Genomic DNA, 72,089 nt, shown 5'->3' with positions numbered 1-72,089 from the left:
GCAGCACCACAGCAGCTACTAGGAGGAAAATTAACTCTATCCTAGCCATAAACAGGGCACTTGCTTTCCAAAGAGTCACTTGTGTGCCATGTACCAGCAGGTAAAATCATTTCAAAACTTCTAGTCTTGTCCTGGTTGTGGTCTCTTTATGAAATAAATAAGTACCAGAATTTAGAAATTATCTGCCATATATTTTGGAGGGCAGTGTACAGTCACTGAAACAAAATTCTAAGATTTTCCTATCTCATTATAATCTGTGACAAGTAGAGAAAACAATAGTAGTTTCAACTGAATCTAACAAATAAGGTATTCTTTCTTACCCCATGACTTCTCAAGAAGAATACTATTTTAGCAGTTCTCTTCTAAAATGAGTAAAATGGTACCTAGTTTTGGTCACAAACCTTATCTAGATAAGCCACACACATAATTTCTGTAGCTCTTGTTACTTGATAGTCATCTGATGATACTTTGACAAAATAGACATGCAGTCACAATTTGTGACTCATTTAGTCAAAGTAAGAGTAAACTATTTGATCTCCTTTGGTATGGTATTTTTATCAGAAAGAAAGAGGTATCCTGGTATATTTGGGTAGTGTTCACATTAGACCAAATCATGGTACTTTTTCATGGAACAGTTACATACATTTGACTGTGGGAGATTGATTTTGGTTAAACTAAATATCAGTCTGACAGCCATTAATCATGGCCAGCTAGTTTGGTGTATGACTGCACCTCACAGAGCTCCAGAGAGATCACCTGTTGATCCTGAGAGGCTTTCACATACAAAAGGTTCTTCAGCAGTGTGGGAACTTCTATTAGAGCTGCTGCACTTGGGCAGCATACTTGTGCTTTCTCCTTCCCCCAGACTTGTTGGGGAACAAACAGGTGGGTTCAGGCAGTCTCCCTGCTACTTATCGTACACTTAATATGACAACATAGCCTTTGAAAAGAGGATTATTTTTCTTCCAGAGGGAGTAATGGGATCTAAATACTGTGCTTTCCTACTTGTTCTTCAACAGGACACAGAAATCCCATGGATGCTAGTTCCTACTCTGCCCAGAAAATCCTTACTCCTTTTTATACTGTCATGTTAATTAAAGTAATTAACAAATATATATATATATATATATATATATATATATTGTTGAAACATTCTAGGAGTGAAAAAATCATTCAAATTTCAGACTGCCTAGGTGATAAAAATATTGTTATAATACATTATTTATGAAACAAGTCACAAAACAAACAAACATTAAATACAGTGTTTAGGAATATAAGTTAACTGTTTGTATAATTAATTGGAACAAGTAAGAAAAAAATTGAATGATTGGGTATATAATTTTGTTTCTCATTTTTGTGTATTCTAAATGACTATTAAGTTGCCTATAATGTGAATTCTAGTAATATAGAATCATGGAATTACATCCAAACATGATATGATAAAAGGGGAAAAAAAACAGCTTTTTAAAAAACTGCTTTTTAAACATGTAAAAACCTCTTACCAATAAAACACTGGTCTTTGCAAAAGGAATTAACAATGCTGGTATTGAATAAGCATCCTTTAAATATAGACAATGTCTGCTTTCTAAATAGTTTACAGGACAACAAAAACTTTCTTTGACTACAGAACATAGGTTTGACTATGGTCAAACTGGCAACATTATTAGCATAGCAAAACATAGCAAAACTTTAATAGTTTTTATAACATTTCAGAGTAGTAACTGAAAAGCATGTTAAGATGTTTGTTGCAATATATCCTAAAGTCATATTTACAAATCTAAACCTCAGTGGCACAGATATGAATTGTAAAATGACTATGTGAAGTAACATATTAGCCCAATTAAATAAGTAAAAATATATGAAAATACAAAGTTGGTGTAAGTATACCCTAAGGTACTGGAGGAATATGTGGTAGATTCAGAACTCAGTAATATTTTGACTAAAGAAAAATAAGTAAACATGGATTTTCAAATGATATATGAGCACTAAAGAAGTCAGAAAGGCTAAAGGCAGGCAGAACATTGTAACCAGTTTGGAAAGACAAACTACTAGAGAAGAGTAGACCTAAACCAGACATTTTCTGACAGATGAAGTATTTGGCTTTCCTTGGTACTTGGAGACATGATTTATAAATAAATAAATAAATAAATAAATAAGTAATAAAAAAATCCCATAAGCTGTCAATAAACTACTTATATGTGATTATGTGGAGGTACAAAAGATATTGTTCACAACGTTTGCTGTATAAACTAGATGCTAGAGATGGAGAGTTTCTGTTGTTTTTTAAAAAGGTTTTATCAGGAAAAAAAAAAAAAAAAAAGAATAGAACTGAATCATTGTTTGGGAACATGAAGATTGTGTCAAAAATACTGATGAAAATCAGAAAGGCTCATAGGCTGACCAAGCAGCCAGCTGCTAGTTTATCTGATTTTCTGCCAGCATGCTCACCAGCTATCTTGCCAATTGGACCCTAGGCAGCTGGCTGGCTAGAAACCAGCAGGCTGCTTGGCTTCTCAGCTTGCCTACTATCCAGCTGTCCTTGTTTGGCTGGTGTGAAACCTGGCCAGCTTCTCAAGTTGCCACCTGCCCATCTGGCTTTTCTGAGGAGTCCTAAGAGTTCCTTAAGTTGTCCTGCTGTTCAGGATGCCTAGCTATCTGACCTTATCCTTGTTAGTCACCTGGCTATCTTGCTGAGTAAAGAAAAGCTCTCTGATCCTCATGTGCCTCAAAAGTCTCTCTACTCTCTCATAAGCTGGAAAGTTGAACTTATGTCTAGTTGAGTATATGCCATGTCAGTGGGCTAACTCTCTAGGTATCTAGTTGAGGGAAGGTTGGCTGATAGGCTTCGAAACAGACTGGTCTATTTTACCAGCAATTCTGTAATGTTGGCATCTTTCTCTCCTGAGGAACAAAACAAAGTACCAAAATCTAGAAATTCCTATAAAATATATGCAAATTGCAAAATTTTCTTTCAGGCGTCTATATCATGTGATATACATACATAAAGTATGAACAATAATAAAAATAAAATATAAAGTTGTCAGTATACAGTAAGATAAATAAAAATATATTAAGCAATATATTAAATTAATATCAATACAAGATAAAATATTTTATAAAGTGCATTATTTCAATGTTAAACAGCGATATGATCGACTGTAATTATGAGCAATATAACAATGATATACAAAGGATTGTTTATCAAAAAGAGTATAATCTACTATGTCATTGGAGCACTCCTGATGTTGGAAAGCATCCTCAAGTGCTCTTGTAAATGATATTACATTGAACCAAAAGGTAAACTGTTTATTAAGATCAAATGCCATTGTAAAAATAATGGCTTCATTTTAGAAATAAAATATTCTGTCTATTCAATGAAATGTTTCAATTCATTTTTCAATTTCTAGTAGTGACATTGTTCTTCAAATGCATATATTTTATACAATCCAGCTAAGGGGTAGCAAATAGATGCTAAATTTTATTCATATGTTATATTTGCTATATGTCATTTATTTTCTCTCTTATTAAGGTAGTAAATATTGAATATACATTTTCTGTGCTATGAATAGGGTAGATATTGAGCAGTTTCCACTGCTTGAAGATCTGTCCATGGCAGCTTCCATTTATTTTTTATTCCCCCTCATTCCTCTCAAAACTTCAGTTACAGGATCAGTGTTGAGTACAGAAACAATGTTTGGTGCTATAGCATAAATTTTGAAATTGCTTCTTTCTAAACAAGGAAGATGTTTCTGTAGGAAATCAGCACAATTAATTTCATAAAAACTTTGAGAATTTTGTTTAATGACCTGGAGAATTAAACACAGAACTTATACCATAATACAGTGAAAAGTATACTACAGCATTCAAACACAAGCCTTTTGTAAAAAAAAAACAAAACAAAACAAAACAAAACAAAACAAAATGAAAACTTTTAAAATAAAATTATTCTTCCCTATTTTTCTAAATGTTTGTAACTTGCAAATCTAAGTTTTCTAAGAGTTTCATTGCTGCATGATTAATTTGCCAGCTTTGGACATCTATTCCTAAAACTACAGAACTGTTACTGAGAATTCAAATTCCTGGAGCAATTTTGCAAATGATAGCTTCAAATGAAAAATATGTCTGATATTAACAAATGCTCTAAGATTTGATTCAATTGATATTTGCTAATTCATAAAAGCAGATAATTTGCAATAACACCTTAAATTGTCACTCCTGTGCTTGGAACAAATAATTCATGTCTAAGTATGTTTTTCAGACATGGAACTCTATTCGGTGAATTAAAAAGGAAAAATAGGTAAAAAAGGGGAAAAAAATGCATTAAAAAAATATTTTGAGTTATATACCAAGGAAGAGGTATTAAATGAAATCTTGGTTAGGGATCAAAATAACACAAAAGAAGAAATGTGTAGTTTCTTCTTGCTCCACTAGAACAACTGAACAGTTTTGTATTTTGGGCTTTAGATTCAGAAGAAACTGAAACTGAAATATGTTTATAAACCTGCTTTTGGATCCTAGGAAGAATGACAATCTGAGATATAATCCTCTCCTGTGTAATGCAACCCAAAACAATTTACTTTCTAAAAGTAGTTTGATTTTTCCCTTACTGTAGTGCTATCAGATAGCAACATGCTCTCTGGGGACTCCATTCATGCTGAGATTGCACCAAACAGTGGTTGTACTGCTGAATCAGTCTGTAATCAATCTTGCATCCTACAGATCTCCTTTAGTATTTCTTCTTTGATCTCTGTCTAATGGGAAACATAACAATTTAAAGAATAATGAAGTTTCATTCTAATTGTATCATTGTTCAAGAAGCTTGGCTTCCTGTTGCTGCCTCTAAAGAAATGTTTGTAACAGTCCATGTTTATGAACATGGTCTAGAGAAAGGCTACTCTGGCAAAGTATTACATTATTACTAAAATAAAGAACGAGAAACAATAAGGGATTTAATAAAAAGCATATCAAAATATTTTATTTGCTTTGATGATTTTTAATATAAAATGCCTGTGAACTTCCAAGAAAATCACAAGGGCTAAAATTCAGTAACAAAATATGCACTATATCTAAACAGAAGATGACCACATTTTAGTCAATATTCTGTTAATTTTCATACAATAAAGGTTATCTCAGACTGTTGATTCAGGATAAAGAAGGAAAAACATTTTTTAAAGGTTGTTTAAAAAAGCTGTATTATTTTTCTAGGATGAAAATGCAGGAAAAAGACATTGAAAGTAGATAGTCTCCTTCAGAATTATTTTCCATGCTTTTGGGTTTGTGTGTGTGTGTGTGTGTGTGTGTTTTTGTGAACACTTGTTACTTGTCTAATGAAATGTTGATAATGTAGATATATGTGACTCTTTTACTCTGCCTGCAGTTTCCATGGTTTAATTTTCATATGCACAAATCTCCAGAGCTAGTCTGTTTAACTATATATGAATGCTTGAGGAAAACTCTGATGTGAAAAATGTGAGCACAACACCAAAGGTATTGAACTCTTATCTTCTCTAAAACAGAAGGGCTCTGTGTTCCAAAAGCAATAAGATCAATGAAGTTGTGTTGATTTTTACCAACAAAACATCTCAGACTAAGTTAGTGGTGATATCTATCTATCTATCTATCTATCTATCTATCTATCTATCTATCTATCTATATCATGTGTCAGACTTCAAATATGTACTAGCCACATCAGTAAACTGCTTTCTATGAGCTTTTATCAACTTTTGCAGTTAGCTGAGACGCTGCCCCCCCCCCCAATATTCTTCCTGATACTTCTGATTTTTTATATATATATATATGTATAATCTTCTCTCCTCTGTCATTGATAAATATGCATCACTTCTTCTGACCTTGGCTCATATAGCCATTCTATCATTCCTCCTCCTCATCACGACAAAATAGGACAGGATGCAAAAGCTCATGGCTTGAGATAAAGACAAGAAGGTTATTTGCTATTTATTGTCATAGACAAAACAGATGACTTGGGGAACATTAATGTAATTTATTTCAAATTGGAGTAGATTTAGGTAGTGTGAAACAAAAAGAAAAATTAAAACAACACCTTCCAGCCAGCTCCCCCTTTTTCCCAGACTTTCACTCCTTCATTCCTGACACCTCTATCCCTCCCCTAGTCATTTGCTCACAGTGTAGAGTAGTCTGACTACTCTTTCTCTAAGTAGCTTCCATGTAGCAATGATATCAATAAATAGGAACTATCAAAGGATGACAATGTGCTCTGAATCAAGACTGAAATTTATACTGAAAGTTCCAGTTTTATTGTTCAATATATAGTTTAAGGAAAGTATTATTTGTGCTTCAGATTCTAAAATGCTATAAACATGCTATATTGTATGAACATAATTGTTGTAAAGAAATGGGGATCATAACTCTAAGTTCACAGATTTTAGTCAACTTTTTTTTGCTAGCCAAAGGTCTGATAAAAATAGTATACTACACTCCAGTAACATCCTCTCATCTCTTCCTCACCATCTCACTAAAGAGACTGCACTGAGAGAAGACATAGAATTTCCTTTACAAGAGTTGTGCCAGCGAGAATTTCACTACATCAGGGCATTATTTCTTAGAGCTTGTCATATTTTTTGTATTGTTGAAATAAAGGATTAAAGATTTTTCTGCTTCATTAGGAAAAAATATACTTATTTTTCTATGTGTCTATGTCGTATATTTTAAGGGAAAAAGAAAAAAAGAAAAAAAAGAAAAAGAAAAAGAAACCTAGTTGTAATGAGCCATCTAAGAGTCAGTCTCTCTGTTTCTTTTAAAATTAAAGTATTATTGCAGTTCCCCTTGTCATGTAATGTAAGGGAAACGTTCTAATATTATTAATGTTCTGTAGCACACTCCATTGCTGTTCTTATTATATCAAGCATTCCTTCAAATCATTTTTCTTAACTTCTAACTTATAATGCTTCTTGTCCAAAAAACACAAAAGAAAAATCACAGTAATTAAGAATTTCAGTGATATTTGGAACTTCTCTAAAGAATCATACATGCATACAAAAAAAAAAAAAAAAAAAAAAAAAGGATATTTCTTTTGCATCTTCTGAAAGCATAAGAATTCTTGCATTTGAAAGTAAACTTTCATTCTTTTCCTCTCTTTTTCAGTGCATTATTTGGACCTCCTACTTAATTGTTTGAAACACATTCAGATGAACTGTTACACTTTCATCTGAAATGGTATCATTAATTGCCACAAAGTATTGCACTCTGATGAAAACATTTTATTTTTCGCTAGATCACATTTCACATTTCACTGCAAGTGGGATATTTATTTATATGTCTGATCTCTGAAAAGATTTTATTTTTGTTTGGTTTGGTTTCATTTTGGTGCTGGATTTTCTTCTTGTAGCTAAGATGGGGAAGAGTTTAAAGGTTTTTGAAAGATATCAATGGAGTTCATTATGGTTATGTAATCATGTTGAAAACATGATTTAATAATTAAATATTTAATAATTAAATAATAAACGCAAAATAATTAAATAATAAACGTTTAATAATTAAAATAATAAACGCAAATACTGATAGTTGTCTTGCCTTTTGCAGACTAGTCACTGGTATAATCCCTGTGCTGTTTCTAGAAATCACATAAAGGAACTTCTCCTCCAGCTGGGTGTAGTTTCCTCATTTTTTTTTCATTTATCATAAAGTCTCAGCACAAAAAAACAGTCTTCTTCACAGATGTATTTATCTGCAGTGTAATCTCAATCTTTGAATTTGACAAAGGATCTCAGAGGGAATTTAGAAGCAAACGTCTGTTTTGATTACAGCTGCTCAACTTTTTCTCAATTTTTGTAACCCTTGCTCCCATTTGAGGTAGAAGGGTCCACTGTGACAGAGCTAAAATCAAACAGAAATATTTTAGAGTGCAATTAGCAAGAAGACTATTAACAAATTCCTCTGGAACACTATACTTCAATTACATTAGGTTTTGTATAGAAAAAAAAAAATAAATAAATCTAAAAAAGCAGTGTAATTTCTCTCTTCTCTCAGGCATGATACCATTATACTGACCATTACGTATGAAGCTATCTAAACATAAAATTAGAAATCCAGAATTAGAAATGCACCAGCAGAGCATTTATATACACTTAGTATTTCATTAGAGAAATACTTATTTTCACTCACCAAATGAATGACATAGAATGTTTTTCCTAAAATTAAGATAAAAGACTCATTTTTTGTTGTATTTTTCTTTCTTTTTCTTTCCCCCACCTCCCCCGGAGATAAGTCTCTTTTCTTTCCCTTATTCAGAATAATATTCTGAATGACTGACTGGGAAAAAGTAATCAACTATTTAGTGTTTTATTTCTTAACTTTATTATTGGTAGATGTTATTGTCTGATCACAAGATAATTCCCTTGTGAGGAGTGAAAATCTGAAAAAGGTAAGATGGTACTTTTATCTGTCGGTCACAATATTTGATGATTTAATTATTTCAAAGATAAAAAATTGAGTATCTCCAGTAAAAAAAAAAAAAATATCTGTGAAAGATAATATTTTTTAAAATTATTACTTAAAAAGCACGAAAAATTGTCTCAATATTAAAAAACAGTAAAGTTTAAATGACCTAATTATGGGGAAATATTTTCTTAGTAATACAAATAAAATCATAGTCAGTAGGCATTAGGGAAAAAGATTTTTATTAGGATGAGACTTTCACTCTTCTATTTCCTCAAACCAACCAAATTTAAAAAAAAAAAAAAAAAAAAAAAAAAAAAAAAAAACATGTTTTTTCTTTCTTATGAGATATAAAACTGATATTCAAAGTTCACTGTTTTTTAGTCCAAAATCCTGACTGGATTTTTTTGGATTGCTGTTCTAGTATTTAATACCAGATTAAAGGTATTGTGTAAGGTATTGTTTAAATTTGATATACATTTTGTCTTGGCGTTTAACCAAGAACACTTCATGGACAAAGTTTTTTTCTTGAATTTGGTGAAGATTGCTCTTAACACGTACCATTACAGACTCTTTGAGCACTGATTCTGTCAACTAACTGATATTGTACAAGAAACAAAATGAAGGCAGATGATGATTTAGAGTACTGCAGTTTTAAGGACTAATAGGAGATATAACTACTTGTAAAGCACAAAAAGTTGATAAAGCTTGAGAATTGTAAAAGTTTTTGTATCTTTGTATGGCCACCAAAGAACAACTGATTAATTTGTGGTATGAGCTAAGCTTGTTATCTAATTTTAATGGTGTAGTCCGTTAGTCTGAAAGTATTACTTTCATAATCATAATTGTATAATCATATATATAAGTACTAGTTTCTTTTCCCAGAAGCACTTACCCGCAAAATCAGATTATTTGTAAGCCTTGGGGTTATGTTTGTCTCATCTGTTATTATTTCTTATTTTTTTTCTATGTTTTCCAGCTACATTTCCAGTCATAACATTTTCAGTTGATTCATGTATCTTTTGACCTTATTTTTATTCTTTGATATAATAGTGAAATCTGATCCATTTTCCTTTCAGTGAGATACAAAATTAATGCCAATCCTAATTGTAAGAGTTAAGCCTAAGTATCTTTCTGTTTCTTGGATCAGAATTACCACCAGCAATATGTTCCCTCTGGCATTTTCAATCTTTATCTCAGAGATTGTTTCAGAATATTTAAGCTGAGGTTTAAATAGAGAAACAGAGATTCACAGCCTGCTATACCCCAACCTTCTGCATTTTTGAGTGTAAGTTTTAATTAGTTATTTCTACAGTGATTGAAAATGTTTATTATTTATACAATTAAAATACTTTATGTATGTACTAATACTAGTAAAATAATTGTGTATCTGCAATGTATGTAATTCTAATAATTTAGGACAACTACCAAGTACTTCTGGAATAAAAAATACAGTGATTTTGACATTTCAGACAGTGTGATCAGAGTTCTAGTAGTTATTGCAGAAAGAGTTTTAGAAAATTGATCTTTTAGGAGGATATAGGCAAGAATAGTCCAAGATTTTCATACCTTAGATATAAATTATAGAAATATAAATAAATATTAATGTGGAGTAGATTAATGTATTTTCTGCTGTTAATAATTGTTGTGTGTTTGTAGAGAATATCATTGCCTCTTAAGAGCAAGAATGTTAGAAAAATAAAATTATAATGTAATTTAATTATTTGCTTTGTATAATTATTATTCATCAATAAATAAAAGAGTGATAATTATATATTTAGCTATTTCTCTTATACTCTTTGGAAAGTGTCATCAGTACATTCAATTTTTTTATTTTTTATTTTTTTTAAAGCTACTGTTAAGAAATAAATTGCTGCATTTCCTTGACTGGAATTGCCATTTGAGATACAAGTTTGTTTTGGCTGAAAACAAATAGCTAAAAAGGAGAGTGTTATGTTAGATTTCCCTGTACTCCTCCTAGTGCTTTTGACTTCACCACACAGGGGTTATGAAACCACTTCTTTAAGTGCAAGTTGCAAAACTCAAGAGGAAATGCAATGTTTAATGCAGATGTTGTTTTCAGGAATATCTGAGTGTATCATCCATAGCAATACCAATATTATAACAAACAGGTTTATTTGAACAAGTAAAACTGTGGGTTTCAAAAGTCGATTATGATGTTTGATTACCATTTGTATACTTTTGAAAAATAAATGCCCTTATACTATAAAGTAGCCTGTGCTTTTTGTTAAAAGGAGAGAAACGGAAATAAAGATCTCTTTTCTAACTTCTAAGAAGAAGGAAATTTTAATTGTAAACCAGTGCAAAATGGAAAATTATCTGTTCCTTTGGTAATGTTTCTAACAAAGTTGATCTAAATACTCAGTCATGTACCTGGTGCTCTTTCCTGGATTTTAGATGCATTCCTGGACAAACTGACTTTGGGGACAATGGATTCAGAATATTAAATAGCTCAGAAGTAATAATGTGGAAAACTGACTTTTTATTTTCCACAGTAGATTAGAGAACATTAATTTTGTCCCTTCCCTTCCCCTCCCTTTCTTTCCCTATTTTTTTAATCAGTTTTAACCTGATATTTTCTCAGTCCATTTTAATACATATCTTTTCTAGAATTTCTTCTAGAAGAAACATGAACTATGTACTAAGAAGGCATGAGTCCCAGTTTCAATCTACTCAAATTTCAGTATATTCATGTACAAAACTGTATCACACAATAGGGTTTCTTTTCCTACCTCAAATCTACTCTCCTGTAAAAGCTTGGCATACTCATAATGCACATTGCTAATTTTCATTCTCAGTTTGTGTGGTTTGTTCTTGTCTATTGTAATAAAATATGGTATGTGGAAAAAGACAGTGTTCCAGAAATTCTTTTGGTTTAAATTAAATTCTTGCTTTATCACACTGGTTACAAAACATTCCTTTTGAAAGCTGGAGGTGTTTTTATTCACAGTTGTGCCTTGTCTCTTAAAATTAATTGCTCAGACATGTTCTGTAGTACACTAAGCAAATTCTTGATGGCTTCTAGAGGCTTTAAAATAGCCTAGGAAATGTCACACTCTGCTGTGGTATATTACACTTGTAATAGTAACTTCAGTAGTAATAGAACTATAGCTGTAGTCATTATAATCAAACTGTAAAGATAGTAACACTATATTCTTTTTCCCAAAGGTAAGTTTTGGAGTGCTGTTCTACAGAGGGCTCTGTGGACATATCTGAAGTGACAGGTAGGCTTATTCATATAAAATATTGTGACTATCACAATTCAGAAGCCAAAGATATATTAAATGTGTATATACCAAGGAGTTATGGAATAGGTATCCTTCAAGTGCTTCTGTCTTTACAACAAGAAAATGGTCTTTTTTTTTTTTTTTTTTTTTTTTTTTTTCCTTCAAAAAGACAGGCTTAAGTACATAAGTAAGTGATTTTGTGAAAGATGAGGTTCATGAAGACTCGTTCTTAGGCATGAAGATGATCACTCTTATAATGATAAATTCTCTGCCTGGCACCGTGACACCGTGAATTCTCAAAGTCAGATATGGACAACTAGGTTTCCAGCTGCCACAGAAACACTTTTTTTTTTTTTTTTTTTTTCGGTGAAATAACTTCAACAGGAATGATGAAGGATACTTTCTTCTTCGGCCACACCTATTTGTGATTAACTGCTTTTTTTTAGGAGATGTGCACTGATATAATTTCAGGTGGAAAAAAAATCAAAGTTCCTACTGCTGATTAAGTAGATTTTGACTTAGCATGGTACGATCATTCCAATCCTTTCTCATCGATGTTGGAAGCAAAAAGTATTTTGCAGGATGAATTTGGCATGGCTTGACCAAATTTTTATTTAAACCAGTGAATCTTAATTGGCTTTAGATGAAATAGGGGTCTGGAGCTGCCCAATTCAGACAAAGTGACTGGAAAAAAAAAAAAAAAAAGGACAACATTTTCAATGTTTAAGCAACTACATGGCGAAAGCTCTTATGCTTAGAGACTCTCAGATATGCAAGGAGTTCTGCAGAATTGTTGCAGATTGTTAAATGGGACTTAAATTCCAGCCATACTAAGAACCCTGAAGTGCCCATTTCCATCTGGCTCACAGACTTAGATGAAGACTCAATGGGGAGAGAAAAGCCCTTAAGACAAACGTTATTTGCTAGAGAAGAGTTAAAACAAAGACAGTCACAGTCGTCCCTTTGACTCTTCTCAAGGACTCAAGTGGAAAGAAGAAAGAACAGAAATAGAATAAAAGAATAAGACAGAATAGAAGTGAAATAAATAACAAAAAGAGAAGCACTAGGTGTAAATGTAAGGCAAACAACCCACATGCTTAGTTTTCAAACTCAGCATTTCTCCCTGTTTTGAAAAAGATAGTTGGCTTGCCCTGGAGGAGGAAACTCTCTAATAAAGTAGGCAAATGTGTCCAGAAAGAATACTTAGTTACTAAATACATAAAGCTATATTATTAAGGCATTTCTAATGTCTTAGAAATAGGTTCACATCCTAGAAATACAGTGATAACCAAGGAATACTGATGGTCATTCTGGGGATTATATACATTACAGAATACAGAATAAACAATAATGCAAAAAATCATTGCGGAGCAACAAATTGCTCAAACTAAAGTTTTTCTTAGCTATGTTGGAGTATCCTTGAATATATGCCTTATAAATGTAGGTCTACATTTCCAAAGCAGGTTTTGTATACTACAAAAGCATTGATCAATTATTATCATTTATTATGGTAACATTGGTGGTAGGGGGATGGTTGGACCTGATGATCTTGGAGGTCTTTTCCAACCTTAATGATTCTACGATTCTATTTTATTTTATTATTCAGGAGTTGAACTTGATGATCCTTATGGGTCCCTTCCAACTTGGGATATTCTATGATTCTATGATTCTATTTTTCCTTAACATATGCGATATTCAAAAGTAATTAAAAATACCTGAGAACTGGAGGACTGAAAACATTTTGTCATGCATTTCAGTGTTTTTTGCATAATATGACTTTACATTTATGAACTTAATATAATTTCCTTTAAAAAAAAAAGTTCTGCAAGACTTTTTCCTCAGTGGGAAACTGGTAGCAGTTCAGTGCATGTTATCTGCTGATAGAGAAAAGTAAGGAGATGCAAATATTTTTCTCTGAGTTAACATATATACTAATAACCTTTTTAAGAAGTTTGGCCTTTATGTGACATGTTAACTATGCTTTTGTGTAGCTCAGAGTACTTAGCTGTATAACTCTGCCATTGCTCTCAGCATGTCACCGAAGCTAATGTTGCAGCAGAATGTTTTTCTTGGTTTTGATGCTGCTATGTATAATTGATGTTTAAAGAAAAAAAAAAAAAGTTTTTTTTTTTTTTGTTTGTTTGTTTGTTTGTTTTTAAGGACATTGTCTGTGCACCCTTAAACACATGCATGTTTCCTCAAGATGGATTTACAAAACATGTCTGTGTGATTAATACTATGAATTTCTGTGAAATACTGGTACTGGCTATTACCTGAAAAACATGTTGCTAAGCAGTACACTTTACACTAATGGGCAGCCAGCATTGAAATAACCAGCATTAGCATTAATAGACACTGTGGGTTACAAAGCAGTAGCAGATGCATTCTTTTTCCAGTGCTATGTGGAAGACTATAATCACCAGTCTAATCATATTCATGTATAAAGTAAGACAGTTCAACTGCTGCTTTCAGTAGTGGATACTTCCATACATAATGCTACATTCTTCCAGCCTACCATGAATAACGAGGATTTACATAAGTTTAACTGAATAGGATTCCCTAGAAGGAGAAATAAATAACAAAAAATCTTAAAGAACTGTCTGCCCCTAAACTAAACTGCCAGTAGTCCAAAATTAAATGGTTTTAGTTTAAAATCACTAAGAATCTGACCTTTCCCATCTTAAAATATTTCTAGACAACACCTCTAAAAATAGGAATGTGAGTGTAGGTACTGCATGTGTGGATCTTATACATAAAACTGGTGGATAGTTTGAAAGAAAATGATCATATTAAAAATATGATCGTCAGCCTCCAGCTGATAGTATTAAGAGGAAAATGACAATCAACATAAACATCAACCAGCATATATTGAAGAGATTGTTGAAACAGAAGAGGAGTAAACCTGAAAGGAAATATTAAAGTAACATGAAAATCAGTCACATGGGAGTACAGACCATGTAGGGGAAAGAGCAGTAGTGGGGAGCTGGTTTGGTACTGCTAGAACTGCTGCCCAGACTGGACAGGGCAGCAGGCAGTGATGCTCAGAAAATGTTCAGATGTTGTGAGCAGCCTGCACCAGCTCCTGAAGTGACAGTACTGGTTGCTCCATATGGGAGCTGTAACCTTGGGGAGTGGCATATGGCCCTGTGAGGGGCTTCATCACTGGCATGCACATTAAAGATGAACAAGCAAGGTGTAGGGAGTGGAATAGAATCACAAAATCATGAAATGATTTTCATGATTTTGGTTGGAAGGACCTCAGGAGATCAGCTGGTCCAATCCCCCTCTTCGAGCAGGGACACATGGAGTAGGTTGCCCAGGACCATGTCAAAACAACTCTCGAAGATCTTCAAGAAGGGAGGCTCCACAAGCGGTTCTAGTGCTCAGTCACCCACACAGCACTAGATAAAAATCAGGAATAAACATAAAGCAGGAATATCCAATACAGATGTGTGCAAGTACAGGTAACCCTGCAGTACCAGGCGAGGGGGGGACTGGTTGTAGCCTACATGTCCTGTGAGACTGTGTGTGTGGCCAAAACACTGTGAATAAGTATTTCTGAAGGATTACAATTTCCTGGGGTTGTTTATAGAAAGATATTTAGAAATTTGTAGATGTTTATTAACATTTTGTATGTGGCTGGTATTTTTTTGTTTGTTTGTTTTATTACTGATATCGATCCTTGACACTGATTGCTGGTTAATAACATATTGTTAATAAAAAAATAAATATTTTTATTTGATTTGATTTAAACTATATAAACTGAGCAGTTTTTTTTTTTTCTTTGTAACACAAGAAAATAGGAGGGATATTGCAAAAATAGCACTGCGTCATCTCTCATAGGTGAAAGAAAATTGTTGAAATTGAGAGTATAGTAAAACAGTTTATGTAATTGATTTCCCGCTCTGGTGCAAAATTAAAGCAAATAACTGATTAAAGTTCTCATGGACCCAGTTTATGTTCCCTTGCACTGCCGTTTACTTTCAGCAGAATCCAATTTAATACATGAAACTGGAAAAGAAAGTAAGGGCAAAATCTTGAAAAGTACTGGGGCATACAGAAAATTTAAAATTATCAAAGTTTTACAAGCTCTTAAAGGAAAAATGCACTTAGATTTATACAGCTCTTGTTATTATGTATTATTTACACTTAGTATGTTTTTCCTGTAATAAATCTAACCCAATAACATCTTAAAATACATGCATTCTCAATATTTCAGTTTTGACTGTGTTCATTTCACATCTGCTCTCAAATTTAAACATTACTGTCAAACTTTTTGAGTTTCTACAACTATTATCAGCAATTTTTTTGTTATCTGAAAATATTTAATCAAATAGGTAGCTGATAATTAAGGGACTTGATGACCCAAACACTATACAAATATTTTCTTTAGATATTTAAATATGAATTGACATCTTTTGAATACTCACAAGCTAAGAGTAAGATTTCGGAATATTTTGGTATTCACTTATAGCATATTCACCTATATAAATTTAAAATTTTTAGCAAGTTCTTGATACCCAGAAACGCACAGAGTTAGAATAATAGCAACTTTTTAATGTAACTTAATTTAATTTTATTTTTTTTCTATGGCCCCCATGGGCCTGCCTGCTTCCTGGCTGGGGTGGCGGGACTTCACTGGCTGGTGAGGCTGCCTCCTGCTGCTCCCAGGGTGAACCACCCTGAGAGAATTTACCAGTTCACAGCCTCCAGATTGCCAGGGAGTCCCTAGATCCCGTTGTGCCCTGACAACTATTTGCTATTATCTCTTTCTATAGTTCCTGCTATAAGTGAGCCTCTCATGTGCCTCTCATTAAATGAGAGGCAGCTATGCCTCATTCCACAGCTTCCACTTGTATTAATAATCATTTTCTGCCACGGCACTGACTTTATGAAATGCCCTTTCGAAGGTTAATATGAATCTCCAAAGCCTCTTTAGGTTTAAGTCCAAAACCTGGGATTATCCTAGTCTAAATCAAGGCTGTGGATTAATGAACATAATTTAAAGTTATTCATTTAATTGCAACATTCTGACATCTGTTCTCTTTGAATATGTTTACTATTTTAAAGAAGGTAGTTTTCACTTGATAAATTTAAACTAAAAATATGTATATGTACAAAATGTGTATCATTATGTCATTGAAAACATTCAATGCATTCAAACAGAATAAACAAAGGAATACTTTTTTTTTTTTTTTTTAAGGTTAGGAGGGAGGAGTTTGAACAGTTTTCATTATCTTTCTAGCATTTTTTTCATTCATTTCATGTACTGATGTTTTTAATATAAGCAAACTACTGTTTTCATATTTCTGGGCATCTTAGGAAGAACTTAATTGCAAATGAAATTTCAGTATAAATTACTCAACAATTTAGATACTTTTGAATTCCTATTCTGAAATATATAGGGGAATGAGGTACAAAAGTGGAACAAATATCCTGTCTGACATTTTAAGAGAGATGTACAAAATAAAACATTTTGTATAAATAAGCTTACAAAAAAAAAAATAGAAAAAAAAGACTGCTGTATACTGATGAATGGTGTTTGTTATATCCACTTACTAATTATAGAAAAATGAAAAAAAAAAAAAAGTTATGAATAATTTCTTTAAAGGGCAAAGGGAAAGCATTGGATAAAAATGTGATTAATTTAAAATACTTATCTCAAAACCATAGTTCATTGCTTGGTCAAATAAACAAATAAGACCATTAAAAAAAAAAAAAAAAAAAAAAAAGAAGGAAGAAAATCAGAACTAATTATACATCCATGATAACTTTGATGGTTATGTTCCATTTAGTCAGCAAACTCTGAAAGAACATTTCAGAAGAATAAAAGAATAAAACTAATATTAATAATAATAATAATAATAAAACTTAAAAATATATGTTTCTGTCAAGTATTTCCATAGGAATGGCTTCTGTATAAAGAGAAGTTAAATAGAACTGTTTGCCTTGTGAAAAATATAAATAAAGATTTAGCAGAAGGGCATAAAACTGAACAAAATAAATAAATAAATAAATAAATAAGAGGTTAATAAAAACAAGTTTTAATAGTTCAAGAACATTTCTGTTTGGTGAAATTATTTGACATTAGATAGAAATTAGATTAGATATATAAAAAGCAAAGAAATTCTGTAATTTGGGAACTATTTGCAATAATGAGTCTAAAAGTTCTTTGAGAATATCTTCTTTAGAAACTGTGAAAAAAATAGTCTCATGAAATTCTCAGTTCAGGAGGTCCCTAAGACATCGACTACTGATCTCTGGGATGTTAACTCTGGGAAAATTTAAGTATTCATAATCTTTTTTTTTTTTTAATTTTATTCTCTTTCTCTAAGCTTTTGTTACTGGCCACTGTCAATAGACACTGGCTTAAATGGTCTTTTGAGTAGTAACTGTAGAAACATTAATCAGAGTGCGTACAACTTTGGTGTGAAGTTGTACCTTTCCCTACATATTTCCCTAATTCTAACTCCCATGACTAACTGTTGTTAGTAGTTTAAAATGTTATTTAAAGCAAAGTCAAATACCTTAATAATTTCAGTAAAATTAAAAACTAAATAAAAACTAAACTTTTCAGCATAGCTAATACATAGACTTAATGAGAAAGCAATCACATGCACAGAAGAATTGAAGGTATATACAGGCATATACAATCATGCTTACATTATTGATCATCCACAGTTCACTGGATATTCAGGATATTCTCAAATCCTTTATGGAGAAGAAGGAATGTGAAATGGAGCTACTTCCTCATGGGAAAATAATAGCCTGAAGCATATTGGTTAGAAAGTACACAGAATCTCTTCAGACCTTTAATTTGTAAGAAAAAGCTAAATGTGGCCAACACTCTAAGAACTGAAAGCCCTCATAAAAGTTTGGTATTTACCCAAAGAAAGGGATTGGATTTAAGATGTAGCTTCTTATTTTATAGCTGAAACAACACTCCTATGCTCATGCAGGCATATGCTTTGCACATCTTAGAACTATTTTTGGAATTATTTTTGAAATATTCTATGAACGTTTTTGAACAAGTTCTATTAGCACACAGGCTACCCTATTAGAGTATATTTTTGAATAAAAATTCTACATACTGGGAATGTGATGTCAAACCACATATATTCTTTGGAATACTATCTCAATTTTATAGCTGTACATGAGATATACGTTCCATTTTAAGCATGCTTCTGTCATTTTTTTTTGGAAAAAATTTAGAAGACGTTTAATGGTAAGTACATACTTCAATAATTACCTTAATAAAATCAAATCTATTATCAAAGGGTATAAACAAATTTCAATAATCCATTAGTCTGGAGTAGAGAACTTTGTGTTTCCTGTAACTAGATGAATGCAAAGAGAAAAGTGGTTTTAGTACGATTACTTTGCAAGTGCCTTCATTTTTTACAACCTCTGTAGGCAAAAATTCAAAATAAATACATAGATGATTTGAAGCATTCAGCCCTGAGCTGTTGGAAGGATATCTCACCTGGTCTGTTACCATGCTCTTTAGACACTATATAAAGATGTCAGGTGAGTAAGGGAAGAACCTCAGTCTGAGACTTTTTAAAAACATTTTTTTATAGGTTAAACTTCTATGGTCTATGATCTTTATCATGAACTTTTTGTGTTTTTCTTTTCGTTGTGTAGTTGAACAGCCTCAGAGACACAAGAACAAGCAGTGTTTGTACCTATTTCCCCCTTCACCCCACTCCCCAATCCCGAGCCTAGTAGCACTGAAATTAAGTTACGGGATATTGTTAGATTAATGGTTGATGGTCTGGAAAACTCCAAAACTTGCATTAGTTCCATATCTAATTTGGATTTTTATCATTTTTATCATGGAATTTTTATTAGCTCTGTTCTATGCGGTCACAGGTCAATCAGATTTCATTTTAATAAAGAATGATTAAGTGTATTTTGTAATCTAAGTTTCATTGTATTAATAGCTATTCAGTACACATGATGTGTACACCACAGTCTCCATAGAAATATCTATTGCATAGCATATTTGTCATTACTTAGTTTTTCCAGAATACAACATTCATTATGCACCCAACAGCAGAATTATTCAGGATGTGACAGTATTTCCATTATAAAACTCTATTATGAGAGGATTTTTTTAATACTTCCATAAATTTTCAATCTTGCTAAGATTTGCCACAGGATGTTTCAGCCTGTGTATTAATAAGTATTAGCTGAATTTGTTAAAATTTCAATAATTAAAAATAGACTAACTAGAAATATATATTAAAAAAATCTCAAATCCGTTGATGGAGACTAACTGAAAAAATATATACACTTCAAATAAATTAATTTTGTGTGAAATTATGAAGGTTGGATTAGAGAAGTTAATATCAAATAACTATAGTGTTGAACTAACTAAGTTTGACAGGAAATCAAAGACATCTTTGTTTATAATCCAAGAAGCAGCAAATCATTTTTTTCCTTAATCATTTTTTGTTTGTTTGATTGTTTCAAGAAATTGGTATAACTTTAGCATGTCCTAATTTTTATTATTTCATGCTTTGAAAATTATTTACAAATTAATTAACTTTTTTTATTCATTGTACAGTCAACACTATTTTTTGAGCGTTTCTCTTTTTAAACAGCAGGGTGAAGCAAAGTCAACCACTTCAGCAGCCAGACAAATAAAGAAAATCAAACAGTCAAGAAAAAAAAAAAAAAGAAAAAAATAACTTTTTTTTAACAAAGAATTTGATGGATGCAAGCAATCAGCATTTCTGTTTTCTTAAGGACAGCAAGAATTAATGGAATGGTTTAAGTGTTCAGCATGATTTGGGATTATGAGACCAGAAGGTGATAAAATAACCTTTATATTGGAAAAGGACAAAGCAGAAATAGAAAGATAGTGCATTTATATCAGCATTAAGAATGCACCCCATTAGTCCTAACGTTTGTGAAATCAGTTTCCTCTGAATCTCTGAGGGATAATTCACCTAAATTAATGTTAGCTTTAGGAGGGAGCTGTGATCTGAATGTTGCTCTCTTAGTTTACTCCAATAGAAAAAAAAAAAAAAAATTATTTAGTGACCTTTGTAGATTTCAGACTTGAATGATTTTCTTTCATTTCAGTCCTTGTTAGACTCTAGGCAGGAACTACCACTTGTAAATGGTGATTGCCTAATTTACAGAGATAAACATAGAGCCTTGGGGCTGTTTTGTTCTGCTCAGACAGTGTAAGTGTATGGATAAGATAAAATGCTTAAAGACATAGTGTTGTTGAAAATCAAAGTTAGCTAATGATTAGGCTAACTACAATTAAACTGAGCCTCTTTTTCAAACAAACAAACAAACAAAACTACATTTGAGAGGAGAATAAGGTGGGAAAATTTAAAAAATTAAGCTGTATTAAACAGGTTTGATTTTAGAAGAGCAGAGCACAATATATTTTAAAGAGATACATGGACATAAATTCAGAATTATTATCCCCAAAATTTCCAATTTACATTTACCTTGGGAGCTTCTATATTATGTGTGGATGTCCACATAAAAAAAAAAAAAAACTAATCACAGACTTCTGTTCTATTTCTGAACAGAAGTGTTAACACACCTCAGTAAGTTAATGCTTGAGTCATGCCAAATATTCACTGGATTCTTGAAATAAGTAAGTATCCCTCTAACTGCATTTTCTAAGAAATTTTGGCATGATGAGTGTTCAAGAAAGCCTTATGGCTTTTCATGACCTCATGAAAAAAAAATGCAATGGCAGCCATCAAGTTCTTTTAGAATGACTCTTCCAGATCTGAAGACCTGGTTTAAAATAAAATGGAGAAATGATCTTTAGAATACTTTTGTCCCCACTCATGCTAAAATTTCAGTGTCTAAGCCTGGAGCTGATATTTGGTGTCAAGCTTGCTTTTATTAACTATTTATCATGAATTCTTTTTAAGATAAATATTTGCATGTCAAGTGGTGGATATAACCCCCTCAGAAAGAAACAGGACATACGTCTCTAGTCTTCTTATAGACTCCCTTTTCTTTTTAACTTCTGATGATAATGAGTTAAGGGCAATGCCTTTTCCTGTCAGCCAGGTTAAAAGGGTAAAGAAAGGATCTAAAATACAGTACTGTACTCCACTTTTCCTTATTAGTCATTTTAGATAACTCACTCACATGATGGCTTAAAGGGTTCTCTTTTTAGTGTGCTTTTGTTTGTTTGTTTATTTTTATTTGTTCGTCAATTCTACATTATGGTACTAAGCTTTGATAAGGCTGTGATAAAGGCTTATCAAAACATGGGGGGGTGGGGGTGAGGTGATGATGTTGGAACAATTAAAAAAAAATCTAACCAGAGTTGAGTTGAATTGTATTAAGAGATTTGGATGCCATAAAGAGTTATTCTAGACTTGTCATTATGCAAGTAGCAAATGACTCAGAAACCCAAGAGAGCATATTGTGAGGTTATTTCGGTTTCTTACACATAGTATTTATTAAACTAATGTATATAGATACATAGAATGATCTGCTGATCTATTAAATAAAATCAAATGCAGATTTATGAGAATGAAGTTAATCCAAGTTTTGGTATTTGCATAAATAAAATAATAACTGCATAATGGAACAGAATACCCACCAGTTATATGTTCTTAAAGGGAAGGAGTAAAGACAATTCTAATTAACTCTTTGCTAAACAGGGAATTCTGTATGTTTTAGTCATTTACAGAATACTAAAGACTTTGTATCTCTTACATCTTGATTTTTGTTTAATTACAGATTTTTTAATTCAAATTTCATTAAATAGTTCACATCAAATGCATGTATGTAATCACAAAAATGAAGAAGCAACTCACTAGAGCCTATGTGCAGTAATCATTTAAATGTTTTTATTCTGAAAAAAAAAAGAACTTAATTTTTATTATCTCAGTTATTGTTCCACAAAAATAGTTTTCTTTTTTTTCTTCTTCTTCTTTTTCCTTTTCCTCCTTTCTTTTTAAATTGAAACTTCTTTTAAGTTGACAAGATTCTTTTTACATTTACGATTTCAATTGTCACTTGATTACCAGATTTGTATGGTTTCTAGATCATATCCATTCTTTCTTTTACATCTGAAATAGGTCTGTAAGTGTTTTTATATTTTGTTTGTTTGTTTTGTTTTATGTGACTAGCTATATTTGAAGTAGCCATAAATAAGCCTATTTTTCTGAATATGAGAATGCACTTGTTTAAGGAATATTAAGAAACACAATTGCAACTAACTAAATACCTATTTATTTGACAAAAATATATAAGTGTAGATTGATTTCTTAAGATTTTTTAATCTTTTTTATATAAAGGAAAGGATTCTGTGAAGAAAAAATACAAATGTAGCATTTGAATTTCAGAAATCACTTTCAAATGATTAACTTCTAACAAAATTTTGCACAATTTTTCTTCAAAAGATTCAGAGTGAGATATTCACAATGATTCAGAGAGATAATTAGATTTATTTTGCTTTTCGTAAGGTAGTGTTCTCAAAACCACATCAAGATTCCTTTGAGTCTACTTTTCTCTACTGAATAACAGGAAGGGTACGAAGACACTGAGACAGTAAATGCAATAATGCAATCCAATATAAAAATATATATACTTCATTGCCTTGACAAAATATATTCTGCAGATATCTGTGTGTGAAACTTCACAGTTTTGTTTCACTGATGTTACTGTGAATATTTTGTTAGGATTTGATCCATGTGGGTTGGCACCTGCTATCCCACCCTTTCTTCAAGGTTCACTTTGAGTTTCTCATTCAAAGAAAAGTAAAAATGCAAAATGAAAATCAGTCAAAATCACTGAATTTCATCTGGCTGAATGGCAAAACCATGAAGCTTGCATGATGTTCTCCTGCCACCCTGTATAGCCTCATTTTATCTCAAAACTGGAAGTATACATTAAACATTAATGAATTCCTAAGTAAATAAATCTAAATTACATTTCATACTGCATTCTCTGTAAGGTCATTGATGTAAGGTTCTGCTTCTGTATTTTTGCATTTCTGTATGTTGGCACCTTGAAGGCTCACATACCACAGGTCCTTCAAGAATAACCATCTAATAATAATACTGATTCAGAAAGCATGTGATAAACATTGACCTAGAAGGTTGTTTTTTTTTAGGAAAAACAATAACAAAAACAAACAAACAACAACAACAACAAAAAAACAGATATCCAATGAATAAAGTGTTGATTGTATACCCAATGCCAGGTGAAAGAGATCTTAATACACCACTGATCTTGCAAGCGACAGCTTTGATATATTCTGTTCTGGCCAAATAACACAGGAAAAGGTGATTCAGGTTTTCATGGAAATAATTTTCACGGAAACATTAAAATCCAACATGCTTTGACTAGACATTGCTTTTTTGTTTGGTTTTGTTTTGAATTGTATTTGCTTTAGGGCAGTTACCATCTTACTTATACCACTCCCCATCAATGAAGTACATTTTAACAATGCACCAAAATACAAAGAAAAAAATCAATGCATTTAGAAAAGGCAAATTTTATTAGGTTTAGACAGACAAGTTAATAACTTCATTGAACGGTATATGTACTGGTTTATTGGAGATACGATACAAAGTTCTCCACAGTATCTTGCTTTACTGTAGGAGTAAGGGGGCTACACTGTATGACATCCTACAGTGCATGATTTCAAGGTTATGAAGTAATATTACCTATGTGGGGTTGTGAGCAAACTGATAAAAAACCTGTGAGGTTACAGTCAGTTTGTTCTTACCTTCAGTTGTTATTTGACTGTTCCTCAGTGTAAACAAATTCCTTATAATGGTGTGTATTAGATACAACAAGGAGACTTGTTATGATTTACTAATCTGACATATCACATGTGATGTTTACAGCAACTGATGATTATATATAATTAAATTAAAATTGAATTATAAAACACATACTATTCCTTTTATTATTATTATTATTTTTTTTTTTTTTGAAAATAGATTTTCTAGAGATATAGCCTTTTCTTCATATAGCTAGCACCTGACTGCGGAAAAATTTAGTATTTTAGGACTCTATCTGAAAGACTTGTAATGGAAACACCCGTGAAAGGTTTTACACAGCAAACAGGTAATCAAATATTTAAGATTGCTGGGACAGGCAGGACTAAAGTATCTACCAGGCATCTACAATCTACCACTGGATGTTATAAATGATCCTTAATCAACTGGTGAAAACATTATATTTGTATATCAAGCACTCTCCTGTGTAAAGGGTGACAAGAGTTAATTTTATTCCTCTCATACAAAAGCTCAATTCAGATACTGTACATTACAGACTCAATGCTGTGTGTTAATAGCATTTTAAAAATTGGTAAGAAAGAGCTTTCTCATCAAGAAGAACGAGTACTTCTCACAGCAGCTGTCCCCAGAGTTCTGAGTTTTGTGATTTTCCTGAGATATTCATTTTATACCCGTGACTTCTGACATCCTGTGATTTTTGCTTCAGTGGGTGGAATGAGCTAGTATACAGTTGTACACTGCAACCTATACAAGGAGCTTTAAGATAACAATCCGTAGGATTGAAATGAAGGTGAGAAGTGATCCCGGTATCAGCTTCAATGACAAGGTTGCAGAGACATGAAGGGTCAAGTCAAAAGTTTCATGGGATGAGTTCAACATAGTAGGCCACTTTGGTAAACAGGTATAACTTGACAGTATAAAGGATGTAGGCACATCTATGACATTCTAAGATCCAAAAATATTGGCTATTATTAAAAGATTAAAAACAAAGAAAAAAAATAAACAAAACAAACAAAAACCAAAACAAAAAACATCCTGACCTTATGATTACCTATGTAAATGAAATAAGTGCAAAATTCAATAAATCAATAGATTAAGCAAATATTTGTAAAGTTGAGACTGAAGCTGAAACATATTTCGAGTTATTTCTGATGCTATAGTCATGATTGCTGTGACATTATTACTGCTGATCTAAATTATAGTCACAGACCTTCACCTTGGCATATAATTTATTTTCATTTTTTGCTTGTCTGTATTGATGAATATTCTAGATATGTGCATTTTTAAAATTGATAGGCTTGAAGATATATGACCACCTTAAAGTTTTAGAAAATGAAAATACTTTTTTTTTTGAATAAAATAAACTCAAGATACTAGATCATATTTTAAGAAATCTCTAAAATCCAGAAGTTTTTGAAAAAGTCCATGTGTTACTGCATCAATTAAAACATTGATATTCCAATGCTTCTTGCCAGATATGTAAATTGATTTCCTCAAAATTTTTATTTAGCTTTTGATTAATAAAAACAAGTTATACTTTTTCATTTCAAGTTTTACAAAAGTTATGAATTTTAAATGTAAGCATTATGTTAGCACTATAACCTGTCTGATATTTAACAGATTAAATAATCTGACATGCAGTCATCTGTCATAATTATTAAAAGTGGAATGCTGAACCTCCCACAGAATGCCCAACACTTTGAAGTATTTAATTGGTACCTCAAAAGCTGGAGATAGAGTTAGTTTAATATATTAATATTTTAATAACAGATATTTATCAGGAAATTGTCTAGCATGTAGTGAGGTAATACACTGGAATTCTGTAGCACAGTAAAAGTTCTCTTAAAACTTATGCTCAGGTAAGCTGTGACTCTGTTCTGAGCACTAACTTGAGAAAGACGTCCTGTTTCTGTCCGAAAGCTTTGTGAATACCAGACATTCAGCTTTATTTATTTGATGTTTGTGGGCTGAAATATTCAACCTTTATTTTAAAAACTGAGCCGATTTTACAGAGTACTGAATAATCTTTCTATGTTTATCATACGTACAGTTTTTCAGTGCGTTAAAATTATATCATTGTGCAATTTATTTGCTTTCTAGTTTATTTCTTTTTCTTTTCAACTCAGATGCAGTTAACCTTTGTAACTTGTTCAATGAGAAACTCCAGTGAACTGTATCACCACACACAATTAATGGTTGAGCAGCCTGTAATAAATGAAAATGCCATCATGGCTTAGCAATTAGTGCATGGATCATCTTCAAAAACTTACACTCTTTTCTGTCTGGAGCATTTAACTTTGCTCTGTGATTTAAATTATATTCAAAGTGAATGGCAATATTCAATTACTGTAGAATAGTATTATGGGAAATTGTCACAATTGTGATTAATAGCCCTTATGGAAAACAATTAATTTCATGTCCTGTTGCTAGGTCAAGTATAAAAGCTAATTTCCTGGAAGAAAGAAATATGTTTATCAGCATATCTTTTTTGATGTTTTAATCTGTAACACTAAGCGCTTCATTCACTGTAAAAAAGTTTTCTTGCATATATTAAAAATGCTTTTATGGTATTAAAAAAAGTGATAATAAAGACAGTTTTACTGATGCATATGTGAGGAAGACAAGAAGGTCCAGTATTAGAAAAACGACAGTTCTATCAAGTTATATCATGGGAAACTTTTCGCACATGCATTGACACTGACAAAACTAGTTAAAACCAGTTGAATTACACAATTTTAGTTAAAAGGAACAGTTAAACACACCAAGAGTGACTCAGACAGCTCAACCTCCCTTTCCTTAAAATGCATGGAAAAAAAAAAAAAAAAAAAAAAAAAAAGGTCTTCCCTCTGCAATCCTGCAATCAATTATGAAAAGAAAGGGCATGTCCCCCCAAAACAGAAGGAGAATTTGTTCTCTACCACTATTTTACACCACTGTGTCCTAGCTTTCTGTCTTCATTAATTTCTTTCTTTAATCTGTTTTTTATTCCTTCTTTAAGGAATTACCCCACCCAAGGCTAATGAAGAAGCTGGCATATGCTTTGCTGGGTAAAAAACTGGTTGAGTGACTGGGCCCAAAAAGTTATGGTGAATGGAGTTAAATGCAGTTGGAGGCCAGTCACCAGTGGTGTCCCCCAGGGCTCAATATCGGAGACAGTTCTCTTTAATATCTTTATAAATGACCTGGATGAGGGGATCAAGTGCACCCTCAGTAAATTTTAAGATGACACCAAGCTAGGAGGGTGTGTTGATCTGCTTGAGGGTAGGAAGGTTTTACAGAGGGATCTGGATAGGCTGGATCAATGGGCCAAGGCCAACTGTATGAGGTTCGACAAGCTAAGTGCTGGGTCCTGCACCTGGGGCACAACAACCCCATGCAATGCTGGGAGAAGAGTGGCTGGAAAGCTGCTTGGAGGAAAGGGACCTGGGGGTATTGGTTGATAGCTGACTGAATATGTGCCAGCACTGTGCTCAGCTGTTAACAGCATCCTGGCTTGTATGAGAGAGTGTTGCCAACAGGGAAGTGATTGTCCCTCTATACTCAGCTCTGGTGAGTCTGCACCTCAAATACTATGTTCAGTTTTGGGCCCCTCACAAGAAGAACACTGAGGTGCTGGAGCCTGTCCAGAGAAGGGCAACAAAGCTGGTGAAGGGTCTAGAGAACAAGTCTTATGAAAAGCAGTTGAGGGAACTGAGGTTATTTAGTCTAGAGAAAAGGAAGCTTGGCGGAGACCTTATTGCTCTCTACAACTGCCTCAAATGAGGTTGTAGCAGGGTAGAGGTCGATATCGTCTCCCAAGCAACAAGCAATAGGACAAGAGGAAATGGGCTCAAGTTGTGCCGGTGGTGGTTTAGGTTAAATGTTAGGAAAAGTTTCTTCACTGAAAGCATTGTGAGGCATTCGAACAGGTTGCCTAGGGAAGTGGTTGAGTTACCATCCCTGGAAGTATTCAAAAGACATGTAGGTGTGGCAGTTAGGGACATGGTTTAGTGGTAGGCTTGGCAGTGCTAGGTTAATAGTTGGACTTGATGCTCATAGTGGTCTTTTCCAACCTAAATGATTCTATGATTCTGTGAGTTTCTTCCTTTAGTTTTATCCCTTGACATCATATAAAACCACTAATCTCAGTAAACCTTTTCAAATGGTTAATTAGGTACATAATATCTCTAAGCTAAAATACTCATGGTTTTTCTGGAGACTTCAATTACTTAAATATATTATCCATTTTGTTTTCTGTAATGTTTATAGATCATTTGTTCTGAAAATGCAAAGATGCAGGATGACATATTTACAGGATAAACATATCCATGAATATTTATTCCACATAATTCCAGGCATCTAAATTATGTGCCTGAGTTAGGGGAAGAGTTCCCCAACAATCCCCTTTTAATCAGTTGAACAGAGCAGGGCGCTATCATTAGCATACCTAATTGCCTTTATATCTTTCTCCCTCTCCCTCTCTTTTGTATATCTAAGTACTCTAAACAGACTAGCCTCCTACTCCCAATTATATCCCTGAAGTTATCAGTATTAATCATCCACATCCTTTCTACATTTTTCCTGCACCAGATTTTTATGAGCATTATTTCTATCTTAAGTTCAAATATTATTGACAAATAAAAATAATTATTACATGTTATTGATTTTCCAGCACCATGAGCACAGAGTAATCTTATTTTATTATACTTCAAGACTGGGTTAATAAAATCATAGTGAAGTCAATCATGAAAAATTAATTATTAAGACAACATGGCAGGTATCTCAAATAATAGTAATGTAAATCTATTTAGCCAGAACTATTTTTCACTACTTCGGTTCAGAAAAGGAAACGAATAAACAAACAATGACATTAGGTATTGGGGCGGGGGTGTGGAGAGACACAAAACAATTTCTCTGTTTATAAACGTTATTTCTAACTTGGATTATAATGTAGTTATTATAGTTATGGCTATAAAACTGATATTGTTCTGATACATTTTAGAATTTATGAAATGCTTAAGATGTCTTTTTCTGTTTTTTGTTTGCTTGTTTGATTGATTGATTGTTTTTTGTTTGAATGTTTTTTCCTTAAAAAAACACACACACTATATTTTTAGGATAGAATGAGACTCACAAAATACAATGATAACAGCCTGTGTCCCTCTGGAACAATTCCACAAAGGACATTTTTTTAAAATAATCTCAGTGATACAGTGCTAGCAAAATCCAATTAGTACTATTTATGTAACTCAACCAATTAGAATAGAAAGTGAAGGAAGGAAATCTACTTCTTTATCTGGCACTTTATATATATATTTTTTTTAACATAAGTAATCAATGATAAAAATACTCTTATTTAAAGATCTTGATTTATCTTTTTATTGTAACAACCTACGCTAAAACACTTTGCTTTGTAATTGTCTTTTTCTTTTTGTCAGTGACTGGTATGAGGATACTACCTTAAGAGATTTACACATAACACAATGGGTGCTTGAATGTTAATAATGAAGATATGTCACCATTAAAAAGTTTTCTAAATGGCTAATTAAAATGGTCATAATCCAAAGTCATATCTTTAAAAAATAAATAATAATGATAATAATAAAAATCATAGGATAGCTATTACATTTTGGGACTAAAATAATTTCTTCCTTCTCCTTCTCCTTCTCCTTCTCCTTCTCCTTCTCCTTCTCCTTCTCCTTCTCCTTCTCCTTCTCCTTCTCCTTCTCCTTCTCCTTCTCCTTCTCCTTCTTCCTTCTTCTTGGAAAGTGAGGAAATTCAAAGGAAGAGAAAAATGCATATTCAGAAGTTAGGAACAAGCATTTTAAATAGAAGATAATGTTAAAATAAGTTCATTAAAACAAATATAGGGTGTGACTTGACGGTTATTATTTTTATTTTGAAAATATTTGAAGTTGGAGAGGAGGCTTCCAAGCATTTATGGCATAATCAGATCCAAAGGCTAGAAAGTGAAATTAAGTATTTCAGCTTTGATATAAGATAATTTCTGGCCCTTAAGAAAATTTCACAGTAAAACAGCCTTCCATGCAGAATGTGAATTGCTCATAGTCTGAAGGATAAATTATAGCTATATTTTTAATTACATGACTGACAGTAGTTTTCAGTCAGTGGAACCCAGAGAAAAATTGACTATCCAATTTTAAAGGTTAAGAAAGACTATTGCCCACATTTCAAATTACCAGGGACAGAAGGGCAGGGAAAGTCACAAGTACCTGGATGAAACTCCAGAGCTACGATACAAAAATGATGTTATGATCTGGGATATTTAGGTCAGCCTTGGTTTAATTATCTCCTTCCTCTTCAGAATCTTTTAACCAATAGAATCTATGTATAAATTCTTTGTTTTTATATCCACATATGCAATATTTTTCATTCCTTTTGTTTATTGTGAAAACTCTGCCTAAATTCTATTGTGACACTAAACTTGGTCTGAATGCACAGGTCTGAGATTCAGGAACTTGGAGGTCAGACAAAGCATAGTCAAAGTAGAACTGACAAAAGAAAGTGAATTCTTCTATGATACTGGGCATAACTAAAACAAGAATGCTTTCTAACAATTAAAATGCTTAATATTTATTAATTGCTAGAAGAGAGATTTCTAAACAAAGAGATTCAGCACCTTTATAATCACACTCTTACTGTTTTGAATTTGACATATTCAGGTTTAACAAACATAATAAAGCAGTCTGCCTGATTATCTGATTCCATTTTCATAACCACTTACATACTGGGGAATTTTTGCTTATTCTTATATAGCATATTGAATCAAACTAGTCAAGTCTGTTTGGATGCTTATGGTGTAAGATTTTTATTCTAGAATGAAATTTAAAATTGTTTTAATGTTTTAAATAGAATTTTCTGTTCTGTTACTGTGGCAAATAGACACTTTAGATTGTTAACTGCCATTGGAAAGAAGATCAAATATTACTTTGCAATTTTGTATGCCCATCTTTAAGTTTTTCTACCTTCATTAAATATTCTCTAATGAACAAAATAAAATTAAAAAATCTGGTCAAAAATATAAAATTCAATTTTATGAAATCAGTTAAATATAATAGACGTTATTTTTTTCCTGTTGCTGAGAGCTGTTGACCATTCATAGAGTACCATAGAAAAAGTATTCTTCAAGAGAGGATCACCTCTCTTGACCTGCTGGCAGTACTTCACCTAATGCAGCCAAGAATACCATTAATTTTCTTAGCAGTAAGGGCACACTGCTGATGCATGTTCAAATGTGTGTTCACCAGGATCCCCAGGTCCTTTTCTGCAAAGCTGCCTTCCAGATGGTCAGCCCACAGTATGTATTGGTGCCTAGAGTTATTTCCAGGTGCAGGACTTTGTACTCCCCCTTCTTGAACTTCATAAGGTGCCTGTCAGCTCATTTCTCTGGCCTGGAAACATCCCTGTGGATGGCAGCGTGACCATCTGGTGGATCAGCCACTTCCCACATTTTCATGTTTTCCACAAATTTACAAGAGTACACTCTATCCCATCATCTAGATCATTAAAAAAGATGTTAAATAATACCTGGTATTAAACCCTGGGGCTTCCCATAAATTTTACAGAAACTGCAAGATTTTCTAAACAGAGCTTTCTTGCTCCAGAAACTATTTGCTATTATAAAAAAAAAAAAAAAAAAAAAAAAAAAAAAAAAAAAAAAGAGAGAGAGAGAGAGAGAAAGAAAAGAAAAGTGTTTCACTCTAGAAATTTATTTCTTGCTTACTTTTTGGACCTAAAGCTACTGTAACAGACTTTATTCCTGTGTAATCATACTTCCTTAAAAAGCAGGAATCTGTAACAGAGCAGTATTTAAAGTTTAGGTGTGATAAAATCACATAATAATCTTCTTTTTCTTCCTTTTTCCCATATCTATTTATCAGAAAAAATGGAAAAAAAAAAAAAAAAGTTTATAGGTATTCATTATAGAAGTAGCTCTAAGCAGTGTATGATATTCCTTGAAAATATAGGTACTGCAATAGAACTTTACATTCTGATTTCCCTTATATTAGCAGAAAACAAACAAACAAACAAACAAATAAATAAATAATGTATGTTCTTCATGTATAGTAATTTTAGAAGGCCTCAGAACATACATAACCATTTTATTACTATTCATTTATGCATACAATTAATCATAAACTACAAAGGATTGTTAGTTTTGAACCCTTAAGCAAAATATATGAGGTCAATTTTTAAAGAATTATTCCTCTGGGCTGTAATTAGTATTTCGTAGCATATGCAACCTGATGTTACTGTAGGAAGCAATTTGAACATCTGGGTGTATTATTTGAAAGATTTAATTCCAAATAACCTTCTTACTTTGTAATGTTAGTGTGCATATTAGACAAAAAAAAACGAATAAAGCAGACTTTAGCATCACTTTTAAATACTGAAAAATACACAAATGCTTTGCCTTTTGCTTTGCTTCTTAAAATATTTGAGCGTATGGGACCATAGATTTAGGCCCTAAATTGAAACTTCATTTATTTCAGATGCCACTTCAGCTATTTCAGGAGTTCTTCAGAGTTGTGGAAAGATACAATACAGATTTTTTTTAAACAAGTAATATGTTCCACAAATAATTGCAAAGATATGTATGTACACTTTACACTTAGGATTCAATACATTGTACATTGAAGCCATAAACCCTCTCCTGTTTAAGAGTAACATTTAACCTAGTGGGAATTCAGACAATAAGAAGTGTCTCATTCAAGTATTACTAGGTATTTCTGCAATCCTTCTGCAGATTCAACAGTTCTAGGTTGTGATTCTGTCCTGAAGTCCAATAGGGAAGAAACACTGAGTTAATGTGGAAATCCGCTGAAGGAAACAGAATTTCACAGAACCATAGAATGGCTTGGGTTGGAAGGGATTATAAAGATTATCTAGTTCCATCCCCCCTGCCATTGGCAGGATTGCCATCCACTGGATCAGGTAGCCCAGGGACTCGTCCAACCTGGTCTTGATCACCTCCAGGGATGGGGCATCCACAACTTCTCTAGACAACTTGTTTCAGTGCCTCATCTCTGGAATTTCCTCCTAACACCTAGTCTAAATCTCTCCTCTTTTACTTAATACCATTCCCCCTTGTCCTATCACTACCCGCCCATGTAAAATGTTGCTCTCCATCTTTTTATAAGCTCTCTTTAAGTACTGGAAGGCCACAGCGAGGTCTCCCCAGAGCTTTCTCTTCTCCAGGTGAAACATCCCCAACACTCTCAGCCTTTCTTCATAGGAGAGGTGCTCCAGCCCTCTGATCATCTTCATGGTCTTCCTCTGGGCCATTAAACTAACCAGACCACATATCCTCGGGGTACTCTGCCTCCTGACCTGGAAGTCTGGGACAGGGAGCAGAAGAAACCCCCCACAGTTCAGGTGGAAACAGAGACCTGCTGCTCGACCTGGACTCTCAAAAGTCCATGGGGCCAGATGGGATCCACCGAAGGGTGTTGAGGGAGTAGGCGGATGTGATTGCTGGGCCGCTTTCCATCATCTATCAGCGGTCATGGTCATCCGGAGAGGTTCAGGATAACTGGAGGCTTGCTAATGTGATGCTCATCTTTAAGAAGAGTAGTAAGGAGGACCCATGGAACTACAGGCCTGTCAGCCTGACCTTGGTGGCAGGAAAGGTGATGGAACAGGTCACCTTGAATGCAATCACTCAGCATGTGCAGGACAACCTGGGGATCAGGCACAGTCAGCACGAGTTCATGAAAGGCAAGTCCTGCCTGACGAACCTCATCTCCTTCTATGACTGGGTGACCCGCCTGGTGGATGAGGGAAAGGCTGTTTACGTAGTCTACCTAGACTTCAGCAAGGCCTTTGACACGGTCTCCGATAGTATTCTCCTGGAGAAGCTGGCAGCCTATGGCTTGGACAGGTACACTCTTTGATGGGTTAAAAACTGGCTGAACAGCCAGGCCCAGAAAAAAATCCAGCTGGAGACTGGTCACCAGTGGTGTTCCCCAGGGGTCAGTATTGGGCCCCTTCCTGTTTAATACCTTTATTGATGATTTGGATGAGGGAATTGAGTGTACTCTCAGTAAGTTTGCAGAGAACACCAAGCTGGGGGAGGAAGTGTCCATCTGCCAGAGGGTAGGAAGGCCCTGCAGAAGGACCTGGACAGGATGGGTCATTGGGCAGAGGCCAATGGGATGAGGTTCAACACAGCTAAGTGCTGGGTCCTGAACTTTGGCCACAACAACCCCATGCAGCACTACAGGCTTGGGGCAGAGTGGGTGGAAATATGTTCAGAGGAAAAGGATCTGGGGGTGTTGATTGATGCTTGCCTGAACGTGAGTTGGCAGTGTGCCCCGGTGGTCCAGAAGGCCAACAGCATCCTGGCTTGTATCAGGAATAGTGTAGCCAGCAGGATCAGGGAGGTGAGCGTCTCCTTGTACTCTGCTCTGGTGAGGTCACACCTTTAGTATTATGTTCAGTTTTGGGCCCATCACTTCAAGAAGGACATCGAAGCCCTGAACATGTCCAGAGAAGGGCTACGAAGCTGGTGAAGGGCATGGAACACAAATCCTATGAGGAGTGGCTGAGGGAACTGGAGTTGTTTAGTCTGGAGAAGAGGAGGCTCAGGGGAGACCTTATTGTTCTTTACAACTACCTGAAAGGAAGTTGTGGGGAGCTGGGGGTCAGCCTCTTCTTGCAGATAACTAGTGATAAGACTAGAGGGAATGGCCTCAGGTTGCACCAGGGGAGGTTTAGGTTAGAAAACAGGAGACATTTCTTCTCAGAAAGAGTAGTCAGGCATTGGAATGGGTTGTCCAGGGAAGTGGTGGAGCTACTGTCCCCCGGGGTGTTTAAGGAAAGGTTGGACCTGGTGCTTAGGGACATGGTTTAGTGGGTGACATTAGTAGTAGGGTGATGGTTGGACTGGATGATCTTGGATGTCTTTTCCAACTTTAATGGTTCTATGATTCTATGGGCCTGCTCTAACAGGTCCATGTCTTGTGCTGGGGCTCCAGACCTGGATGCAGTACTCTAATTAGGGCTTCAAAAGGGAAGAGTAGAGGGAGACAGTCACCTCTCGTGACCTGTTGGCCACTCCTCTTTTGATGCAGCCCAGGATACAGTTGGCCTTCTGGGCTGCTAGCTTGTGTTGAGCTTTTCATCTACCAGAACCCCCAAGTCCTTCTCTGCAGGGCTGTTCTCATTGAGTTCTCCTCCTAGTCTGTCCTGATGCCTGGGACTGCCTTGACTCAGGTGCAGCACTTGTGTTAAACTTCATATGATTGGTGATTGCCCAGCTTTCTCATTTGTCAAGATCTCTCTGCAAGACCTCTGTACCCTCAAGGGAGTCAAAATTTCCCCTAATTTATTAACATCTGCAAACTTATTTAGTATGCAGTCAAGTCCTACATCCAGATCATTTACAAAAACATTGAAGAGAACTGGCCCTAGAATGATGCTCAGGAAAACCTCAGTAGTGACTGGATGCCAGCCCAATGTAACTCCTCTTACTGTAACCCTTATATGTTATATATTGCATTGTATTGTATTGTATTATATATCAACTATATTTCTATAGTTAATTATATATTTAAAGTATCTGAATGTATATATACACATTATATTAATTGCCAAGAAATTAAATTATTTTTCTCTAAGTCTGTTTTGGCCATGACAGTATCTGTAAATGATGTTCCCTGTCTTTATCTGGACCCACAGGTTTTCTTGTCCCTGTTCTTTCTGTTCTCTCCCTCTTCCACCTGAGGCAGGAGTAGTGAGAGAGAGTCTGGGTGAATGCATGGCTGCTAGACAGGGCCAATACACCACAGTACTGTTCTGCAAGTTCAGCTCCCTCCACAGAGGGAAAATTTATGAAATTCACAATGCCATTAATAAGTAAAAAAGGCTTATTTTATTTCCTTTAAAATACCTTACTAAATCTACAGAAATAGTTGGGATTTCTCCAAATGCAGAATTACAGGAAGAATCAATAAGTAAATGAGAAGTTTTAGTCTATAAATGAAGAAATGTTAAACATAACTAGTCCAGCAGCTGTTCATCTATTACTTTAGTACTATGAACATAGGAATTTTTACCACACAACTCTTTCACAACATCTGTCAGATGACAATTTAGTACTATACTTATCCAGCCTAGTCAAAAATATTAAAAAACACAAACAAAATGCATTTCATGGAGCCAATTAGTTTTGACCACCACAGAGTGTTCAGCACTTAGGGTGACACTTTTGAGTTAATTATGATGCCCAAGGACAAAAAATTGCCACTAGTAATTTGTTTTTATATAGAGCAAACTCTCTGACTTAAATGTAATTATTCCCAATTTACTGTCATGTGAAAATCAGACCCTTATTATAATGTTTTTTTGATTCACTTCCACCAGTAATTCAAAAGGGTATCTAGCACATTGACATTACTGATGCAAATATAGTCATGTACTTTGAAAATGACAGAATGTGGGCTTGATTTATCTCTAGAACGTGACTTTTTGAGATGGAAGCTACTTTCTGTCTTGGACAGAAAACTACATTTGATACAATAAATGTCTGCTGATCTCTATGCACTGGTATATTTCATTTCTTTTGCTCAGAGAGCAAATTCATAGACACATTCCTTTTTCAGAAGGCAATCTGTTAAAATAGATAATATATTGGGATGGATTTATAGTGCAATCTTTGCTGTTTTAAAAAAGAACATATATATTTTAAAGAGAAATCATTTTTTTTTTCAATCAACATTGCACATATTCTCAGAAACAACATATACAGAATAGCCAATACATCTATATCTAAAAAGTAAAGCGCCTGTTCCAACAAATGACATTTCTAATTTGATAAGAAATTACTTCAGTTTGCTAGTTGATACATAGTATCTGTTTCAATATGAAATCTTTTTTCATATTTTGAAGCTTTGAGTAGGAGATGCCTATAATATATGTTCTGATAGTCAGCACAAATGTTTCAGTAAGATTCAGGTGTGACATATTGGATTCAAGAGAAAGACTATCTCCTGTGATGGATAATTTATAAATACATTTCAAAAGATACCCTAAAGATGATATATATCTATGACTTATATGAAATTTACTAAACATTGGATTTTTGCCATGTGTGGCGTGTAAGATTTTCTTGATCTTACTAATTCATGTTCAATATTCCTGATAGTATTCTAACATATCCATATCACTTGCACTTTTTTAAAATGAACAACAAAATTGTCAGAAGAATTAAAACTGCATCTGCAACAAATTCAGTTCAAAATTCCACTTCCAGATCAAATGTCATACCCCAACTTCTCAATTAATATCATGGCATTATCTGAATAAAAACAGCATTGGCAATTTTTCACCTTTAACACTTTGTAAACTTTTTACTAGATTTTTAAGATAAAGTTTATGTCAACAAATAATTTACGAAAATAAGGGAAATAGTGTTCTTAAAAATATAAATGCTTATATTTTATCTACCCAACCTGCAATGGTAAGAATATTTTCTAGTGAAATTTCTGTTACAGCTTTCAAAGAAGCTTTAGGTAGTTAAAGACCTTCTACATTAAACTTGAATATCACAAGGTTATAATCTATTTGATCATTTTTGAGGTTGCCAAATTCAGTTTAAGATAGATCTTATTCCTATTGTTATTTTTCTGTGTGAATGTCTTGTGCTTTCAGTCTGGCAACAAACAGTAGTAGTGTAGCATGGGAAGAATCATAGAAAAAAAAATAGAAAATATGCCATATTCCATCACATGTGCTGTGCTTCTTGCCTACTATTCTTTCTAAGATGGTGACAGATGCAATTTAGGAAGTTTGTGCAATCCTAGACACTAAGTGATGTCTGTCCTTCTCGTTGACACTCTCTCTCTGCTCCCTTCTCAGAAAGCACATTGTAGGTGGTTTAGAACTATTAATTCCTGCTAATTCCCTTTCTTACATGCTTCCAGATCTTCTGTTCACGAATTTGTCTAATCCCTTCTTGCACCTCCAGATACCGGCTGTAGTCTGCAGCAGTCTCCTGTACAGTCTACAGCAGCAACAGAAGGATCCAAAAATTCACTTACTGCTCAATAAAAAAATAAAAAATAAATTAAAAAGTGCTATCTTAACAGTTTTAAGCTGATCTTGTCCTACTTTAATGACTGTCTCCTAGCTCCAGCATTGTCAGATTGTGTTCTACATTCAGCTTGCCTATCACCTGTTTGATTCTGATAGCCTCAATGTATTTTTCTTTCTTCTCCTCATATTGAGAAGTCACAAACTTATTAGTATCTCCTCACAGAGCGTTCACTTCTTTGATTGCCTTTCTCTGTACAATCCTGAATTCTTGGACTTCTTTATTCTCCTGGATTTGGTTGGGATAGAGTTCATTTTCTTCCTAGCAGCTGGTATGGTGCTGTGTTTTGGATTCAGGATGAAAATAATGTTGACAAGATACCGATGTTTTATTTGTTGCAGAGCAGTGCTTACACTAACTAAAAAAACTTCTCTGTTGCTCATGCTGTCCTGCCAGCAAGGCAGCTGGGGATGCACAAGAAGCTGGGAGGGGACAGAATCAGGACAGCTGACCCAAATTGGCCAAAGAGATATTCCATACCATATGATGTCATGCTGAACAATAAAAGTAGAAGGAATTGTGCTTTGCTTGCTTTGTATATTCTTTTTTTTCATTGTTATTATTTTCCCTTCATTTTCTGTCCAAATAAACTGCCTTTAACTCAACTCATGAGTTTATTTACTTTTTTTTTCTTTTTGTATTGTTTTTTGTTTTGTTTTGTTTTATTATTATCTTCCTTATCCCACTGGGAGGTGGGAAGGACAGAGTGAATGGCTGTGTGGTACTTAGCTGCCTGCTAGGTTAAACCAGTCCTTCTGGCACCCAGTGTGCAGCTTGAGGGTTGAGATGACAGACCTGACCAGAGTGTGTTAAAATTAATTTGTTATAAGCCTTATATTAGTTTAATAGTTGCTGGTCACAATGTTGTGAGAGGAGACAATCCTCAGGGTACCTGGCGTGGCTATACTCTGCAAAGTGGCGATAGACAGTGCGATCCACCATTACTCTTTCAATGGTCTTATTTGCCTAAGCTAGGAAAGATGGATTTGTGTTCATTTGTGTTTAATCTCAAAAAGGGAAATAATTGAAAGCTCATCTTTCTCATTACAGAGATGCTAGAAGGAACAACTAAAAGCGATTTTTTTTTTTTTTTTTTTTTACAGAAAGCACTATTTGTTCATTGTATCTTCTAATGTAAAATTTCGAAGCATAAAGTGAAATTATAAGGAGGCACGTTCAAAAAAAAGAAAGCAAAGAAAGGTGATCCACTACATAAAATGTTAGACTGTGAAACAGCTTGAGGTGTAACCATAGGTTTACCATTCTGTAATATTCACAGAATACTGTGGATGCAAAAGTTTTCATATATTCAGAAATTAACAAGAAAACTCTCCCAGGGACTATTAAATGCAAGCATCTTTCTTTGCTTTCTTTTGGTACCCTGAGGATTGTCTCCTCTGTTTGCAATTTACCATTTTTATCTGCACATCTGGAAGGAGTTATAGGTACACATCCTCCTTTCCATGCAGTTGTGTTTACTTTGGAATGTATTTCCCAACAGGACAACCAGGGGACTGGAGCAGCGTACACATTACTGATGGTATCTGTTCTGCAGTCTATAGAAGTATTTGTGGTGGGTTGACCTCATCCTTCTTCCAGACTCCCACCTAGCTGCTCTCTCACTCCCCCCCTCCTCAACAGGACAGAGGAAGAAGATGGAAAAGCTCATGAGTCAAGATAAATACAGAGAGATCGCTTACCTATTACCATCATGGGCAAAACAGACTCAACTTGGGGAAAATTTATTGCTAGTTAAAAACAGAGTAGGATGGTGACAAAGAAAAAAAACCTCAAACACTCCCTCCCACACACACACTTTATTCCAGGCTCAACTTCACTTCTTCACTCCCATTTCCTTTACCTTCTCCCTGACCCAGAGCAGAGCAAGGAGACAGGGAATGAGGGGTTGTAGTCAGTCCACAACAGCTCCTCTCTGACACTCCTTCCTCACACTTTTGCCCTGCTGTAGTGCAAGTGCTTCCCACAGGCTGCAATCCTTCAGTACTCCAAGAAACACACACTGCTCTACCATGGTTTCTCCATAGGCTGAAAGGGAACCTCTGCTCCAGTGCCTGGAGCACCTCCTGCCTCTCCTCCTTCTCTGACCTCGATGTCTGCAGGGTTGTTTGCCAAACTTTTTTTTTTTTTTTTTATTAACGCTCTTCTTAAATATGTTTTCACAGAGACACCACCAGCTTAGCTGTCTTGGCTGTTTCTGCAGTGGGTTAATTGGAATCAGCTGTGTCTGACATGGATTAGTGCTTGGTCCCTTCTCACACAGGCTACCCCTGTAGTCCTCCTGCTGCCAACGCCTTGACACTTACAGTACAGTATTAAATTCAGAGTCCTATGGATGAGGAAGAGACATAGGGGAAAATTAACAGGAATGAAAGAGAAGGTCAACAGTAATGAAATAGTAGAAAAACTATATATGATATAATAATCTTAAAATTGTTACACACTTACTAATATCACCTCCTGTCTTCCTTTTCCCTTGATGTAATTTTCATCAATTCAATGTCTTCTGGGACCTAATGTAGACAGCACCAGTCTTCTTTAAGCCTAGAGATAGTGGGAAGTCACAGAAAATCATCAGTTTCCACACTTCTTTGCTGTTGGTGAGGGTCCTTTTTTTTCTCAATCTTGTCTGTTTTGGGCTATATATATATATATATATTTTTTTATTATGACTGTCTGCTTTCTTCTGAGGGATTATTAGCTCAAGTTAGAAAGTTTCAAAACAGTGTTCTCCAGCCTCCATTGGCAGGAAAGGAAATAGTCTGCTACGCTGTGACTACCACAGTTAGTCAGACTTAATACCATGGATAGCATTCTCACAGCTTCAGCTGTAGCTTGCAAGGCAGTTTAAACAACCTAAAACAAGCTCAGGTCAAAATAAACCCAGACCAGCCTTAAGACCCTGCACTGTCAGTTCCATACAAAGTCTTCAACTTTTCACTAAAAATAGCCAAACTATATCTGATGCACTACAATACATCTGCTTGTGGAAATACAAATGAAAGATGCACTGCTCAGAAATGGATCCAAATTCTAATAGGTTAAGATATGTCCCTCACTCGTACAAATACTTAGTGCATTTATAATGAACAAGTAAAATGAATGGGTTGGAAATATGTCTGTGCCTTACAGATTATGCATTTTTTGTTTGTCTGGTTTTACAAAATTCCCACATGGGCATTTCTCTTACCAAGGAAAGGATGGCTATCTAGTAGGTAGACTGAAGATTAAAAATAAACTCTGCTACAAAATACTGAAGATAATTTTGATACAGCAGAAATATAAATGAGGAGGAATCAAATATTGTGAGTAAAATAGCCACTACCTAAGTAGAAATCTTGCTATTGCTATACCCACCACATAAGAAATCGTACTTATGGACAATCTGAGGTGCTAAATTGGATTTCCTAATTAATCTTGTGTTGGCAACGGCTTACCAGCTGAGAAAAAAAAAAAAAAAAAAAAAAAAAAAAAAAAAGATGACTTCAAGCTTTGAGGGCTTTCCTACAATATCTTCTTCATAAAGCAAAACAGAAAAACAAATGAACATGCAGCCCTTGTTCATCTAAGATATATATTTTTTTTAATTTTATTTGTTTGAATAGGACTGTTGATTCTGAGATTTTGCAGTTACATTAGCTTAACCTGTTCAATGAACAAGTTTTATTTCGTAAGTCAAGTAGTTTCTCTCATGTCTCCCAAATCACTTCTTATGCAAGTTCAATAAAATACAATCTTTCAACATTAACTTCATTTACATAAGATGTTTCTAAATCATGACTAGCAGATCCATACTACAGAGCAGAACTGGTTGTACATTCATTGTGTCACCTCTGATGAATGGGAATACAATTGTTTTGATTGATTGAACTAACTACTTGTTTATGCATACACACAAGAACCTGTCTTGCACTTTTTCTCATAAATTATGTAGGATTATCATCTTGACATGACTTTTCCAGTCTGACGCATCAAAGCTTTAATCTTTCTCCAATGCATGTCATTGATTCAGATTTCATAAGGCTTAAGGAGTCAGATTACCTAAGGATTTTTTTAATTTTTTTTTCCAAATTCAATTATGAAGTTTATAATCTCAATAAACACCAAGTTGCATGAAGGAAACAAAGACAATCATTTGGTTGTATAGATACATAAGCAATTTGGAAAAGGAAGAAACTATACACTTTTGCAAGAAAAAACCCTGTTTTTAAATGGACATACACCACCAAAGATGTTTAAGTGTGCAGCCTGAAAACATGCTGCAAGGGAAGAATACAGGTACATTTCTCTTTGAAGCCTTTTAGTCCAGTCAATCCAAATTAAAGCAAGTATTGCAACTTTTCTAGCCGTCTGTTACACTTTCTTTGAAAGGAAATAATTTGCAATTTTAGTAGTGCAGAATAAGATTTAAGTGTGCCTTTTTAACAAGCAATAACACAATTTGTTAGTAAATCTATGTCAGTGATAAATATTGTATATTATAAATCCTGTTATAAGGTTATTTGAGGAAAAGAGAGGTGAAAAACTAATAAAGCATTCTACCAAATAGTTTGAATGTTTTGCTAAAGTAAAGATTTATTGGTTAAGAATTTGGAAAATAAGTTATTTATTAATCAGGATTGTTAACTGTTTGCCTTTTTATAGAGTGTTATAGCCAGTCTCCAAGCAATGGCTACTTTGAAAAGACTACCCACATTTTTATTACTGATCATGACATTATACAGTACAGAATATCCTTTGGTCATCTCAGGTCTGCTGTTGCACCTGTGTCCCCTCCTAACCTCTTGCCCACCTCAGCCTATTCATTGGAAAGGCTGAGAGAGAAGCAGAGAAGATCCTGCAAGCACTGTTCAACAAACCATTGGTGTGTTATCAGTACTGTTCTGGTCACAAATCCAAGAACACAGCACCATATCTATGAAGAAAATCAACTTCATCCCAGCCAGGCCCTGTACACTTATACCATTAAATAATTATCTATATTGGTAGTTCTAAAACTATATAATAAATAAATAGAGCTGAAAAACAAATCAAAACAGCTAACCTAGTTGCCTGCTGATCCAGTATCTCTAGTATTTTGATTTATTTTTTTATTGGGTCATTTCTAACAACTTTTTGGCTATGACATGTATGAAAAATAAACACAAGTGTCACAAAAGAATGTAATCTGAGAAAGGTTTTTTTGTTTGTTTCCCTACCAGTATAGGTACCCTAAAAATATCTGTATTCTGATTCGTGTTCACTGAACTGTGCTTCTCACATCACATATTATGCTAAATCCCTACTGGAGATTCTAAAGTGTCTACTGTGATTATATTCTTCAAGGTTCTTTGGATAATTTGCAGTCAAAACTTCCCTTGTTCCTGCTTCTGACAATCACCATGATCACATATGAAATTTGACCTTTCCACTAATATCAGCTAAAATAGTCCTTAAAGAATAACTATTGAAAGAAACAAACAACAACAACACAAAACAATATGACTAAGTGAAATCAAAGCTAAATTCCAAGTTCATTTTGCTAGATCCAGATGCTTTAATAGTCCATTAAAAACTTCTGCTTTTGTTGTAGAAAGCTCTTGTGGAAGGGGAAGACATCATGAATGAGAGAGAAATGAATTCTGCTCTCTTAGTTTAATCAAGATGTATCTTCTTAGTAGAAGATCTTGGAGCTGAGGATAACTTTTTGTTTTCAAAGTATGGATCGCCTATTGACAATAGTAGAATGAAATGAGCTATTTTAAAGTTTGATTTTTGACATTGTGACTCAAAATTCCATCAAGGAAACTGCATTTGCAGACAACCTGAACAGTCTGTCCTTTCAATGGTAAGAAAAATTCAGTGAGAAAAGTCAGAGGAAATACAGTATACCCTATATTTTGAACTTGTATACAGCAAAACTCCCTTACTGTTTTTAGAATTGTATACCAAGGCAACTATTTTCCACCATGCCATGTTTACTCAACCAAAGCTTTACGTGTTTGGCAGCAACAATACTCTTCTTGGTCACAGAATCATAGAATCACAGAATCATAGTTGAGTTGGACGGGATCTTTTAAAAATCGAGCTCCCCACCCACCCACCATGCTCCAGCAGGGACTCCTGATCCACCAGATCAGGTTGCTCAAGGTCTCATCCAGACTGACCTTGAAGACTTCCAGGGAGGGGGAATCCACAACTTCTCTGGGCAACCTCTTCCATTATCTAACCACCATCATTGTAAAGAATGTCTTCCTTATATCTGATTTAAATCTACTCTCTTTTAGCTTAGAACAGTTACTCCTTGTCCTCTCACTACACAACCTGGTAAAGAGTCTTTCAAAATTCCATTTCATTCCATTTGATTGTACACTTAAATTATTTTAAGGACAGAATGTTCCAGAGGTGATCAAACATCTGTGATGCATATTTGTTTGCTCATCAGGAAGAATCATAGCATATCCCAAGTTGGAAGGGACACACAAGGATCACTGAGTCCAACTTCTGGCTCCACACAGGACTACCTAAAAATTAAACCATATGTCTGAGAGTGCTGTCCAAATGCTTCTTGAAGTTGGACCAGCTCAGTGCTGTGACCACTTCCCTGGGGAACCTGTTCCATTGCCCAACTACCCTCTCAGTCAAGAACCTTTTCCTAACATTCAGCCCAAACCTTCCCTGATGCAGCTCCATGACATTCACTTGTTCCTGTGGCTGTCACCAGAACTGATCACAGGAACTTATTGAACAGGCTGCTTTCAGAAAATCGTCGTGTTACAGAGACAGTGAATGATACAATTATCTCCATCAATTTACAATAAATAAGGTAAGCAACGACAATATTTTACTCTGGATCTGTGTATCACAGCAATCCAGTGACCATTTTGTAGCTGCAGGATATAAAGACAATATAAATTAAAAATTCAAATACTGTCAGCTGAAAAACAAACAAACAAACAAATGGAGTATCTAGTAATATGCACCTTAAGAGGTCAAATCAATTTATAAAAAAGATCAGTAAATAAAAACAGTAAGTAAAAAGTAAATAAAAACCAGTAAGTAAAAAGATCAGTAAATACAACCCCTCAACCCCAAACCTCAAAGACAACAAAAATACTATGAAAAGACCTGTCAGTACCTTTTCTAGCAAATTTATTTCATTTGCTACTTAGCAGAAGATAGTGAACTTTGCTCTGTCAGGATTATAATTAAGAAAGCACACAAACAGTGTGCAATGAGCTTTCATGCTCTAGGCTACATACTTTTTAATGCAGATCAGTAGGGAAAGAAGAAAAACAAATGAACAAACAAAAACAACAACAACAACACTGCATTTTCAGGAGTTTTGCTGTTGTTCTTTTCTGTTTGTTTTTCTTTCAGAAGTCTACTCTTTACTAACATGCTGTTAAAAACATTACACACTAGAAATCCGTACCTTTTAAAAATAGAAGATTTGCAGGCATTGATTTACAGAATTGCTTAAAAGGTAAGCTTACAGCTCTAAGCAATGGGTTTCAGATACAGGCTCTGCCAATTTTTACTTGCAGTACATGTAGGATCTCTGAAGAAACTTAGAACTCGTTTTCTCAACACTTCAATAAACCAAATTCTAGATTAAAGCCTAATAAACAAAGAAGAAAATAAAGACTACACAATTAAAAATGCCTTGAGTGAATTGGCTAGCGTCAATGAGATTTCATAACATCAATGAGATTTCATAACAAATTCCAGGATAAAGTCCAATCTTTCAGGTACAAAGAGATAAATAGTACAAAAAAGGTACAAATAGTCAAATAAAGACAAGTAGAACAAGGCTGAAAACTGTTTTCATTTGACAATACTAGCTATGTTTTCTCATAGACAATGAGTCTGAACACAGTCTTGTATAACTTTCTACAGAGCTGATTCTATGGATTTAATTAACAATAAACTCAGATGAAAATTAAAAATACACTTTCCCCTGCAAATAATACCAAAATCAGTGAATTTTCATTCAACTGAAAAAAAGCTAGCTAATATTATGTAGTTAGGGATCAGACACTTGACAATACTGTTTTTCACAACTAATTAAAGCTTGAAGGTCACACTATCCTGATATCATAAACTATCTAGGTCGCAGGGACTTGTGCAGAAACTTTTTTAGTTTCTATTTTCTTGGAAATAAGGAAATAATAAATGAATAGAGCATCTTCATGTATAACTGCTTTGCTTGGATTTTCTTTGCATCGTGTATTTTGTGCATCAGTGATACTTAGGTCTGTTGACTGGAACAGTTTTTTGATATTACATTAATCTATTATGAAGGAACTTTACATTAGAATATATGGGTTTATACATCTCTTTCTTATTATCACTTACTAACATTCTTCTAACTTTTCCTCACAGTAGAGTCTCCTGTGCATTTTAACTTTTGCAGCAATGAAGAAAAACAAAACAGAAACAAAATAGTTTGCTTTTATGAGACTAACAGCAAACACTGAATCTTTTTTTCTGGCTTACCTATCAGTGTTGTTCTGCTGTCCAACACTAAAGAAAAAAAAATCAACTGAATATATAAGAAACCCTAGTAGAACCTTGCAATGTTCAAAATGTTGCAGAAGTCCTATGGTTAGCTCTCATTACAATAAATGTAGCTTATTGCTTTTTAATGTCCCTTTCCAGATAGCCTAAAATAATAGACAACAAGTATTATTACAGGAAAATAATTGTTAAGGAGTTAAGGGTGAAACTGACTATGTTGAAAAGGATCCTAATTATAATGCTGAAATAGAAGGACTTTTTAATAAGTCTCCAACAGATTTCATGCCAAGTCAATTTACCAGGGTATTCTTTACATAGATTTTCGAAAAATAAAAATAAAAAATTAAACAGCTTATGATTTATTTATTTATTTATTTTGAGTGTGTAAGAATGGATGGATGGAAGAAGGCAAACATTAGAGGGGAACTCCATACAAGTGTGAATAGAGGCAATGCACTCCAATGGTAAAAATCTACTTTCCCCTTAAATAAATACAGTGGATTAACTAAAAATCTTCCTCATCTGAGGCTAGTCAAGGTGGTTGGTTTTGCCATTTTTTTTAATTTATTTTTTATTTTTTTTTGTGGGGTGATATGGTATTATGTGAGGTCTTGTTTGTCTGTAAACACTTTGTTTCTTTTAATGACTGTCTTATATTCTATCTTCAGTCACTTTCATTAGAACATCTTTTATTATATTTGTGCTATATTGTTTACTACAAAAAGAGTTACCACCATACCTAGGTAATCTGTTATTTAGCTGTGTACTTGCTAGATAACCTGAGAACTTAAAGGTGAACGCAATTTGAATATACAGGACACAGGTTCATTTTTTTCTCTTGTTTACTAAACTACCAGTCTGCAGCTTCAAGAAAGAAAAAAAGTCTGTAAGGAGCTCTGGTGTGTGGATGTGGGAAACAACTACCATTCCAGCACAAGCAAGCAGTACATTCAGGCAGCTCAGTGGTTTCTCAGTAACTTATATTTGTTAAACCTCAGGCAGACTTCCTCAGCTATAGATAATCTAGATGTTTTCAGAGACTTTTATATGTTTCATGCTTTCTCATGTGCATCTGCTTGAAGTGCAAGGAGTTTCCAAACAGCTTATTTAGTAGCATTCTTTGGATTGCCAGACCATATCTGGTATCCCATGGCCACTGTTAGTGTGCTAAGTTAAGTCAAAGCTCAATTTATCAGTTTTCCTGTTAACTGATTATAGATGCAGTCATTGTTCCAGGGGGCTACTGGACACTGAAACAGGCTCCCCAAAGGCATGGTCATGGCACTAAGCCTGTGAGCATACTAGAAGAGTTTGAACAACACTCTCAGACATATAGTTTGATTTTTGGGTAGTCCTGCGTGGAGATACTAGTTGGACTCCATGACTCTTGTGGGTCCCTTCCGGTTCAGGATATTCTATTCTATTCTATTCTATTCTGTTCTGTTCTGTTCTGTTCTGTTCTGTTCTGTTCTATTCCATTCCATTCCATTCCATTCCATTCCAGGAGAGGCTAGGCTAGGCTAGGCTAGGCTAGGCTAGGCTAGGCTAGGCTACGTACTCATTAATGATTATTATTTTGGTTGGGTAGGTATTTAACCAATGCCTTCGTTAGCAGGAACAGAATCCACAAAACAAAAATATAATTATGTTTACTGCCACCAAATGCTTACAAGTCAGCTATATGTTTAGGTGAAAATGCAATCTGACTGACCCATTAAGCCAATTTAGACTGTATATTTATATATTTTAATTGTTTATTCTGCACACTGTGATATTTTAACTGTGCCTGCTTTCAGATTCTTTAAAGATTGTCAGAGACATATTTTGTTGGTTGGCTTCCGGTCAGTATTATTAAAAAAAAAAAAAAAAAAAAAAAAAAAAGGTATGCATTTAAGCCAGATATCTTTCCAGTTTAGGAAAGGCCATGCTTATTTAATGCCTGTCCCTTCAGTTTATCCCAAGGCTGACCATTTTGACTATTAAATGCTAATTTGTTTGTTTTGATAGGACTTTCATAGGGTGATCCAGCATTGTGTAGGTCAGTGATGCCTTGGCTTTCAGCCTGTGTATTTTATAAGGCTCTAAATCTGCCTGACAAGAGAAAGAACAGAAAGGTAACAACTGCTAGTTAAAACAAATCACTTCTACTAAATTGGACAAATCTGGTTAGCCTCTCATGCTCCCTGGCCCCAGTCCATGTCAGTAAGAATGACTGTGTTCAATCAAGGCTAAGCTCATGGGTGAACGAAACACAGTCCAAGAATACTACAGAACATGCTATCTGCAAGCACATCTTTTTATCAACAAAAGGATATTACTCAGATGACATATAGCTATGGCTGGAAACAAACACTTTTCATGATAATAGATCTCAGTGTATAAATCTAATAAATTAAAAGAAATGATTTCTGGTTATTTTAGGCATGAGTTTCAGATTTTTAATATATTCAATTTACTTTTATATTTCCAAGACATTTTTATTTTGCTCTGAAAGATAGATGCAGTAGCAGGAATACCCAATGCAGCATAATCTAGGAATTGAAGGTTTGTTGTTTTTATTATTTTGGTAAATAACATCGTGTTTATCAGTGCATCACACCTTACAAGTATTTATCAGTATTATAATTTCTGTAAATATCTGGTATATCACCTACACTGAAAGCAGGATTTTCCACTGTGAAACATGATCTGTCTAACACTGTAGTTATATTTCACAAGATTTTATTACAGGCATAGAAATGAAATAAATTTACTATATTTAAGTGAAGCAAGAGGTGAAATTTAAGTTGACTTGGTTTAATAATTTAATAGAAATTTAACTCAGTATTTTTTAAACACACTTTTTAATATATTTTAAAGTTTCTATATATATAGTATTATTATATCATATTTAATTACATTTTTGGTGAAAACAAAAAACTGACACTTTAAAACAATCATCCATGATTAATAATCTCATTTTTCTTATTGCCTTTCTTTCAGGCTAGGCCTTAACCTAGGTCTATTCAGTCTTGCCTTGCTGTTTTGAGTGTACACAATCTTATGACAAGACTAATTTATTATGTTTGGTGAGCCATAAGTTTTCTTTCTTCATGTGATAAATAAGAATGTTAGAAGTTAGAAATATAGTTTTAATGTTAAAAAGGTAACATTCGCAGCTATACAATGATATGATTAGCACAGCATTCATTATAGCTTATCATCAACTACTATGGAAATATGTTGCCTGCTAAATGTTCGAAGACCATGCCTATCAGATCAAGCCTATTCAGCTTCTCCATATTCTTCGTCTATGTGAACATACATTATGTAATATAAAAATAGTAAAAAAAAAAAAAAAAAAGGTTTATAAACTAGCAAAATACAAAAGACCACTCGTTTCCTTAGCAAAAAGAGTAGTATAGAGTAGGTAGCAGTAAGTCTTCTCTCCACACTTAAGAAGGCTTGAGGGTTTAATACTTATGTTAAAATACATATATATATATATATATATTTTTTTTTTTTTCAGCAGCTCCTTTACTTTTCCTAAAATCCTGAAGATTTTTAAACATTGCTTACCTTTTGCTTTGTGCTCTAATGGTGAAGCTTCTCACTTGTATTTGTGATGGCTTTAAGTGCTTTTTCTCCAAAACTGCCATTCAGCTACCTTCTGGGTCATGGGTTGGATAGAAAGGCAGCAGTGACTGAATCACAAAACTATACATCCATCCAAAAATGTTTGTTTAGACCTCAATAGCGTTATTTCATGTTGGTTAGGGAGAATCCAATCTCTCCCTGTGACCTTAGTAACTTGATAAATGTTTTGGAATAACACAATAAATGTTTGAAATAAATGTGTAGAAGGCAAACTTTTTTTTTTTTTTTTTTTTTTAAACAACAGTTAAAAGTAATGGTTGTGGAGGTCAAGTACTACATGAGCTAAAAATCTTATAAAATAACAGAAAGAACTGCAATACCAACTATGGAAAAACAGCCTAGTTTTAATATAAAGAGACTTACATAAACAGCACATAAAAGCTAGTACCAGGTATAGGGTGTCAGTGTCCAGGTGTTGGCAGTGTGGGGCTGCAGGGATGGCCTCTGTGAGAAGAGACCAGGGTCTGCCCTAGGACAGAGTCAGCAGGTTCCAGCAAGGTCCTCAACAGGACACTGCTGAGCCCATCAGCTGAAATGCCAGCAATTCTGAGAAAACAAATGCAAGAAATGGAAAAAAAATGGAAAATGCGAGGAGGATGGATGGAACAGCAAAGCGAACACCAAGGTCACACTGGTGTTCACAGTGCAAGCCACCAAGGAGGCATAGGAAGAGGAGGAGGAGAAAGAGAACGATTATGTATAGAGATGTATAGAAATGGCTGCCAACATGATGACAGCTCCTTGATGGGGGAGAACAATTGCAATCTAAAGTAAAAAGCTTACAACTTCCAAAATAAATAGAAAGATTAGATAGATTAGACAGATGATAGATAGATAGATAGATAGATAGATAGATAGATAGATAGATAAAAATCCACACAGTATATTGTGCTTAAAGTAAGGCCAGAAACAGGAGCAAAGGAAAAAAATTAAATCTTGGCATATCCCTTAACCATCAGGATCTTCAGGAGGTCTTAAGCAGTTTTCAGCCATGAAGTATCACATTCCTGGACAAATGGAAGTCATCACTCCTTCATGGAAAAAAAAAATATTTCAGCATCAAAAAGATTTTTTTCCATGATACTAATTCCTGGTTTATCAAGCAGCCAAGCCATCTCCAGCATACCACAGCTGTTCCAGATTGTTGCCACTCTGTTGGCAGAGTAATTGCCAACACATATGCATGTAGCGGTAAGATTCCAAATTATCTATGGATCATGATACCAAAGCTAATCCCCCCTCCTCAAAAAATGAAGAAAAATAAAAATTGACTTTCTCTGGCAATTTGGTCCTGAAATTCTACACTGAAATTCTCATCAAATCACCCTACAAGCAGGCATTCTGGACTACTGAAGCAATTTCTGTCATTTGCTCTTACATAGAAATGGAATGTGAAGCCAAGGAGAAAGAAGAACCTGGATACAAGATTTCAAGAGATGACTGTGGAACACGCAAAATACTGGTTGCACATAACAAGCATAGGGACAGTATATGCTTCCAGACTTAGGCATCACAAAGCTGATCTTTTACTTGACCCTTGTTTCAAAAGCACCCTGCACTGAAAGCCATGGTAAATAACCTTTTTTGTCCACATAAAGAGATTAGACTACCAAGGCAAACTGCAACCCCTTATCTGGTTACAGCTTCTATCTTTTTCACTAGTACAGAAGAATAAAATAATCTGGGATACAATGATAAATTATCCTTTTCTTAAATATTTAAGGTTAATCCAAAACTAGAAAATAAAACTCATTTTCAAAACCAAGCAAGTTAAATGCATAATTATGTAGCATATTATAGTGATTAGTTGCTAATTATACCTTAAAATGATCCTTATTGCTTTATAACCTATACTATTTTCTAGCATTCACTTGCAATAGTGAACATCAACAATAAAATACCTGTGTATTTAACTTTGGGTTTTTCATTCTTTTTTTTTCTTGACCTATTTTACCATCTAGAGTCCCTTTGCTATAATATTTTCCACGTAATTCCAGAAAGTCTGTTTTTTATGGCATTTGTTCATTCCCTCTTCTACTCTATTTACAAATAATAATGACTTTACCCTATATTGCTAGTTTTCATCCTTCCAGTATACCCCTCCTTCATTTTAATGTCTTAATTCAGTCTTCAATGTGTAGGGGAACTAAAAGGAAATAAGACTGAGTAGTAGAATACTGTCTACTTCACACATGCAGCAGAACTAACATTAGGAGTTATGTTTCCCCCCATACAATACAATCACCTATACATATAATACGATAGTTGCGTCATACATTAAAGACATCATTAATTGAATGTTAGTCTGAAAAATGGTGAAAAATTCTATCATGAAATTTCATATCATATTTGAAGCGGATACAATGGACATGTATAGAAGCCTCCCAGAACTTATTCTTAGGGACCTCCTTCTCAGGATAAATTAGCTAGAAATGAGTGCTCAATAAATATGTGACATGCAAATTTGTATATAGCAACTTCATGAAGTTTGCCATTAGTCACTCAGTTTAGAAAAAGCACTGTTAACTTTGTACCAAAAGAGATCTTTTACACCTTGTCATAATTTATTTTTACTTTCAATTTTTTTCCATTTCCTGTAACACTTGAATAATGCTTTGCACATTCAGCCTTCTTTAGCTGTCTGCTAAAGAAAAAAAAAAAAAAGTTTACTAATAAATCAAAAATCCATTAAAAAGTAGTTTTTAAGAAGTGCCTGATGCAGCTACTCTTGAGAACTTGATCAAGAGTGAGTATATTTTGCTTTTAGTTTTCTGTCCTAGTTTAGAACTTTCAATATATGACCAGCAGAGATCTTCAAATGACCTCAGGGAGACTGGATCAGATAAAACTAGGTCTGTGATGTGCTTTTTTCTAAGAACTTCTTGAGGAAGCTGGTTACATTGGTGAAAGGCTTCTGTCTCTAAAAATATTTCTCCCCTCCTCCTTTCTCTTGAAGTAATGAGATGCAAGTCATGCAATGTTCATTTCAATTGATACTTTTAGTTGATGTTTTAATCATAAATAGAATATCTATGCTGCAAATAAGCACCAATAAGTTAGAGGGAAATATGAGAATTGGCCCTTGAGACATGCACAGAGACATTTGACATAGAAAGAGAACAAACATGACATGATGACCTTTGGAGAGATGTTATCTTTGTTGGAGAAGAGCTACAATGCTTCAACCTTTCAAAGAAAACAAACATAAATGTAGATATTTTAAAAATATAAATAGCTTAGAATGTTTCAAATATTTTTTTAAAATACTTCCCGAAGTGACAGTGGCCAGCCAGTATATGTATCTCTGCATTAATGATACTTCTATTAGTTCCTAAACTCTGAAGAAATGGTTCATCTAGTAGATTTTACTGCTAATTATGCTTCTTTAGGTAGATTCAGTTGTTCGAAGTAAGAGTGTGTCATAATGATTGGTACTTGTGCACTGAATTAATCTTTGGGAGCCTGTCCTTGTTTTCTCCCTTTGATATAAACTGTGGATGAAATTACATGCTGGTGTGCCTGAAGTATTTAGGAATGAAATCATGTGTATCTTATCATTTCCTGTATAATTTTCTTCAAGATACAAGGAGAATGTCTTGCCAAATATCACACAGAAGCATGGCATGCTAAAAATCAATGTGACCCACCACTAAAAAAAGAGAATACAGGTAAACTGCTACTTCCATTTTTTTTTTTTAATTAAATCTTTATTTTCTCATATAAAATCTGAATATTTTTTACATGCTATGATTTTAGTTTGAAAAGTTACATATCTTTTTTGATGTTCAGTTAATCTACTGGTGTTTTAGAAACTGTTATTAAATGAGAGCTATAATACCTGTATTTCTTCTCAGTATAAACTTCAACAAAATTCATAAATTGCTTTGCATCTTAACAAGAAGCGATAAAAATTCCTTGCTGATGTCAAGCTATAAACAGAACACAAGGATAAAGATATTTAAAAGTGCTATAGCAAGAAAGACAGGAAAAAAATAAGAAATTATGCTATACTTCATGCATCAAATAAACCCTGTATATTATACAAACATACAAAGTCTAAGAATACTGTTTTCATCTCTACATAAAGTTACAAATTATCCTTGAATAACCATATAAACTAAACAGCCTTATAAAATTCCTACAAAATGTTTATCAAGAGTATACCAGAGTATCGTTCAATACAGTAGTTAAATGAGCCAAGATTTGAGGATGTTTTGTAAAGATATCCACTTTATCTTCCAAAACCTGTAGGGGGATTGTCAAAAATGAGCTGGCAAAACATATATAAGATTTTGTAGTTCATTGAAAAACCTCCTCATTTTGTCTGCTTTGATCAAGAATTGAGTTCTTATGTTTGACAGATATATTAACAAGTGTTTCAAACAATATTAGCTTCCTCGAGAACTTCAAATTAATATGAAAAAGTAATTATCAAGATCTGCTTCAGGTTGCCAAAGCAAGTAAGTCTGGAGACTTTAACTTTGTTCCCTTTATTTAGCTCCTGGTTTCATTTCATTGTTTTTCCTTACATTTCTGTTATCTTTCTACTTGCTGTAGTAGCGCTGATCGTCATATCTAAGACTATTCCTCTTGTCTATTCTTTTTCCCCAGTAAAATAGTACTATAAAAAGCAGGGTATTTTTCATATAAGGGCACATTCCTATCTGGCAAAAAAAAAACTAGTCAACCTTCTCCTTTTTAACAATATCTGAAGGCAAATTGATCAAAACAACCTGATATATGCTAACAATTACTTCGGATACATCCTCAGGAGACCATTCTCTGCTATGAATTCTAAATGGACAGGAGTTTGCTACCTTGGAGCCTCGGGGTACATCAGCACAATATAACTGTGATCAGTGCAACTCTAAGCTTACAATAACAAGGCCTACAGAGAGACAGAATATAATTGCATGGGCTTGCTACCAACTTTATATGCAGACACAGTTTTCTTTGCAAGTCTAGACTCAGCTTGCTTCTGCCAAGAAAATAACACATAGATGTACCTTAAATAGAATATCTCCAGTCTGGAGGAGTTGACTTTGCACTCATTATTGTGTACGCAGAGGAAGCCCACTACTAAGTGTGCTGGATGTTGTGTCTTTGCATCATGAATTGAACTCTGCTGAAGTCTGGCCCAAGCAATCTGGATATATCTGGATGTTTTGCCTAGTCTTTTAGCTTCCAACCCATATATTTTAAACTTAAACACCGTACTTCTTCATAAAGAAGGATACCACTTCAAAATGAGAGAGGCAGGGGATGTAGACAACAATTCTTCATATGACTGAGGTTGTAAACAAAAGGAACTCGAAATCAAATATGTTGTGATAATAAATAAGTGCAATGGTGTTTTAAAACACCACAAAGCAGATCTGCCTTTAAAATATGTCATTAAAATATTAGTCGAATTATTTTACTTTCTTCAGACACTATTCTACATTACTGCAGAGATTTTTAATAAACAAAGTACCCAGCACACCTTGTGTGGCAATGATTACTTACTGCCCTGCATTGCAAGAATAAATTGAAGACAGCATAGCTTTCTGGTGCTTATTGTTACTCAACGACAAGGAAGTAGTTAAGAGGGTCAAAAGCTTCTTGAACTTCATAGAAAGATACTGAAAACAAGAGTTTATCATTTTTGTTTAAATAAACATCTAATTAATAATATATTTCTAAACCATATTATACTATAATGTAATACATACCTCCAAACCAAGGGTGGCATTAGTACATTATTTTGTCTTTTCCCAGTATTAGTTGTCTACCACAATAAGATGAATAATATTAAAATATTTTGATAATTGTTTTATCTATAAATATATACCTTTATGATGAAATATTTTCAATATTGGTAGATCATTCATCTGAAATATTTGGCTAATTCACTGACAGCTTCTCAGCACAGGTTTGATTACATCAAGAAAACAGAAATATGTTTCTTGTCCAAGGAGCTACAAAAGCTTTCTGACAATTTTTCTTTTTAGAACTCACGGCCCTTTTTCCATTTGTCTTCTCTCTCCCACAGCCACCTCTGCATCATCATTTTATGAATACTGAAACACAACACTGAAGGAAGCAAACACAGTTTAGAAAATGTTGCCTTACCACAGAGCTTGTTAAAACAGTTCTGATCACAATTCTTGCTGGCAGTCAGCCTTCAGCTGTTTAAAACTGTGACACACAATTTTCCACTTTTTTTTTTTTTTTTTTTTTTTCTGTAAAAGCACATCACTTGTTATGGTTAAGTTTGTAACACAATGATAAAAGTGATTTGAAGATGATCCTGTTTGTTTGTTTTTATGCGACCAGTCCCCCAATAGCTTGGAAGACCAAAGCCAAAAAGCAGTGGTTTTGCAAGATGAAATAAATGTTCAATAAATGTTCCCAAGGAAAATTCAGAAAATACTGTCTCTTTTTCAGTCACAGTTCTTTCTGAAGAACAAAATAGTCAGATTATTTTATTATGTATAAGGTTTAAATTTCAGACATCTCTGGCAGAGAAATAAGATACTTCAGATGGCATTTGATACTTTTTTTTTTTTTTTTACTTATTTCTATAACAAAAGTATGCAAGAATTACTGAGTAGGTTAAGACAAACCAGTTAGATTTTTTCAGCTGTTATTTTAAAGTCTGCTTAAGTTAATAAATATTAACGAGCTTCAGAAAATTAGTTAGTTTTCAATCATAGATTCAAAAACTGTGAATTAATTAAAAAACATGCCTGTTAATTTTTAAACATTTTTGTTTCAAATGTGTTTATTTCAATTTTTAGATGCCTTCTGTAAATCTTTTTTTATTAAATTTTATTTAAATTCTTAAATATTTACTTGATTTTTATTATTTCCAGTTTGTCTAGGCTGAAATAAATATTTAATATATTCAGGGTTGTAACTAGATTTATTGGAATAATGACATTATTGTTGAAAAATGTTTGTGAAGATTTAAGCTACTTCATGTATTTTATTTTTTTTTCCAAAAAATGGCTTTACTTAAAACAAGGGATGTCCAATTACTGTTAAGTTTGAATTAGCATTTCTTAATTGTCATGTTCTCTTTGTTGCTGAATACCTTCTAATATTGAAATTGCTTACTGTCCTTTTAAAAGATATTGAAAAATATAAATCAGAAAATACAAGTTGGTGGCATTAACCACAACTCCCACTGGATCACATTTTTTTCCCCTTTCTAATGGAAAAGAATATTAAATATTGCCAAAAGGCTTGCATCCATAGGAGAGGAAGGAAGTATAAAATCTTGACTCTCACTGAGGTGATTGGCTCTAGGGCAGATGCATTCTGCAGCAGGGCAGGAGATGGCAGCGTGCAGGAAGTTTCCTACATCAAAAGCCCTCGAGGCAGCAGTGGGAGCTACCAGGACCCAGCAAGGCATCCCTTGAGGGTGGCTGACGAGGCTTGGTTGGAGCCAGGAGCACCCTCCCCACTCCCATCATGCAAAGGCAGCCCCTAGGGAGCACAAGTGACCAGGGCATACCGTGGCAGTTTGCACAGCAGCGTGCACAAGCAGGGCAGGAAGCAGACCAATCTCTACCTGCTATTCTGGGCACACCATGAAGCAGCTTTCCTGGGAGACAAAAATGATGTCCACTAGCCGCACCTGCCAGTCTGAGACTGAAACCCAGACGAAGGGGCCACAACCCCCTCAAGCACACACCTCTACCCAGACAGACCTCCCAAGGACTGAAAGAACAGCCCAGACCATCAGTTGCAGGAAACTCCAGAATCTGGAGGTCCCCCTAGTGCCTGAAGGCAGAGTTGTGTGTTGTGGGTGCAAGTGTGACCATATAGATGCACTCTCTGAGCAAGTTGCCAGATTGTGAGAGGAGCTTGGCAGGCTGTTATGCATCCAGGAATTCTGAGCAAGAGATCAATGTGTGGTATCATGTGCTGGCATGGGCTGACCAACAGCCTTACCTTAAGTCCTCGCAAGGGGGTGGCAAAACGTCTTCCAACCTGAAACCAGCAGACTTGACAGACTCGCAAGACAAGGGAGGCTGGACCCTCACTCTGCTTGCAGCAGAGTGAGGAATTTCCCCCTTGCACCTGAATTGCCCCTATGCAAAAGATATGATGCTCTGGGGCTCAAAAAAAGGAGAGGGTGTCAACAACAACAATGGTAATGGTCAAGGCCCAGGAAAGGGCAACTGCAAAAGGTAGACCAGCGTACAACCATTTGTATAAGAACCAGTGCCACAAAAAAAGCATGGACGGTGTTGGTAATTGGAGATTCCTCTATGAGAGGCACGGAGGTGCCCATTTGCCACCCAGACAATCTCTCAAGAGAGGTTTGCTGCCTGCCCAGGGCCTGTATTCATGATATCACAAAGAGGCTACTCAACTTGGTCAAGCCAGAGGACTATCTTGCTCTCTCATGTAGGGACAACTGAGGCCATGACAAAGAGACTCCAAAACATCAAAAGGGACTTTATGTCCCTTGGAAAGATGCTGAAGGAATCAGGAGCACAAATAGTGTTCTCCTCAATCCTCCCTGTCAGACACTGGGACCCAAGGAGGAGGCAGTGTACAGATCAGGTGAATGATTGCTGTGTAGCCAGTGCCACGTTCAGGGTTTCAGATTCTGTGATCTTGGGCATGCTTTTGAGAGACTGGACTTGCTGACACAGGACTGGGCACACCTGACCAAGTGTGGCAAGAGTGTTTTGGGCAGCAAGCTGCCCAGACTCATTAGCAGGGCTTTAAACTAGATTCAGTGGGGGAAAGGGATGTACCTGTGATTCACATGAACCACTGAATGCCAATACTTTGGAGAACAGCAAGGAAACACCTGTGAATCATCCCATGGGAATTAGGAAGAACTCCTCTAAAAAGATGACGCAGCCCATAGCCCAGATGAAGTGCCTGTACACTAATGCATGAATCATGTGAAACAAGCAGGAAGAATTGGAAGTCACGGAACAATTAGAAAACTATGACCTAATTGCTACTACGGAAACATGGTGGGATGAATCACACATCTGGAACACTGGAATAGAGGGCTACAAGATTTATAGGAGAGACAGGTAATGAAGGAAGGGTGGGAGTGTTGCCCTCTATTCAAAGAAATGGATAGATTGTGAAGAGTTCCCTCTAAGAAACATCCAAGAGCAGGTTGAGAACCTGTGGGTAAAAATTAAGGACTGGATCAACAAAGGACATCTTGTGATTGGAGTATACTACAGGCCACCCCACCAATGGGAGACTGTGGATGAAGCCTTCTTGCTCCAACTATAAGAAGCATAGTGCTCACAGGCTCTCTTCCTCCTGGGGGATTTCAGCCACCCGTATTTTTACTGTGAAAGCCATGTAGTTGGCAGTAATCAGTTCAGGAGACTCCTGGAGTCCACTGAGGACAAATTCCTCCTCCAGGTAATAGACAAACCAACCAGAGGAGAAGCGTTACTGGACCTGGTGCTCACCAATGCTGAAGAGTTCATTAAAGAGGTTAAGACTGGAGGAAGCCTGGGCTGCAGTGACCATGCCCTGGTTGAGTTTGTGATCTTAAGGAATATGGGCCTGGCTAAGAGCAAAGTCAGGACCCTGAACTTCAGAAGAGCGAAATTTCAGCTATTCAAAGAATTACTAGGCGAGATCCCATGGAACAGAATCCTTAGGACATAGGATATATCAGAGCTGGAAACTCTTTAAGGATATTTTCCTTAGAGCGCAGGAACTCTCTATTCCCATATGCAATAAATCAAGCAGGGAAGGTAGGAAAATGGCATGGTTGAACAAGGACCTGCTGGTCAAACTTAGGCAAAAGAAGGAAATGTACGTGTGGTGGAAACAGAGCCATGTACCCTGGGAAGAGTACAGAAATGCTTTCAGATGTGCAGGGATGGGATCAAGAAAGCCAAGGCACTGACAGAACAAAACTTGGCGAGGGATGCAAAGAATAACAAGAAGGGGTCTTACAGGTATATTGACAGCAAAAGAAAGACTAAGTAGAGCATACCACCTCTGACAAATGAAGACGGAGAACTAGTAACAACAGATGTGGACAAGGCAGAGGTACTTAACAACTTCTTTGCCTTGGCCTTCACTAGTGGTCAGGCTTCCTGGATTCCTCAAGTCCCGAAACCTCTAGGAAGGTGCTGGGGGAGCAGAATCCCTCCTTCTGTAAGTGAAGAGCAAGTTCAGGATCTTCTGATGCAATTTAACAACTACAAGTCTATGGGGCCTGATGAAATGCATCCCAGGGTCCTGAAGGAATTGGCTGATGTAGTCGCCATGCCACTCTTCATCATATTTGAAAAATCATGGCAGTCGGGTGAAGTCCCAGGTGACTGGAAAAAGGGAAACATCACTCCCATTTCTAAAAAAGGTAGAAAGGAAGACCTAACATCACTCCCATTTCTAAAAAAGGTAGAAAGGAAGACCTAGGGAACTACAGACTGGTAAGCCTCACCTCTGTGCCTGGCAAGATCATGGAATGAATCCTCCTGGAGGCAATGTTAAGGCACATGCAGGACAAGGAGGTCATCCAGGACAGCCCGTATGGCTTCACCAAGGGCAAATCGCGCTTGACCATTCTGGTGGCCTTCTATGATGGAGTGACTGCATCAGTCGACAAGGGAAGACCGAGTGATGTCATCTACTTGGACTTCTATAAGGCTTTTGACACGGTCCCACATGACATCCTAATCTCTAAATTGGAAAGATATTCATCGGAAGCATGGACCATCAGGTGGATAAGGAGTTACACAGAATCAGAGAATCACAGAATTGTAGGGGTTGGAAGGGACCTTGAGAGATCATCAGGTCCAACCCCCCTGCCAAAGCAGGTTCCCTAGAGAAATCTGAAAGATAGAGATAAATAGAGAATTGGCTTGATGGCTGCACCCAGAGAGTGGTGGTCAATGGTTCTATGTCCAGGTGGAGGCTGGTGATGAGCAGTGTCCCTCAGGGGTTTGTCTTAGGACTGGTGCTTTTTAATATCTTCATCAATGACATAGATGATGGGATTGAGTGCACTCTCAGCACATATGCAGATGACATCAAGCTGTACCAAAGAAGGAAGAGATGCCATTCAAAGGGACCTGGACAGGCTGGAGAAGTAGGTCCATGTGAACCTAATGAGGTTCAACAAGTCCAAGTGCAAGGTGCTGCACCTGGGTCAAGACAATCCCAGACGTATACAGACTGGGAGAAGAACTCATTGACAGCAGCCCTGTGGAGAAGGACTTGGGGGTTCTAGTGGACAAAAGGCTCGACATGAGCCAGCAGTGCACACTTGCAGCCCAGAAGGCGAACTGTGTCCTGGGCTGCATTAAAACAGGTGCAACCAGCAGTCAAGGGAGGTGATTGTCCCTCTCTACTCTGCCCTCGTGAGGCCCCACTTGGAGTACTGCATCCAGGTTTGGGGCTCCCAGCACAAGAAAGATGTGGACTTGTTAGAACGAGTCCAGAGGAGAGCTACAAAGATGATCATGGGGCTGGATTACCTCTCCTATGAAGAAAGGCTGAAAGAGCTGGGCCTAAAGAAGAGAAGGCTTCAGGGAGACTTCACTGCAGCCTTTCAATACTTAAAGGCGTCTTATAAGAAGGATGGAAAAGGACTCTTAAATCAGGTAAAGATAGGACAAGGGGGAGATGGTCTTAAAGTAAAAGAGGATAGATTTGGACTAGACATTAGGAGGAAATTCTCCACTGTAAGCGTAGTGAGGCACTGGATCAGGTTGCCAAGAGAAGTTGTGGATGCCCCATCCCTGGAGGTGTTCAAGGCCTGGCTGGATGTGGCCTTGGCCAACCTGTGGGTGGCACCTCTGCCTATGGCAGCAGGGTTGGAGTTAGGTGATCTTTAAGGTCCCTTTCAACCTAAGCCATTCTATGATTCTATGATTGTGCAGTATCCATATGCTTTATTCTTTTTTCTTTTTCTTTTTTTTTTTTTTCCCTTTTTTGCCTAGTCACTTAGCCAAATACTTGTGATTTTTTTTTTCCTAGACATATTAGCATAAATGGGTATTAAAGAGGGACTTCAAGGGCTAGAAAGCAAGTTTGATAAGCCAGTAGGTTTTTATGTAGGATCTGAGAGGGAATGATTAATGTCTAAGTGTAGAATGAAGTTTGGTATCTAGAGATATTAAGGACAAACTGATAATGGCAGGGAAGTTGTCCAATGAACAGAAATGCCCCATTTATTATTTGTTAAAATTAATGAATAGGAATAATATATATTTTAACCCAGAAATTTCTTAAAACACAGTTTAAAAAGTCACAAGTAACTGCCATTAAGTTAAAACTGGAAAAGCTTAGTTACTTAGTTTTGCTTGCACAGGCTGTGTTAAAATGCATAGCGTTTCAGTGAGAGGAGTTACCCACGTAACTACACAACTGAGGGTGTATACAGTTGATGCATGAAGTTTAGCAGGAAAGAGGAAGTGAAACACTAAGTTTGTTTTTCTGTCCCAATAGAAAATAATGTCAAACATTTGTTTTCAACAATTTACAAACAGCCCAAAAATACTGTTCACTGAAGATATATGGCTATGTCCTCACCACAAATGTTTTGAATCTATATTTTTCTTCCAATTTCTGTCCTATTAGAACAATTCAGTTATGCTATTTACTGTCATGCTTATCGAGGCTTGGAAAAGCCACTGCAACCATCCCACCCCCCTGGTGCAGAACACATGGTCATACACATTTCATACACAGAAATCTGTTTCATCCATCTATTATATGAGACAATTAAATCAATTAAAGTACCTTTCTTCCAACTGTACTGAGGTTTTAAGCCCTTAAAGTTCCCAAGGTTATTAGACAGAGATAATAAATCAACCAGGTAGTTCACTACTGCTAATACTGTTAATTACTAGCAAAACTGCTTAACAGCTGAAGTAGAAGAATAACAAAATTTGAATTGCGATATCACTTTTGAGTAGGAATTTCAAAATATAAATTTTTGAATCTGTGTCATTCGGGAAAATTTAAATTTTGTTAAAATATGCCCTAAACTCTTGAAATATAAGCTGGTATATAAAATACATTCAATACAATTCTCAATGAATACAATTATATTCGTATTCACCACATAAAATATATAATGTTAATCACCTCCTATTATTGCTAGAAATTAATATATGATTATTTGAATAAAAGTGTATGTAGAATATATAATATTTATATAAATGGTGTTCCCTTTCTCGAAATAAAAATAGCTCAGTATGGGTATTCTTATACCTGTATTCTTAATTTAAATTTTAAATTAATCTTGTTTATAAAAAGAAAAAAAGTTGTTGCTGATATATTTAATAAGCTTAGTCTCTGAATAATTTCTCAATCTGGTATACTGTTATCTTACATCAGTATCAAATTTCCAGTATTACAGCAATATTCCTGCAGGCTCAGCCCTGGACATCTGGCACATATGATGAACAACATGAATGCCCTAAGCCATTTTTGTATGCCCATTAAAAACACCATGAATGGCTGACAGGTAGGCCACTGAAGTGTTGCAAACACATGCTCAGGGCAAATCTTGAACTGTGTGGTACCAGCTCCACAAAGTGGGAAGCTACAGCTAAAGACCATCTGTTCAAGTAAAGATAGTGCACCACTGCCCTGATAGCCTTTGAAGAAAACTGAAGCGACACAATGACTCTGCTGTACTACTTCACTATAGAAATAGAGGCATGGTGTGTTAAACAAGCAGCATCTGTGGCATCCAAGGTAGTTAACATGCTGTGGCAATCTGACTGATTTTTCAATATCCAAGGCACAAAACAAGGAATCCTCATTTATTGACAGAAAATATACTTGTTATATATTTTTGACAAAGATTTTCCCATTCTAAGTAGATTAAATTACAATCTGCTGTGTTTAAATAGCACCCTATATAGCAATATTTTGTAAACCTGACTCCCAGATTTCATGTGAGTTCTACTCTTCAAACATCCTAAATACAGACTGGAAGAGCTGCTGTATTGAAAACAGTTGGGAACACAAGTATTTGACTGAAAACCTTTAGCTAGTTAGGATATGCCCTGCTTTATGTGTATACTGGATTGAATGACATATATATATATATAAATTTATATATATATATATATATATATATATATATATAAGTGTTGTGACTTTGTTTATATATAGATATATATATATAAAGCACCTATCACCACATCAATAAACACTCTTTGGAAACACTTTGATGGCAGTGGTAAAAACAGGAGTTGGTTTGTTAGTACCTCAACATTTCTGTTTCCAACCAATTTAAAAAAAAAAATAGCCACAAGACTGCTTTTTATTTTTATTTTTTCCTGATGGCACTATTATTTTTACTGTTAATTTCACTCATAAATTTTCTTTCAAACAACTGAATATCCATGAACACTACTTAAAAAAAAAAAAAAAAAATTAAAAGTTTGAACATTTTAAAACTAGATTTTATTGAAGTTAGGGAAGAGAGGATGATTTCTTTCATACTACCTATGATTTGTGTATTTCCTTTCTATACTGAATACTTTTCAGCAAAATGCAGACAAGTAAGCATGACAAGCACAATATTTAATGTACATTTATGTTTAATTTTTCATTCTTTTAGATCCCTGTGAGCAAAACAGATTAATTTTTCCCTTTGTGGAGGAAATCTCTAATAATATGAAAATGGTAGAGACAGTGAAGGTGGTCACTATCAGCAATCATGAAGGTGTGGTAAGTATATGGTGAAGAACAAATCCTTAGGTACTGACTTGTCATGTGATTCTATTTGATAAAAGACTGAATATCATTAACATGTTAGCATATCATTTATATCATATGTTAGCATATGATGCCAGAAACCCTAATTTATTCTGGAGTATTGTATAATCAGAAGGACTCAAAAATTATCTATCACTTTTCTTTCACGTCTCATGCTTAAAAATGTTTCAGATTCTCATTTAAGACTGAAATTTCATAAGGAAGTCTGCAAACTAGGTTCCCAGACTGTTTTTTATTAGATTACTAAAAATGATGCTCAGATACTGAATGCTTAGATTTGGTTGAAATGTTTTATTGCAATCAGATAGATATTACCAATTAAAAAGGTATGATTACTTATATGCAAAAATTTCCTGGGACATCTTGACAGTTAAGGGGATATATATGATTTCTGAAAGAATTAAATGACTTGGTGAAGTAATTAAAATGCAGTATTTAGATTTTAAAAAGTTGATTTTCTTTTACCTATGAAATATGCTACATTACAGCACATCACTTTGAAGGGCAAGGGTGCTTTCCAATTTAAGTTATATTTAACTCTTTTTCCGGATATGATTTATATATATATATATATATATATATAAAATAGAAATTTAACATGTAAATTTAGGTTTTTGTTTGTTTGTTTTTAAGAATAATGTTTAATGGTGTAGTGGGTTTATGTGGGTTTTGGTAGCGGGGGGGCTGTAGTGGTGGCTTCTGTGAGAAGAGTCCAGAAGTTGCCCCCTGTTAAGTAAAGTATAGTTACAGCTGGCTCCAAAGGGACCTACCACTGCCCTGAGCTGAGCCAGTGAGAGATGTTGTTTGCACCTCTGTGAAAGCAGATTTAAGAAAGGGGAAAAAACTGCTGCGGAACAGCAGCTGGGAGAATGAGGAGTGAGAAACTGCTTTGCAGACCCCAAAGTCAGTGAAGGAGGGAGGAGTTGCTCCAGGCACCAGAACAGAAGTTCCCCTGCGGCCTGTGGAGAGGCCACTGGTGGAGCAGGCTGTCCCCCTGCAGCCCATGGGTCCCACATGGAGCATGGTCTCCACGCTGCCACCCGTGGAGGAGCCCCCGGTGGAGCAGGTGGATGTGGCCTGGAGGAGGCTGCGGCCTATGGAGAGCCCCCACAGGAGCAGGCCCCGGGCCGGAGCTGCAGCCCGTGGAGAGGAGCCCACGCAGGAGCAGGGGGTCTGGGGGGGGCTACCACCCGTGGGGGACCTGTGCTGGAGCAGTTTGCTCCTGGGGGATGGACCAAATGGTACAGACCCATGTGGGAGCAGTTCTCAAAGAGCTGCTGCCTGTGGGAAGCCCACACAGGATCAGTTTGGGAAGGACAGCATCCTGTGAGAGGGACCCCATGTGTGAGCAGTGGCAGAGAATGACCATGAAGGTGCAGCAGAGGAGAAGCGCTGTAGACTGACTGCAAACCCCATTCCCCTTTCCCCTGTACCCCTCAGGGAGAGGAGTTAGAAGAGGGTGGATAGGGGTAAGGTGTGTTTATTTGCTTTCTTTGTTTTTCACTTCTCTAGCTTGTAAGTAATAGGCAATAAATTTTACTAATCTCCCTATGCTGAGTCTGTTTTGCCCGTGATGATAATTGTCGAGTGCTCTCCCTGTCCTTTTCTCAACCCTTGAGCCCCTTTCATCGTATTTTCTCCCCCTTTCGCTTTGAAGAGGGGGAGTGAGAGAGCGGTTGTGGTGGAGCTCAGCTGCCCACCACAAATGGAAATATAAATAACAGATAGAATACCTCTAGTAGTCAAGGAATAGTTATAATAAATTATACTGTTCTGTGTATAGACACTTATAGGCATAAAGTTAAAGTCATTGAATATATTATGTACACATATATATGTATATGTTTGTTTGTCCAGACTCTTTAAATATTTTATTATCACTATCCTTACCTCCAAACAATTAAGCTTTAACTCACTGATTACGAACCAGCTTGTAGAAGCTGAAGAAAGTACGAATTTCACATGAAAATGTGAAATTTACTGAGTACTGCATCCTTTCATGTCTGTGATATATCATGAAACAGTGCGCGAAGGAATATAGTTTAAAGCTGCTTTCTTTTTTTTTTTTTTTTTTTTATTCTTATGGTTGTTGTTGCTTAATAGGAAGCTTACTATTTATGAAACCACAAATACTCTGGGTATGTCTATTTATTCCAAATCAGTGCTAGTCCAGGTAATTTCCACAGCATCTGATTTATTTCAGCTTGTTTGTCACTATTCTAAAATTAGATTGATTCTTCTTTTAGAAAGCAAAGCTTTTTAACCTTGCAGAGCTCATCCCCTGAGTTAAAGCTCAACTGTTTTCTGTAAAAGTAAAAGGTTTTGGTAGGCTTCTTCCCTATAGAGAATCAGTCTGCTCCAAGAACAGCACTCCAACAGGTAATTTACTTTTATAAACAGTATAAATAAAGCAAAAATAGAAGAAAATATCTCAAAACAGGGCTTCCTTACAGCACCCTTGTTGGTTTATTTCATTTCATGCAGAAGGTCTACAGGCTGTTGCAGTTGGCTGTCGGTGGGAGGTCCTCAAGCTGTTCATGAAGAATTTAGGTAAGTAAAATTACAATTTTTTTTTTCCATTTTCACTAGCAGAAGTACAAATTAAGAAGCTACCAGAGAGAGTTACTTAACTACCTACTTTTTTTTTTTTTTTTAAATGGTGAGTTTACAATACAAAGGTGTTCTTCCCCATAAGAATACTAAAAAATGTTTGTGATCTCAATTCACCTATCTGTGCATTAAATCACATTCTTGCATGAATGTGTTTCCAGTAAAAATAACAGCAATATTTATCAAGAATAAAAAAGATTTCTTTAACTACGTAGTTAGTTTTGAGAACACAATAATTTCGTACTATTGCTGTGCGGTTAGTGTCAAATCACAGTTATGATCTTTCTGAACTTGACAGTACATATTGAAGTTTACAGCAACTCTACATCAAATGTATCTTCTTAAAAGTACGTTATTCTATGGAAGAATCAAAAGAAACTCCTCTTTAAAGGAAGATACAAACATAACTGAATTGCCCTGCGGTTAAGACCTAAGTGCTGAGATCTTTGGTGAATATACAGTTTTGACACCATGGTCCAGAATTATTACATATTTTCTGTAATTTCTGTACAGATTGCAGGCCTTCTGAAAGTTCTGTTGTTGCTGGTAGCATTTTTTTTGTTGTTTTTGTTTTTCTTAACAAGTAGCTTAAAGATGGATGCATCTGTCAATATGGCTGAAAACTGAAGTAATTCATTAGTAAAATTTAATTTGTTCTAGACATGTATGAATATAAAAACTTAAACTGTAAACACATACATTTTTTCTCACTCAATAAAGTGAGTTCTGTTAAGAATAGGTTTCCCTTCTATTTTTGATACTCTCTCCCTAGTATTTACAGCAACGTCCTAAGAACACCACAGAGGCCTTAGATTGATTTCAGCAGGGGACCTACATTATCAGGTCAATGCCTATCACTTAGACAGTAATTTGTTTTCACTCTCCATTTCCCCTTCTCCCAAGTTCCCTTTGCCTTTTATTTCTACTTATTTCCCCAGACAACATTCTGTTGCTGAAACAGCAATACATATGCAACCAAGGGACTAAAAAAAAAAAAAAAAAAGAGAAAAAAAAGAGAGAGATCAATTTCTTAAGAAAGTACATCCCTCATATTATCCATTATGTTAAGAAAGAGAAAAAAGGTACAGAACACAAGCCCTAGAACAGAATAGGGTTATGTTAGAAAGCACCAATCCAGTCAGTCTTTGGCAAAATGCAGTAGATAGTAGTAGGAGTAACTGGGCTTGCTCTTCCTTGTCATATTTCTGTGCTAATCTTGCAATAAGGGCTTGCTATAGGGCTACGTACTATTTTTAAAATTAAACAAAAAAGTAAAAGCAGACAATAGGCAAAAGATCACACAAAAACATGCCGAAATATTTTAAGTCTAAACCCATGTATTGGATTTACATAGAAAGGTTTTGGTAGTGGGGGACTGCAGGGATGGCCCCTATGAGAAGAGTCCAAAAGCTGCCCCATGTCAGATCAGATCCAGTTTCAGCTGCCTCCAAAAGGGGCCTGCTGCTTGCCAGAGCTGAGCCAATAAGAGACATTGGTTGCTTATATGAGCAAATATGAGAGCATATTTAAGAAACGGAAAAAAACAAACAAAAAAAAAAAAAAAACAAAAAAAACCCTGCTGTGTAACAGCAGCCGGGAGAGAGGAGTGAGCAGTTCTTGAAGATCTGCTGTCTGTGGGAAGCCCACACAGGATCAGTTAAGAAAGGGTGGCAACCTGTGGGATGGACCCCACATTGAGGCAGTGGCAGACAGTGACCATGAAAGAGCAGTGGAGACGAGGCATTATGGACTGAGTGAAGCCCCCTTTCCCTGTTCCCCTGCATCACTCAGGGGGAGGAGGTGGAACAGGGTGGATGGTGGGGAAGTATTCCTTCTTTGCTTTTAGTTTCTCACTGCTCTAGTCTGCTAGTGATGGGCAATAAATTATATTAGTCTCCCTATGCCAAGTTTGTTTTGCCCGTGACAATAATTGTTGAGTGATCTCCCCATCCTTATCTCAACCCATGAGCCCTTTTCATTGTATTTTCTCCCCTTTCCCTTTGAAGAGGGGGAATGAGAGAGTGGTTGTGGTACAGTTCAGCTGCCCAGCTGCATAAAACCACCACATCCCATTTGTGACATTTTGTGTATAAAAAGCACTTGTAATCTCTACTATGAACTTTTACAGAAAATATTTGAAAGACAATTATATCTTTCTCACCAAGATTTGTCAGGTTTCTACACATACTTTGAACCCAAAACATTTAGAAATGCTATAAAATTAGAAATTCTAATTCTCAAAGTTCATTCTCAGCATTTGAGGACAGAGTTTTTTTGTTCGTTTGTTTTGTTTTTTGTTTGTTTGTTTTGGTTGGTTGGTTGGCTGTTTTTGTTGTTGTTGTTTTGTTGGTGGTGGTGGTGGTTTTGCATGTACTTTTGGTAGTTGTCACAGACTGGTCTCAAACTGAAATCTCCAAAACAGGTTGATAAGTTTAAAACTCCGTAAGTGTCCTATGAATAACAATTCCTTTTGATTTTTGTTTTCACATGGAATTACTAATAATCTGTAGGGAAAAAAAAAAAAAAAAAGAATCTGTACCATGACCATACTGTTTTATCTGTGCTATCTTGTCATATGTGGGGAGCAAGGGAGATGGAGTAAAATCTGGCTATGTATTTCTGAGTTGGGATTATTCTAAGATGATTTCTTTACGAGTCTGGTCTGAAGCAGACACATTTTGAAACTGAAAGATTTTCAAATTTCCTTGTTGTACTGTTTATCACTTTTGGGGGCTGGTTTAAGCCCCCAGAGCTTCTGGTTGTGCTGTGTAGCACTGGCATATGATATGATAAAATTACTGGTCATGAGTCTAATTTGGTATTTGTACTCAGCATTGCCATTATCTTCATACTTTGGGAACCATACCTCAGAAATTATTAATAATTACACTTTTTACCTTTTCTGCAATCTGTGGTAGAGACGAGGGAGAACACTTTCCCCCACGCCTTCACCTTCCCCTTCTCTCTCAGGCTAGAATGTTCCTATTGCTGTCTACTGAATGAGCTTCTAGTTTTGTTTATGGTTAAACAACTATTTAAGGACTAGAGGGGCCCTGCCTCCAGCCACCTGGAGGAAAGGCACAACCAGGTTTATTAGACTGTGTGGATTCCATGGCCTGACACATCAGATCCACAGGAGTATAAGACTCTAGTGGACACCAGCGCATAGTGTATCCTAATGCTATCAAAACATAAAGGGACAGAACTCATCTGTATTTCTGGAGTGACAGGGGGATCCCAACAGCTAACTGTATTGGAGGCCAAAGTGAGCCTACGTGGGAATGAATGTGTGGCAAAAGCACCCTGTTGTGACTGACCTTGAGGCTCCAAGGCTCCATGCATCCTTGGCATAGACTATCTCAGGAGACCCCAAAGGGTTCCCATTGGTGTTTTTTTTGGCATAGCTGCCTTGGAGACAGGAACTATCTTGCCTGGTCTGTTGGAGGACCCTTCTTTTACAGGGTTGCTGAGGGTTGGAGCAGGTGCCAGCTGCTACCACAATCGTGCACTGACAGCAATATTGCACCCGGACTCCCTGATTCATATCCACAAGCTGATTCATTTCATTTTCACTTGCGGGGGTGCTTTTAGTACTCCTGGAATTGACTGCCCCAAGGGTGGAAACACAGCCCTATCATTTGCCATGGACTGATTCACACTGCACTGGAACGTGAACTGAAGCTCCTGAACACCTGCAATACATTGATGACATCATCATGTGGGGCAACCCAGCAGAAGTTGTTTTTGAGAAAGGGAAGGAAATTGTCTGAATCCTTCTGAAAGATGGTTTTGCTGTAAAGCAAAGTGAGGTCAAGGGACCTGCACAGAAGATCCAGTTTTTGGGGATAAAATGGCAAGCTGGGCATCATCAGATCCCAATGGATGTGGTCAACAAAATGACAGCTATGTTTCCACCAATTAGCAAAAAGGAAACACAAGCTTTCTTAGGTATCGTGGGGTTTTGGAGAATGCATATTCCAAATTAGTCTGATTGTAAACCCGCTCTACCAAGTGACCTGGAAGAATGATTTCAGATGGAGCAACGACAAGCCTTTGAACAAATTAAACAGGAGATAGTTCATGCAGGAGCCCTCGGGTCAG

This window comes from Cygnus olor, chromosome 4, assembly GCF_009769625.2.
Source record: "Cygnus olor isolate bCygOlo1 chromosome 4, bCygOlo1.pri.v2, whole genome shotgun sequence".
Taxonomy (NCBI): Eukaryota; Metazoa; Chordata; class Aves; order Anseriformes; family Anatidae; genus Cygnus; species Cygnus olor.
Note: the sequence above shows the minus strand (reverse complement) of the source record.